This window comes from Tamandua tetradactyla, chromosome 22 (assembly GCF_023851605.1).
Source record: "Tamandua tetradactyla isolate mTamTet1 chromosome 22, mTamTet1.pri, whole genome shotgun sequence".
NCBI classification, from domain to species: Eukaryota; Metazoa; Chordata; class Mammalia; order Pilosa; family Myrmecophagidae; genus Tamandua; species Tamandua tetradactyla.
This window is the reverse complement of record NC_135348.1, coordinates 8,150,934-8,217,030: the sequence shown is the minus strand read 5'-3', so window position 1 is coordinate 8,217,030 and position 66,097 is coordinate 8,150,934. Positions and strand designations below refer to the sequence as shown.

Here is a 66,097-nt window from a genome sequence, read left to right as displayed (position 1 = left end):
AAGAAGGTAGTTAGCAGATAAATATGAACTATGACTACGTGACCAGTGGCAGAAATGAAGACTATGATTGTATGAATACTTCCTCCCTGGCTTGTTTTGAGTATGTTTACATTTGAACATAAGCAAATATCTTGTTTCCCTCTTATCATGACAAGTTGTATTGTTCATGTTATACTATTTAGGTCATAGGATATGAAGTTTCAGAGTGACTTCCACCCTATTCTGAAGAGATGTAGTGCGTTTCTGATTATATGTGGACAGTTGAGTACTGTTAGGTAAAACATATGCCTGTTATTGTGTTCTATTATGTTCTATTTGGAAATCAGGCATGTTTTCAAGGTGGTGTGTATAGCTGCCAAGTTGACAAGGGGTGGGCAAGGGGTGAACAGAAACGGTTAGGTTCTGGTATCAACTTGGCCAGGTAATTACGCCAAGCACTGGCCTGACCTGTGCTGCAGGGATATTTCATGGCTGGTTGGTAAACCAAAGGCTGGTGTATTAAATCATCAGCCAGTTGATTGCATCTGTGGCTGATTACACTGCAGTCAACTAAGGTGTGTCTCCCACAATAAATTAATCCAATCTGTAGGAGGCTTTTAAGGAAGAAGAGAGACTTTCACTCTTTCTTTAGCCAGCGTGTTTCTCCTGCCAAGTTCATCCAGACCCTTTATCAGAGCCACCAGCTCCACAGCCTGCCCTATGTATTTTGGACTCCTCCATTCCCACAGTTGTGACACATCTTTATAAATCCCATATTTACGTATCTCTCCTGTTGGTTCTATTTCTCTAAAGAACCTTGACTAATACACCAGGTCACATGGCAATTCTATAATTAACTTCCTAAAGAACCACCAAGCTGCTTTCCACAGTGCCTGCACCATTTTGCATTCCCACCAACAATGAATGAGTATTTCTATTTCTAGCAGGTCCTCTCCAACATCTGTTATTTTCCATGTCTTTAACAGTAACCATTCAAGGATGTAAAATGATACTTTGTTTTGATTTTGATTTGCATTTTCCCTAATGGCTTATGATGTTGAGCATCTTTCCATGCATATTTTTAGATCATTTGTATAACTTTTTCAAAGAAAGGACTCAAGTCTTTCCCCTTCTTATAATTAAGCTGTTTTTCTTTTATGCATTGATTTGTAGGAATTCTTCATATATAATTATATCTATGTAATTATTATATGTAATTTTAAACCCTTATGGATATGTGGTATCCAAATATTTTCTCCTATTCTGTAAGTTATTTTTTAAATTATGCACAAAAGTTTTAATTTTACAAAGTTCTATTTATCCTTTCTTTTATTTTGTTGCTCATATTTTTGGTGTAATGTCTAAGAAACCACTGCCTAGCATAAGGTCCTGAAGATGCTGCACTATATTTTCTTCTAGGATTTTTTATAACTTTGGTTCTCATATTTAGTCTTTGATCCATTTTGAGTTGACTTTTGCATATCAAAATGTGAAGTAGAGGTTCAACTTCATTCTTTTGCATATGATATTCAGTTCTCATGGGACCATTTAATGCAGATACTTTCCCCCCCGTTGAGTGGATTTGGCACCCTGCCAAAAATCAATTGGCCGTAGATACTAGAGTTGATTTCTGAAATCTTAGTTCAATTCTATTGGTCCATATGTCTTCCTTGTACCAGTACCATGCTTTTTTATTATATAGCTTTATAATAAGTTTTAAAATAGGGAAGGGTGAGTCCTCCAACTTTCTTTCTCTTTTTCAAGATTATTATGGCTATTCAAGTCCCCATCTCTACAAATAAAGCTGTTAGAATTATGATTGGGATTGTAATGAATCTATAAATTTCTTTGGGGATATTTGACATCTTAACAATATTTAGTCTTCTATTCTATGAACAAGGAAAGTCTTTCCATTTATTTATATCTTCTTTGATTTTGGTTAGCAGTGTCTTAGTTTTCCATGTAAAAGTATTATATGTCCTTGGTTATATTTATTCCTAGATATTTGATTATTTTATTTGCTAAAGTAAATGGAATTTGCATTCCCTCTTCAAGTTTTTCATTAATTGTATATAGAAGCATTTTAAGGGTGTTGATCTTGTACCCTACCACTTTGCTGAATTCATTTAGTTTGTTCATATAGCTCTAGTAACTTTGATGTGGATTTTTCAGGGCTTTCTATGCATAGAATTATGCCTTCTGTGAAGAGGAAAATTTTACTCCTTCCTTTCCAATTTACTCCTTCCTTTCCAATCTTTGCCTTTTTCTTTCCTAACTTCTCTGGCTACAAATTCCAGTATAATGTAGAATAACAGTGGTAGAGTGGGCATCCTTGTCTTGCTCATGATCTTAGAAAGAAAATTTTCAGTCTTTCACCATTGAATATGATGCTAACTGTGGGTTTTTCATATATGCTCATTATCATGTTGAGAAATTTTCATTTTATTCCTATTTTCTAAGCATTTTTCATTTTATTCCTATTTTCTAAGTATTTTATATACAAGGGGTGCCGGATTTTGTCAAATGCCTTTCCTGAATCAATTGATACGGTCAGGTGATTTTTTCCTTCATTCTATAAATGTGGTGTCTTACCTTAATTGATTTTCTTATGTTAAAACACCTTTGCATACCTGGGATAAATCACACTTGGTTATGGTGTACAATACTTTCAATGTGTTGTTGGATTTTGTTTGTTAGTATTATGTTGAATTTGCCTTGTTTGGCATTAGCTGGTCTTCTTGAATGTGTGTATTTATGTCTTTCATTAAAATTGGGAAGTTTTCTGCTATTATATCTTTGAATATTCCTCTGCCTCTTTCTTTCTTCTCTTTTCTAATGTATTTATCTGCTTAGTGGTGTTCCGCAGGTCTCTTGGGCTCTATCCCCTCTTCATCATTCTTTTTTCTTTCTGCTCCTCAGCCTAGATCATTTCAATTGTCTTGCCTTTAAGTTCTACTGATCTTCCTTCCATAAGCTCCAATCTGCTACTGAAACCCTTAGGAAAATTTTCACTTCAGTTATTCTAGTTTTCAAGTCCTGTATTTCTGTTTGGTTCCTTTTAAATTTTCAATCTCTTTATTGAGATTCTCATAATGTTAACTCATCATTTCCCTGATATCCTTTTGTTCTTTCTCCATGTACTTTTTTTTTTTATCTCTTTGAACATATTCAGAATAATTTTTTAAAAGCCTTTGTCTGGTTGTCCAAAGTCTAGTTTTCTTCATTAATTGTTTCTAGATTTTAATACTATTTCTTTTCACGGGTCTTCATTTACTATTTTTCTTGTAATCTTTTGCTACACACTGGACATTTTGATATTTAAAAATTCAAATTTTCTGGAAATTAGTCCCTGAGCTCTCTGGTCATCAAATTTATAGGCAGCTAGGTATATGACTGAGATTTCTTTGCATGCCAGGAGGTAACAGGAACAATCAAACCAACCCAAAATCTCCTTCCACTGTTTCCATCACAAATTGGCTCTGTGTTGGTTGGTACTCTCTTTCAGAGTTTAGTTCTACTATCAATAAGATCACTCTGAATCAAATGTGAAATGCAGGGTTCACGCCATCTTTTCTAAGCAGCATCTCTCCTGGAATTGTGCTTGCTTGTGTCCTTAGTAATTTCCCATTCACAGGAATTAAAATGCCCCTTTTATTCCCTATGAAATAGACTTTCTCTCTCTCCTGGGAGATCTATTGTGTGACGTGCAACAGGCAATCTTTTTCCCAGGCCTCTTTGGCTTAATCATTTGCTGTGCTGCTTTAGCTGTCTACAAGCTACTTCTGCCTGTAGAGCAAGTTCTGATATAGCAAACTAGGAAAGAGTTTTCTCCTTCAGTCTTTTCAGGTGCCACCAGATAGATTAGCACCAACATGCAAGCACCTTGGCATGTACATAGGGGCTCTTCTGCACCCTCCAGAACAGAGTCAATGGGAATACAGGCTGACTCCACACTGCCCTAGAAATGGAGCTAGGGCGAGACCAACAAGGGCACCAAAAGCTTCTGGCTTTTAACATTGCATTTTTCTTTATTTGGCACTTGCCCAGTTACTGCAATCCTTTGACTGTTTTCTGGAGTTCTGAGGGATGTGGCTTTTCTAGTTTTTGCTAGTTGTCCAACAGTTCTATGTACCCTGGAACATTTATGCTGCCATCTTGGTCAACAGGATGCCTTCACATTCATTATTTTTTTTTAAATCCTGCTCTACTCCCCTCAGTCACTCTACTCCCCTCAGTCACTCTACTCCCCTCAGTCACTCTACTCTAGTATGGCTAGAGTGACTAGACTGGATTGCCTGAGGGAGAGTCATGAGAGAAGAAGAAGGAGATTCCAGAGGAGGGGCAAGACCCTGGAGGCCGTTTTAAGGCCTTTGCTTTTTCTCCTAGGGAATCGGGGAGCCATCAGTAGATTTTCAGATTAGGAGAAGAAATGGTCTAACTAGGGTTTTAAAAGGATCACTGTGGTCATTATATTAGGAACAGATAGCAAGAGGAAAGAATGAAAGTAAGAAAATCTCAGTCATATGCCTAGCTGCCTATAAATTTGATGACCAGAGAGCTCAGGGACTAATTACTATGTGGACTATCATAATAATTCACACTGAGCTAAAGGAGCCTTGATCTAAGTTGGCCAAAGTAGAGGTGATAAGCTAAGGTCAGATCCAGATGCACACAGTGAAAGTCAAGGAAAAAGGATTGGAATGAAGGGTATGTTGGAGTGTGTATGAGGTTTGAGTGAAAGGAGGGAGGCAAGGGGATGCTAAGGATTTTGGCTGGAGTTATTATTAAACACATAAGTGTAAGTTAGGAAATCATTGTGCCAAGAATTATTCTTAGCAATTTTCCAATCACGGCACATCTAATCTTCTCAACAGCCTTATGAGGTAGACACTATTAGCATCCCCATTTTAAAAATGAGAAACACGTTGCATGGACTGTTTAAGGGACTTGTGCAAGACCCCACGAATGCTATCAACTCTAACAGATGATCTGTGTGTGAGCGGAGCAAATTTGGAAGAGGGTTAAGAGTTTAGTTTGGACTTTTGAAGGTCTGAAGATCATTACCTACCTGTCCCAGCTCAATCCGTCTTGGGTTTTGGTTGGTATTCATGCTCTTTTCTTACCCTCTTGAGGCTACAGGCTAGTGCCAAGGCTCCTAGCTTGGCCTTTGAAAGGAGCTGATGCTATTCCAATCAATTTTTAGCAAGTTCTACAGAAGAAAGAGAACATTCACCATTTACTAAACGTTTGGTGATTTCTGTGGTGTAAATACTCACAGCCATGCCAATTTTAAATAACTAATGTAGTTTTATTGAATACGGAGTTGGAAGATCTGCTTTCAGCTGCAGTGTACCACTGAGTGGAACCTTTTCATAATTGTGAGGTGCTGATGAACATATAGTAATGGTAGCTCAAGGCTCCCATGTGGTAAGGGGAATTTATGGTTTGAAACTTAGCCAAAGTAGCTAAAAAAAATAATTTAGGCTTGGACTGGTTGAAAATGTGGGACTCCTCCGCAATGTCTCCCTAGCTTTCCCTCTCCATATCCAATGTCTTCCTACCATGTCAATTCCAATTCCAAAATAGCTCTAAAATCAACTTCACTATTTCATCCTTACGTCACAGCTGTTGTTCATGCCCACATCATCTTTTGATTGATTTGCTTCCTTACCTATTTTCCCGACTTTTCAGTTTTGCTTTTTTGCATTCTATCTTTAGACAGAATCTAAATATATCATATCATTTCCCTAAATAAGAAAGGATAAGGAATAGAATAAGAATAGAATAAGAAATAGAATAAAAAAGAAAAATTAGAGAATGAGTGCACCTGTGAGAGCTCTCTTTGGAGATTGGCAAACACAATTGTGGGACACTTAGATACTGAGGACATGAAAGAGGCCTAATTTTCCACATGCAGGCTATAAGGATTTGACATTTAGTTTATATTTCTTCCTATCTCCTTAAAATACAAATTAAAAATATAAGACACAAACTGTACAAATGTCTTGAGCAAGATTCCCCAGGAAGGCACAGAGATGGGTCCTGAATTGCTGAATCCCAAGAACCTATTTGCCCTGATTTATATATCAATATTTTGAACTATATTAAGTTATAGTAATATAGGCTGAGAAAATAAATATTAGCTTAGATTTAGAAAGTAAAAATCTTCCCTGCCATTCATCAGGCAAGAATCAGTGATATTGTTAAAACCAGGCATGAATTTATCAGAAAACACTAATTCTCCCAAGTATGCACTGTAAATGTAAAATGTCATCCACTTCTTGGAGTTAACTGCTGCTTTCCTACTGATAAACTTTATTTTCAAAAATAAGAAACTATTAAAAAATTCTGCTGTTTGAAATCTTTTTAGTAAGAATGAAATATTCCACTCTTGTCTGGAAGATCTAATTTATAGGGGTCTCTGGACGCAGCATTCAGCATCCATCGTAACTTTATTTCCAAGGAAACAGGACCAAAGGCCCATTTTACAGTTCAGAACTGATGTCGACCCCTTTACATACAGCCTTACTTTGCTATGAGCCCATCAAATCACTGCTTCATTTACATTTTACCCAAACTCCATTCATTCACAAAATAATTATATCATATCTTTATATTTTCCTTTTTTTAGTGAGACACCCAAGATTTTTCAGATGTTCGGTCTCCTACATTGCAACGAGTCAATAAACCTGACTTAGTCTACAGATTTGTCTCAGGTGGTCTTAGGTTAATTGCACTAGTACAAGACCATATCTTAATTTTCAAATTTCTCCTTTAAGCACACTTAATTATCTGTATTTTATTCCATTCCATAAATAGAAGTAACTAAGTAACTTAACTACAAAGGAAAGGAACTTTTCATGCTATAAACAACAAAGGGTTTTGAGATCAAAGAGTGAAAAAATCACTGTCTTTAAAATGAAGCAACTACAGTTATTTTTCTTTCACTGTACTAAAGCTCAGGCTGAGCCTCATATTATGCAACAGCAATCAAAACAGGTATTCATTTTTTCCTTAGTACTATGAACACGTACTCATTAGTGAGAATGGCCAGTACATTACTTAAGAGACATTGAAAAACTTGAAATACTAATGAGCTTTCATCAACTCATCCCCAGTCCTCATTCTTGACTTATGATCTTGCTTTCCATTTACTAAGAAAAGAGAAAAAAATCAGAAAAGAATGTGCATAAACTCCACATCTTCCCTTCTTACTACATCTGCAACTGCATACTGTTTCTAAGGATTTCACTGGCACTTCGCTACACCTAGCAAAGACCATCCCTTCTGCTTTGCGCTAGAGTCCATCTACTTGTGGCCAGGCAAGAACACTGTTCCAGTGGTTTTCTCCTTCCTTTTCTGTGATAGCTTCTGACATGGCCCCCAAAGAATTTTGCCTCCTTTACCTATGGTAGTCTCTTCTCACTCTAACTCAACCTGTGCGACCAATAAGAATGTGGCAGGATTGATGATGTTTGACTTCTGAGGTTAGCTCCTAAGAGACAATGACACTTTCACTTTGGTCTCTTGAATGGTTCAGCCCTGGATGGAGCTTCACATCATGAGGACATTCAGGCAGTCCTCTGAAAAGGCTCGCGTGAAGAAGAACTGAGGTCTCCCACCAGCAGGTAGAATCAGCTTGCCAGCCATGTAAGTGAGCCACCTAAGATCGGGCTCCTCCTGACTTAGTCACATCTGTGGATGACTGGAACCTTAGGCAGCATCTGACAGCATCCTTCTGAGAGACCTGAGCCAAAATGCTTAGCTAAGTTGTCCCCAAGTTCTTGACCTGTAGGAACTGTGAAACATAATAAATGTTCAGTGTTCTTTTAAGCCACTAAATTTTGAGATAATTTGTTATATAGACATGGATAACTAATACTTTTCCTGGAATCAAAATGCTTCAGTGGTTTCCCAATTCCCTCAGAGGAAAGATCAAAATCCTGTTGAATGCACGCAAGCCCTTCACATCCTGCCCCAATGTCCCACCATTACCTTTCTAACCTCATCTTCCAATCTCTCCCTTGCTACCTCAGCTATAGCCATAATTACCACTTTGCTGCTCCTTAAATATGCCTTAGGGTTTGTTTACTGGCCATTCTTTCCATGTCTTTCAGATCTGTAGTCAAATGTCTCCTGAAACTGTCCTTTCAAAAATTCTTCTCTACGAATACCCACATGCACAACCACTCTATTGTCTCTTTCCCTTTCCTTCTTTACTTTTTTCCTCATCATGTATCACTACTTAATACACCAGATATTTTGTATTATTGAGCTTCCCATACTAGATTGGAAGCTGAGGTGGTGCAGGGATTTTTGTCTAATTTATCTGTTCTCAATATCTGAAACAGTATCTGGCACACACTAAGAACTTTGTTGAATGAATAATATGTTATGTGTTATGAATACCCAGTTAATACCACCTTTCAAAATGCCTCAAAAATAGATCTTTTCTGATCTACCCCCACTTTACAAAGCTTCTTCTAAAATTTGCTGCTAAAAAAAAGTTTTTCCTTCCTGAAGAATTGGTTTGCACAAATAGCAGCTAAATAGGAAGTTTTCCATAACCAACTGCTTTTTATTTTTTTGGAAGATGGCCACAACTGAAAGTCAATCAGGGTAATGACATGGGTACTTAGTCTTTTTTTTTTCAGCTAGATTTCTCTTATTTATAAATTTCCTATATCTTATTCTTCATCTTTCTTATTTCATTACATGCTCTTGTTCTACATTGCCTTAAAGATGAGGTTAAGTAGAACATAAATAAAAATGTAACTAGTTTTAGTCTTTTTTAAGTTCAGAATAGGTGATTAATACTGTCTTTGGCTCAGTGTATTATGTTTATCAAATTGTGAACTTCTCAAGAAATAAAACTTTGTCTGTAAACACTAAACAAACAAAAAAATCAATAAAAGGTAGTAGTTTTATTATTCGTTGGGGTAATCTTTATGCTGCAAAGCATGTTACATGAAAGTGTGCTTCGTATCAGGACAGGAACATTTATTCCAACATAACATCATCAGTTCTTAGCATATAGCATATGTTTCCTAATATCACGTTATTCTTGGAAATTTTTTATTGCTTCCATGATAACAATAAAACTCTTCTTGAAAATTATTTGGGTAAAATTGATTCCTTTCCTTTTCCCAATGAATCTAAGAAAAATTCTTTCAAACAAATAGTACAAGAGATCATTATCTAATGAGTCATTAGGATTTATACACCTTCACACAATTCATAGTTTCTCGTTATATAGAGACCCTCAAAGAGAGGATCTTTAAGAAGATCCTATAGAATCCTGTAAGAGAAGACACCCTATAGGATCATTTAGCAGCTAGGGGAAGGAGAACAAGCATCTCAGTTTTTTTTAAAGCTCCCACACCCAGACAATGGCTGACTACATAATGATAAACCAGGTGTTCAGAGATTAAATATGAGAAATATTGGCTTTGGTTCCATAGTCTTTGTGGCCAATAATGACTTGAAATTGTCTTCTGCACATTTTTAAAAAATCAGCAATAGAAAAGAACAGAATATTCCTTGACAGATTTTTCACTTTATAATTCTGATGTATTTGAGATGGGTTGAAAAAGACAATCAAATGAATTATATTTAATTATATGTTTAAATATGATAAGGTAGTTGTGGTAGGTGTACCTTACCTGTCTGGCAAAAAAGAATGGTTTCCCTACCTTAAAATAATCACAAATTTAAAGTGATAAAAATATTGTTTGACCAGATAGTACAAAGAGTTCCCACATAACCCCTCTGCCACCCCACCCCAACCCATCCCTACACAGTTTCCCCTATTATTAACGTCTTGCCTTAGTGTGATATATTGGTTAAAATTGATGGACCAATATTGAAACATCGTTATTAAAGTCCACAGTTTACATTAGGATTCACTGATCGTGTTGAACAGTTCTATGGGTTTTGACAAATGCATAATATCATGTATCCACCATTATAGGATCATTCAGAGTTGTTTTACTGCCCTAAAAATCCTATGCTTCATTTATTCATCCCTTCCCTATTCCCCCCAGATCTTCTGGCACAGTTTACAAATTCACCTATTATTGAACATCTAGGCTACTTCTGGTTTTGACAGTTATGAATAAAGCTGCTCTAAACATTCACGTGCAGATTTTAATGTGGCCATAAGTTTTCAAATCACTTGGATAACTATCTATGGGCACAGTTGTTGGATCATTGGGTAAGCCTATTTTAGCTTTGGAAGACACTGTCAAACTGTCTTCCTAGTAGCTGTACCATTTTTGCACTCTCACCAGCAGTGAATGAGAGTGCATGTTGTCCCACGACCTCACTAGCTTTAGGTATTGTCAGTGTTTTGGGTTTTAACCATTCTAATAGGTGTATTAGAGTATCTCATTGTTATTTTAATTTGCAAGTTCCTAATGACATGATGTTGAGCATCTTTTCATATACTTAATTTGCTGTCCTTATACCTTCTTTGTGAGACATTTATTCAGTTCTTTTGCCAGCTTTTTAACAGAATTATTTTCATATTTTGAATTTTAATAATTTTTGGTATAATTTAGACATAAGTCCTTTAACAGCTATCTGTTTTGCAAATATTTTTCTCCCAGTCTTATGGCTTCTGTTTTCATTCTCTTAACAGTTTCTTTCACAGAGAAAAAGATTTTAATTTTAATGAAGTTGAACTTTTTGTTTAACTTCATGGATTGTGGTTTAGGTGTTTTGTCTAAAATGTCATCAGCAAACTCAAGATCATCTAGATTTTATCCTGCTAACTTCTAGCAGTTAGATAATTTTGTATTTTATGTTTAGATCTATGATCCATTTTGAGTTAACTTTTGTGAAAGGTATAAGGTTACATTTATTTTGTTGCTTGTGTATATCTAGTTTTCCAGCACCGGTTTCTTAAAAAGAATATCCTTTTTCCATCGTATTGCTTTTGCTCCTTTGTCAAATTTAAATAGACTATATTTCTGTGGGGCTATTTTTGGGCTCTAAAATCTGTTCCATTAATCTATTTGTCTATTTTTTCACCAGCCATCCTGTCTTCATAAATATAGCTTTATAGTAAGCCCTGAAGTCAGGTAGTATTTCTCCTCTGACTTTACCCTTTGTCTTTAGTACTGTGTTGGCTATTCTGGATTTTTTTGCCCTCCCCTATAAACTTTAGAATCAATTTGTCAATATCCACAAAATAACTCACTGGGCTTTTGCTTGGAATTGCATTGAATCTAAATAGGTCAAGTTGGGAAGAATTGACATTTTAAAAATGTGAGTCTTCCTATTCACGAGCACATGATAGCTTTCCATTTATTTAGATCTTCTTTGATTTCTTTCATCAGAGCTTTGTATTTTTCCTCACGTAGATGCTGTATGTATTTTGTTAGATTTAAAGCCATCTCATTTTTATGTTACTATACATGATTTTGTGTTTTTAATTTCAAATTCATTGATATATAGTAATGAAAATGACTTTTGTGTATTAACTTTTATATTCTGTGCCCTTGCTCTAGTTACTTATTATTTCCAGGAGTATTTGTGTGTGTGTGTGTACGTTTACTCTATGGGATCTTCTACATAAGCAATAATGTCATTTTCAAACAAAGACAGTTTAATTTCTTCTTCCTCCCCAATTTGCATGCCTTTTATTTCCTTATCTTGTCTTATTGCATTAGCTAAGACTTTCAGTATGATGTTGAATAGGAGTAGTAAAAGGAGACATCCTTGTTGTGTTCCTGAACTCATAGAGAAAGCATTTAGTTTCTCACTACTAAGTATGATGCTGCTGTAGGTATTTTATAGATATCTTTTATCAAGTTGAAGAAGTTCCCTTTTATTCCTAGTTCACTGAGAGTTTTTATCTTGAATGAGTGTTGGATTTTTTTCAAATGTTTTTTCTGCATCTATTGATATGATCATAAGCTTTTTCTTCTTTAGCTTTTTTTTTTTTTTTTGGTATGGGCAGGCCCCGGGAATCAAACCTGGGTCTCCAGCATTACCATTGAGCCACCTTCGTACCACCCTCTTCTTTTGCTTCTGACATGACAGATTACATTAATTAGTTTTTAAGTGCAGAACCAGCTTTGCTTATCTGGAATAAATCTTACTAGGTGATGGTGTATAATTCGTTTTATACATTTTTGGATGTGATTTGTCAATATTTTGTTAAGTATTTTTGCATCTATATTTGTATTTCAGGTTTCTTCAAAGAAACAGAAACAACAGGACATTTGTATATGTGATAAATATATATATATATATATTTAAAGAGATTTATTCCATTTTAAGGAACTGGCTCACACGATTGTGAGGGCAGGCAACTGTGAGATAAGCAGGCTGGCAGGCTAGAAGTTCCAGTAAGAGTGATTTTGCAGTCATTAGTCCAAAATCAATAGCAGAATCTGGCAGGCTAGAAACTCAAACAAGAGTAGATGGTCTTGAGACAGATTTTCTTCCTCTTTCTGAAATGTTAAGTTCTTTGTTTTTAAGGTCCCCAAATGATTGGAAGAGAACCACTCAATTATTGATAGTAAACACCTTTACTTAAAGTCAGCTGATTGTAAATCCAAACCTCTACAAAATATCTCCACAGCATCGTCTAGGCCAGTGCTTGAACAAAGAGCTGAATATCATAAAATAGCCAAGTTGACACATAATATTAACCACCACAATCTTCATGAGCATTATTAGTCCACAGTTTTCCTTTGTTTTAATGCCTTTATCTGGTCGTTGTAGTTTGCTAGCTGCCGGAATGCAATATACCAGAAATAGAACAGCTTTTAAAAAGGGGAGTTTAATAAATTGCTAGTTACACTCTAAGGCAGAGATAATGTCCCAATTAAAACAAGTTGTGCTGGTTTGAAAGGATATATGCCCCCTAAGAAAGCCATGTTTTAATATAAATCCCATTTCGTAAAGGTAGAATAATCTCTATTCAATACTGTATGTTTGAAACTGTAATGAGATCATCTCCCTGGTTGATGTGATTTAGTTAAGAATGGTTGTTAAACTGGATTGGGGGATGACATGTCTCCACCCATTTGAGTGGGTCTTGATTAGTTTCTGAAGTCCTATAAAAGAGGAAACATTTTGGAGAATGAGAGATTCAGAGAGAGCAGAGAATGCTGCAGCACCACGAAGCAGAGAATCCACCAGCCAGCGACCTTTGGAGATGAAGAAGGAAAACGCCTCCCGGGGAGCTTCATGAAACTGGAAGCCAGGAGAGAAAGCTAGCAGATGACGCCGTATTCACCATATGCCCTTCCAGCCGAGAGAGAAGCCCTGACTGTGTTCGCCATGTGCCATCTCACTTGAGAGAGAGACCCTGAACTTCATCGGCCTTCTTGAACCAAGGTATCTTTCCCTGGATGCCTTTGATTGGACATTTCTTTAGACTTGTTTTAATTGGGACATTTTCTCGGCCTTAGAACTGTAAACTAGCAACTCATTAAATTTCCCTTTTTAAAAGCCATTCCATTTCTGGTATATTGCATTCCAGCAGCTAGCAAACTAGAACACAAGTCTATAGAAATGTCCAGTCTAAGGCAACCAAGGAAAGATACTTGGTTTAAGAAGGCCAATGACATTCAGGGTTTCTCTCTCTTGGCTGGAAGGGTACACGGCGAAGTCTGCTAGCTTTCCCTTCCTGCTTCTTGTTTTACGAAGCTCCCTGGGAGGTGTTTTCCTTCTTCATCTCCAAAAGTCGCTGGCTGGTAGATTTTCTGCTTCATGATTCTGCGGCATTCTGAAGCTTTCTCAGAATCTCGTGGCTTTCTCTCTTACTGTTCCCTGGCTTTTTACAAATGCTTTTAAAAGGACTTAGAAAAAGCTAGAGATCCTGATTAAACCAATCAAGATTCACCTTGGAATGGGTGGAGACACAAGTTTAATACCCACACTTGATTGAGTGACTTCTCCATGGAGATAAGTTAATTAAAATTTCCAATATACAGTACTGAATAGGGATTAGAAGGATCCATTGCTCCCACAAAGTTGATTAGGATTAAAACATGGCTTTTTTAGGGTACATAAGCCTTCCCACACCAGCACAGACACTCTGGTAAAATACTGGCCTCATTGAATAATTTAGGGAGTGTTCATTCTGCTTCTATTTTCTGAAATAGAGTGCAGGGAATTGATATCATTTATTCATTAAAATTTGGTAGAGGGCTGGCCACCACAGCTCAGCAGGCAAAGTTCTCGCATACCATACCGGAGACCTGGGTTCAATTCCAATGCCTCCCCATGCAAAAAAAAAAAAAAAGAAAGAAAAAAATTGGTGGAATTCACCAATGAAACAATCTGGACCTGGAGATTTCTACTTTGGAAAGTTATTAATTATTGATTCAATTTCTTTAATAGATGTAGGCCTATTTTGATTTGTTTATATAGTTGGTTCTTGATTTTTACCCACTCTGAGAGTCTATGTCTTTTAATTGGTATATTTAGACCTTTCACATTTAAAGTTATTGATATACTTGTATTAAAATTTACCATATTTATAATTGTTTTGCATTCATTGCATTTGTACTTTCAAAATCTTTTTTCTGCTTTCTGTAGTTTTAATTGACCACTTTATATACTTCCATTTTCTCTCTTCTTTTAGGATGTCTACTAGAGTTTGCAATAGACATTTACAGCTAAGCTAGTCCCCTGTCAAATAACGCTATACTACTTCACAAGTAGTGGTGTAGGTATGCTATAACAGGGAATTCCTAATTCTTCCCACTTCTCCCTTATAATGTTTCTATCATTCATTTCATTTATCTTAAGCTATAATCATCCAATAAATGTTGCTATTATTAAATTTGAACAAACTGTCAGATCAACTGAAAATAAGAAAAATAAAATATTTTATTTTACCTTCATTTTTTCCTTCTCTGATGCTCTTCCTTTTTGTAGAACCAAACTTCTGATATAATTTCATATATCCATTTATCTATTATAATTATCTATTATAATTCTATATATTTTTCTTCCTTCTGAAGAACTTCTTTAACATTTCTTACAAGGCAGGTTTATTGTGGATACAATGCTTCGGTTTTTGTTTGACTGAGAAAGTCCTTTTTTCTCCTTCACTTTTGAAGAATAATTTCACCGGATATAGAATTCTAGATTGGTGTTTTTCTTTTTTTTTCAACCCTTTAAATATTTCACTCCACTCTTGTCTTGCTTGGAGTGAAGTGTGCAAAAGAAGTCCAACGTAATTTTGTCCATCTTTAGGCAAGGTGTTTTGTTTTCTGACCTTTTTCAAGATCCTCTGTCTTTGAGTATAGGTAGTTTGAATACAATGTGCCTAGATGTCGATTTTTTCATATTTATCCTGCTTGGTGTTCTCTAAGTTCCTGGATCTGTCATTTGGTGCTTATCATTAACATTGGAAAATTTTCAGCCATTATGACTTCAAGTGTTTTTTCTGCTTCTTTCATTCTTCTTTTTCTAGTATTCCCACAAATATATGTTACACCGATTAAAATCATCCTGTTGCCAGATTCTACTTCTTAGGTTCTTGGCTATGCCAGGAGAAAGAATTCAAGGGCTAAGCATGGCATAGAGTAAGCAGGTAGAAAGTTTATTAAGAATGCATGTGAGAGGACATGTAGACACTCTGGCAAGATAAGGAAGGTGAGAGGCGAGAGACTCCAGCAATATGAGGCCATTTGCTTTTATAATTTTTTGTTACTTTTGTAATTTTTATAAAGTATTTACTACCCTTCCCTTTTTGACCATAAATGACTCACTCAGATGAGATTGATTGGCTGCACCCTTTTCTGTAGATGACTCACTGGGGGGGGGGGGGGGGTGTTCCTTTGATTCCCAGGTGTTGTTTATTGCAGTTATTATCAGGAATATCTTTCTCCTTGAGGCCTGACTCTCTTTGGAATTTGTCCTTTGTTCATTAGCCAGCCATCACCCTGGTCCTAACTCTGTTTCAATCCCACAGTTCTTGACTATTCTGTTCTTTTTTTGTTGTTTGTTTTGTTTTCTCTTTCTATTTTTTTTTTTCATTTGTTTTCTCTTTCTAGTTCAGTTTGAGATGTTTCTATTGACATTTCTTCAAGATCACTGATTTGCATCTTGGCTGTTTCCAGTCTACTCATGAGCCTATCATGGTACTCTTCTTTCTGTTACACTGTTTGTGATTTCTAGCACTCCCTTTTGATTCCTAGAGATTCCATCTCCCTGCTTACATTGATCATCTAAGAGTGCCAGAGCAAAGCTTATAAGGGTTCAGGACAAAGAAATTTCATAGGGTGTGATAACAGAGTTTCAGCAGAATCATGTGACACAGGGGTTTAGAGTTTTGTTATCAGCAGTGACCATGGGAGGGGAGTTTCAGTTCCTTGTTTAGGATACCATTTGTTAATTCTTTCCCCTCTGAGGAGGTCTGATGACCTCTGATGTCTGTCTCCTTGTAGGCAGCGACATGCAATGACCAGCTTTCAATAAGGAAGGAAATGTTCTCAATATTGAGGGGAATCCTGGCCATGGATCCCCACAATCCACCCCCATGCAGCAAAATTCATTGACCACAGGACAGACATTGCATCCATATTCCACAACAGTGTAAGAGACGACAGAACACTAGGAGACCCTCACACAGAGGTGACAACCCTACAAAGAGATGCTGCCATGGCTAAGAAAGAAATTAAGCCATTTCACAATTATGAGGAGAATTGGGTTAAGAGTTATAGGTGGTAGTGGGAACAAAAGGCTGTCTCCACCTACAATGTCCAGTCCAGTTATGGGGTAAATAGTGCCAACTATACTGGCCACAGGTCACTAGCTATTCCATACAGGAAGGATATGCCCATGTTGGTTGGAGATATTTTGACAATGTAAAAGATTATTAATTTGTAGATTAACAGTAAAATCACAGTTTGTGGTGTTGTCACCCCACATAATGAATTTCATTAGGTTATTCCATATGAGCAAGGACATTATAGTCTACTGTTATAGCTCCTGCTATCGGCTACCATTAACCATCATATACTGTGTACCCCAATACAGATCAGGTCTTGTTCATCTATCCCTGTACAAGGAGGAGATATAAGCCCTGGACTCATTATAGGATGGTAGTAGTCGGAGTTCAGTCTTAAATGAGAGTATTCCTTTCCAGGTTTTCCGATACACTGAATTCTGCCAGGCCAGTGAGTTATTCCACACAGTCCAGTCCACAGGGTGGTCACAGCCCAAGGAGGGCCGATAGCACCTGAAGATGCAAGTCTGTGCAAACCCAACACTGGGCCCAATTGTGGGCCTGAGTTATCACTGAAGCCCACTGTAGGAAGGTGTTTGTTAGGGTGCTATGGGTGAAAAGAAAGATGTTTATGGGCACAGCAAAGGGTAAGGGTATTTCCTGCTGATCTAACAATATACAAGCTAGTTTTCCATTGATTGACAGGAAGGTACCAAGCAGAGGAACATCATGTGAGGCTTTAAATATCAGATATTTTCCCCCTGAAAATCCTAAAACTCTTCCATTATTACATCACTTGTTAATCTGGGTAAAAAAAAAAGGGTTCATATAGTCATACATAAAGATCCTATGAGAACAGAAGGTCTCAGATTGGTGATAAAGATTTTAACAGGTATCTTCTGTATAAATTGAGGTTAAATTACAATATTTTGGGTAGCTCCTCTTCCCCAGGGACTTGAGATTCCTAACCAACACAGCTGCATTGGCCAGCACCAAGGCCAATCGATCTCATATCCCCATTTTGTATGGTCTGAGGCACAGGTTTATTGCTATTTTCCCACTTGGGCTGTAAGATGGCTGGCCCTTTAATTTGTATTCTCAGCAACTGCATCAGTCCTGCCCTTGCATTCAACTACGCTGTGGGCTGGCCCGCAACTTTGCATTCAACGGGTAGAGCCTGGGTGTGCCAAAAGGTGGCTTACAAGGGTTCAGTTCAAAGAAATTTCATAGGGTGTGACAACAGAGTTTCAGCAGGGTCTCAGGACACAAGGGTTTAGAGGTTTGTTATCAGAAGTGATCAGGACCCAGACTTAGAGCTCTGAAGCTATGAAAGTCAGCAGTATCCCATACAGGAACTGTTTAAAAAGTTGAAAAAGTGATCAGACAACAAGTAGAGATATGAATGAAGCTTACCTGGATAGGATTAAGGTATATCAGAAGACTGGGTAAAGGATAATATCATCTTAAAGCTTCAAATTCTATGTGAGACTACAGGGAGAGATGTTTATTTGGTGCAAAATTTATATTTTGGGGACGTGCATATCCTAATTTAACTTATGTGGTCAGTTTAGTTGAACGCCATAAGGACAGGGAATCTTGAATAGGGCATGAGATGTTGTTGGTTTGTCCAGGTTAGAGTGATACCCCAATAAATCCCAGATTGATTTGGACAGTGAATAAAGAAGTATTTGCAAAGTCCCCTTAGTGGAATGGGAGGAAAGGGGAAAGATTCAACTTCCCCATTTGGAGAATTTCTGATACTTTCACAAGCAGTGGGGACAACCAAATCAATAGGCTGAGCCCTCGATCTTGGGGTTAGCCCCTATGAAACTTATTCCTGCAAAGAATAGGCTAAGCCTACTTGAAATTAGGCCTAAGAGTCACCCTTAGAGATTTTCTTTTGCTGCTCAGATGTGGCTTCTCTCTCTCTAAGCCGACATGGCAAGTGAACCCACTGCCTGCCCCCTTACCCCCACCCTCAACATGGGACATGACTCCCAGGGGTGTAAATCTCCCTGGCAATGTGGGGCAGAAATCCAAGAATGAGCTGGGACTCAGTATCAAGGCATTGAGAAAATTTTCTTGATCAAAAGGGTGGAGAGAGAAATGAGAAAAAATAAAGTGTCAGTGGCTGAGAGATTTCAAACAGAGTCGAGAGGTTATACTGGAGGTTATTCTAATGCATTACATAAATATCCCTTTTCAGTTTTTATGGTGTATTTGAGTGGCTAACAGGAATACTTGGTACTGTAGAGCTGTGTTCCAGTAGCCTTGTTTCTTGAAGATGACTGTATAATGATATAGCTTTTACAATGTGACTGTGATTGTGAAAACCTTATGTTTGATGCTTCCTTTATCTAGGATATGGAAAAAAAAGTAAAAAATATGGATACAAAAAAATAAACAAATAATAGGGGGAACAAATTAAATTGTGTAGATGGAAATACTGGTGGTCAATGAAAGGGAGGGGTAAGAAGTGTGGAATGTATGAGTTTTTCTTTTTTCATTTTATTTTTTTCCTGAGTGATGCGAATGTTCTAAAAAATAAGCATGATGATGAATACGCAACTATGTGATGATATTGTAAGCCATGGATTGCATGCCATGTATGGAATGTTTGCATGTTAAGAATGTTTGTGCTTGTATATTGTTTTATCAATAAAAATATTTTTTTTAAAAAAGTGATCAAGACAAAGGAGTTTCAGTGCCTTGTTCACCATACCATCTGTACCTTCTTTCCTCCTTGAGGAGGTTTGATGACCTTTAATGTCTGTCCTGGTCACACAGGTGGCTACATGCGATGACCTGCTCTCAGTATGGAGGAGAATCCTGGGCCCTGGTTCCCCATACCATCTGTTCTTACATGTTGTACATGTGTATTAGGTAGGGTTCTCTAGAGAAAGAGAATCAACAGGGAACACTCGCAAATATAAAATTTATAAAAGTGTCTCACATGACCGCAGGAATGCAGAGTCCAAAATCCACAGGGCAGACTGTGAAGCCAGTGATTCCAATGGAGGGTCTGGAAGAACTCCAAAGGAGAGTCTCGCTGGCCAAAGCAGGAAGAGAGCCTGTCTCTTCTGAATCCTTAAAAGGCTTCCAGTGATCAGATTAAGTATTACTCATTACAGAAGACACTCCCTTTGGCTAATTACAAATGGAATCAGCTATGGATACAGCTGATGTGATCATGATTTAACTCTATGAAATGTCCTCATTGCAACAGACAGGCCAGCACTTGCCCAACCAGACAAACAGGTACCACCACTTGGCCAAGTTGACACATGAACCTGACCATGACAACACTTTTTCTACTACAGCTCTAATTATAATAATCATAGACTTTTAAATTCCTGATTTGATCATCCCACAATCTCTTCCATATCTGAGTTTGGTTCTGCTGCTTGCTTTGTCTCTTCAAACTGTGTTTTTTCTTATAGCATGCCATGTGATTTTTTTTCCTTAAAACCAGACATGATGTAGCAGGTATTAGAATTTGAGATAAATGGGCCTTTAGTTTGACGTCTTATTTTTATCCAGCTGAAAGTTAGGCCGAAGGTAATGCTTGATGTAGCTATACAAATCAGAGGCATTAATTTCTTGTTGGTTTTGTCTCCCCTGTTGTCTTTGAGTTTCAATAGAAATTCCTTTTTAAATAATCTGTGCCTTGCAACTCTTTCAGTTATGATCCACTGATATAATACTGGAGCACTGTTGATGTGGTGATAAGGTATTGGGGAAGGGAAGTGTTCTATAATCTTATGATTAATTCTAAAATTTTTAAATCAGAGCAGAATCCCTAGGTCATGACCTTCAAAAGAGTTTCTTAACACTTTTTCCCCCTCCCCTTATGTGAGACAAGAAGGCTAGAAAGGGCTCAAGTTGTCTAATTGACCCTTCCCTAAGTTAGAGGAACTCTGATACAGTGATTTTCTTGAGGGAAGACCTTTATTTTGGAGAATAAAATACTCTGGATGTATTTCAAAGTAGTTCCCACCCCTTCCCTTTCCTGCCCACTCTCTACTCAAAATAGGAGAAATTTTTCTCCCATCTGCACCATGAAAGCCTAGTGGAGCTCCTGGAGGTAAAACTCATGAAGGGGGGATGGGTGGAGATTGCCTAAAACAAGCCATCCTCCAGTTTTCGACTTTCAAGCTAGTTCATATTTACCCTCCAGCCATTTGTCAATTACTGTTTAAGTATTCCTACCCATTATTGGCTTCAGTAGCTTCTGCTCTTAGTAAGCTGTGAAGCTCTGCATTTTTCTGTCTCTTCAGTTTTCAGGGTGGTGGTTTGTCCTGTAATTTCAATTTCCTAATGAATCTAAAAAGTGTTGACTTTCAGATTGTTCAGCATTTTTCTTGTGAGGATGGAGGTGACAGTTTCCTAGTTCTTCATATTTTGCAGCAGAAACCAAAGTCCTCATAATGATATTTTATATACATTATATACTTTGACACATAAAAGGATAAGGCAAATAGGTTTTATTATTGCCATTTACATAGATGGAAACCGTGGTTTGGAGAAAACTGTGGTTTGGAGAGATTAAGTGACTTTCCCAAAGTCATATGGATAGTAGGTGAAGCTAAACTTAGAATCCAGGTCTTCTGGTACATGCCAGGACTCTTTCTACTATAGACCTTATGTTTAGGCATTCATGCACTAAGAAAACAATTAAAAAGAAAAACTATAGTTACACAAATTTTCAGGTTGCCTCTGTAGTACAGTGTAAAAGTACTGAACTTGATATCCAGCAACACATGTCCTTAAATCTGACTTGGCTTTCAATTCACTTTTGGATTTTAGGAAACTCATATTAATGTGACTCTTCAGTGTCTCATCTATAAAGTAAGGGATTTGAACCACGTGATCATTGAGAATTCTTGCAATTATAAAGTGAAGTAATTCTATGTTGTATTTGGGTTCTATATTTTGGAAGAAACAAGAGTCTGTGTGTGTGTGTGTGTGTAAAAGGGAACTCATTTCTTCACAGTCTTTCTAAGCTCCTAAATTAACTCTATCCCTTAAATGAGAAAGCTACTATATCCCCTTAGCCAGTTTACATCTTTAAATGATATATTTTCATCTTCACATCTGTTTATCTTACACTATAATTTATGATGTGGATGATATTTAAAGTAGTACTTGCTTCCAGGAAAACTCATCTTTTGACATTTCTTTGTTTTCTTCTCATCTCACCTATTGGAAAATCATGGCTTAATATCACTTCCTTAGAGAGGCCATCCTTAAACTGTTATATTATACTACAACAAAACCCAGTACTTTCCCTTCTATATCATTATTCACACTTGTCCTTATTTGTTCATGTCAATGTCCCTCTCTATACTAGACATATAGGAGCCTACATGAAAGCAGGACTCTGTTTAGGTAACTGCCATACTCACGGTGGTAACAGCTACAACAGTGATGTCTGATAGAACTGTCTGTGACGATGAAAATAACCCCTACTCTGCACAGGTGGCTATTAAGCATTTGGAAATTTGCAAGTGAACTGCTGAATTTATAACTCATTTAAATTTAGTGACTTGTGGTTAGCGGCTCACTGAACTGGACAGCAGAGGACTAGAGCAGCCGCTTCTCAAAACCTAAATCAAGATGTCAAGGGTAAGCCCAGGAACCTGCATTTTAATTCACACCCCAGGTGATTCTTACAAGCAATCAAAATTGACAACTATTGACAACTATTTCAAGCCTGTCTGCATACTAGACATGAAGGGTGTCTTAAAAGAAAAATGATTCCTGAGCCACATCCCCAGGGATTGTTTCAATTGATATGGTATGGGTCTCGATGGCTGTATTTTAAACAAACAAGACTTCCCGCTGCCTGTAATGTGCAGCGAAGCTTGAGAGGTCTAAGCATGTAGGCGTCCAGTACCTATCAGATAAGTGTGCAGATAGAGTGGTCTGGGTTCATTTATGAAGCATTTGTAATTCCAAGACCAAAGTGTGATGTCATAAGTGATGTTAGTGACATCAGTGGTCCCAATGAATTTCCTGACCCTCCGTGGAAAAATTCAGCTTCTACCATTGCTTTTCATTGTTTTATTCACAAACAAGTACAGGTAAACCCAGCTCTGTGACACTGAAAGTAACTTGCTCAGAGTTCCCTGAATTTTAAGAGACCCTCTTAAAATGCAGAAAAGCCTTTCTGGTCTGCCACTTGATTGACAAAGGGTCTAGCGACCCCTCGTCCAAGTCACAAGTGAATTCACACCAACGCAGCAGCTGGCAGGCACTGACCTGGGGTGTTTCGCAACCTGCTGCGCTCTGGGAGACCTTTTGGATCAGGTGCTGGAGCCCTGCCCTCTCCCCGCCCAGTCTTCAGTTAATTGTCTGGGCAGAAAGCAAAACCGGGCAGGGCCAGCCCGCAGGGAGCAGGGGGTGTGCTGAGCCCGGCAGCTCTGCCTGGAGCCCGGTAAGTACAGCAGAAGCAAATGAAATCCAAGAGATTTTGCAAGGGGGTGGCTCATGATTTTTCAAAATTGTGTACATGGCTAAGAAAAATTCCAGGCTCAGAACAAACACATTCAAGCACCCTTAGTTTTGCCCAGATGCCGGCAGCGTTTGCCGGAAGACTGAGGAAATAAATGAACCTAAAATTCAAAATGAAACCTTAGATAAAGTCCAGCAAGCCGTACTGATGAGAACATAAATACTAATGAAAAGATCTCCGTAGAAGTTTAAATTAGTAGGAAAAATGTTTGCAATAATGCGGAAGTGAGATGAAACAATAAGAAGATAGGACAATTAAAAAGAACAAATCTAAAATATTAGTGGGAACTTGAATGTAAACATTAAAATAATGCTTGATTTTACTTAAAAGTAGTTTAAGGCATGCTAACAAGTTTGTTCTAAAAAACAGGGTAGTGGGAATAATATGTTAGATAGAATGATAATTTATTTTCTTTACAACAAAAACAGTTAGACTCTTTAAAGATAGTTAAGTATTGCTAATCCACTTGAATTTGTTCTTTCAGCCTGGGATGAAATCAGAAAAGGCTGAGAACTGTTTGGCGAAATGATTTGCCATTTTTGAAATTTAGGTAGTCTCCTATGCACTAAGAATGGTTCATTAAAATGGGGGAAAAATGATTTCTTAGCTAGTACCTAGTCATGTGTCTTTTTGGTCACATAATCTTCTCAGATATCTCCTGCATATTTGACTTCTGGCAGCTCTATTTTAGCAGCACTCCACTTGTTTGATTCTTGACCCTTGAGCAATAAGCCATGTGGCCACTGCAAGGCTAAACCTGTCTTTGAATCTAACAGTAACACCTTTTTTTTAAAATTGAAATAGTGTCACTGTGTCAATGTTTAAATGTCTTTTCCTCAACTACATCCCTAACGAAGGATGCTTTCTTACTAGCATTTTTTTTAGGAAAGTGAACAAATTCAAAATCATATTTTCTTTACTAAAACTTTTGACTGATTTTGTAGTTATCTCTGTTTTCAGTTAACCTGTCCCTAAAAATGCCAAATAACGTTATTTCTTAGATAGTTGTATCTTTATTATTCTCTCCAAGAACACATAAGGAACAATACATGGAAAAAATGAAAAGCCTTTAAGTTAAATATTTCTCATTATAAAGTAAAATAATAAGGGAAAGTGATTTCAGGTGTACTTTATTCATGAAGCTATCTCTATAACATTAACTACAGAAGAAGGCAAAAAGACTGTATTAGCCCAAATTCCATTCTAGAGGTTTTAGATGGCGAAATGAACAAAAGGTTAAAATGCAAAATGTGATAAAATGACTTTTTTTCTTATGGCTGGTACAACTAAACAGGTGGATTGTGTTAAGTGGCCTTTTCCAAGTGTTTTCTTATGAAAAATGGTTGAGTTTTGGGGTTTTTTGTGGTTTGGGTCCTCCTTTTCATAAAGAACCAGACCTTTTTAAAAACACCTAGCAGAGCTGTCCAATAGAACTTTCTGCCCTGATGGAAATGGTCTACAATCTGTGCTATCCAGTATATTAGCTATTGAGTGGTATGAGTACTTAAAAGGTGACGAGTGTGACTGTATATTAGCTACTGAGTGACTAGTGTGACTGAGGAACTGGATTTTTTTTTTTTTATTTTAATGACAGTTTCATTATCAGCATGTGATTAGTGGCTACACGATTGCACAATGCGGCTAGCTGACTAGTTGCATCACACTTCTGAGGGCGGATAATATTATGCAACACATCACTGCTGATTTTGTACTTCAGGAAATTCTTGAAGCATATTTCCACTCGTTCAGCTTTGCAAAGGTCAAAAAGACATAGAGATTCACAGGCTATTAACAAAAATACGCAAGGTGAGATTACTTCTAAAGAAAGGAAGTGCTTTATTTTTAGGCCATCCTGAGGATATAGCAGCAATACACACCAAATGTGCCTTTGTTATATCTGAAATATAACAAAGGCTTTTGCTTATAAGGCACTTGAAAGTCTTCTTGTAGATGCTTTTTCATTAGGTCTTTACAACAACCCATTGAAGTAAACAGAATCTAGTGCAAAAATCTTTCCATGATACCAGTCCACTTATAACAGAAGTTTCTTACAGTAAAAATTGTATCTAAATCTTGACAGAAGGTAGATTTTCAAGCTTTGAAGGCAAAGTTAACAAAATTGTAGGTTGGTAATTAAATAATATTTGTTGATTGAATAAGTGAATAAATGAGCATAGAATGCGAACATAATGTGTAATTTTATAATGGCCTACCGTTTAATCTGCAAGAAGGAATCTTAGCTTGCTTTTGAAAAAGTCAGTAAATATCATGCATAATCACAAGTTGTTCATAGGCTCACCATTTCTTAATCGTTACATTTTCATTTATTTTATTTCAGAAGCTCTTGAAAAGTACATCCAGTCTAAAGTGAACCAGCTCACTGTCAGGCAAAATGGTACCTGTAAGCAGTAATGGAACAGATCTAACCACTGGTTTCATCTCTTCTGCTATAGCTGTCATTTTGTTTGGCTCAAACTTTGTGCCACTTAAAAAATGTGATACTGGTGATGGTAATTATTTTTCCCTCTTTGTTAACCTTAAACTATTTTCTAATGTGAGGTATTGTGGGTTTTTTGGTCTTTTTTTAAATGATAGCTACAAAAATAAATTTTGTGTACCCTAGCTCCTAATGAATATATCTTAAAATAGATCTTTTGATAATGCCTCTGCCAGTTTATCTGATAGTCAGTGTTTTAGTTTCTTTGGTTGCTCAAGCAAATTCCATGCACTGCTTAAACAATTTAATGGCCCACAGTTTTGAGGCCAGGAGAAGTCCAAATCAAGACATCATCAAAGTGATGCTTTCTTCCTGACTACTGGCATTCTCAGCTGACTGCTGGTGATCCTTGGTCCGTGGCTTCTCTGTCCTAGTGGTGATGCACATGAGAGCCTCTTGTGGTCACTCCCTTCTCTCTGGTTCCATTGACCTTCAGCTCTTGCTTCCATTGACTTTCTCTCTGAATTTCATACTGCTTATGAAGGACTCCAGTGATAAGATTAAGACCCATCCTGATTGAGATAGGTCACACCTTAAATGAAGAAATCCCATCAAAAGATCCTACTTACAGGGCGGACCATGGTGGCTCAGCAGGCAGAGTTCTCACCTGCCATGCTGGAGACCCAGGTTTGATTCCCAGTGCCTGCCCATGCCCGTTGTAAGTAGGATCTTACAATGGATTCACACCCACAGGAATGGATTAAGTTTTTCTGGGGTACATCCAAACCATCACAGTTGATATAAGATAATCCTTAAGACTGCGCTTCATGGTAAAGTAAGGGGAGACTGTCAGGAAAGCTTTTTAGTTGTATCTGTTATGTTTACCTAAAGAAGGAAGTTACAGTCAATTCTACAGTAACAACACAATGTGAAAATACAAATTTCCAGTGGATAGGTTTACCAGGGAACAATATGAGCATAACACATGGTTTGTGTTTGCTTATGTGCAATTTTATTCCCAAGAAAATACTAGGTGAACAGAGGAAACCGCAGCGAGATGAATAAAGATGCATAGAACAAAAACACACATGTACACACACACCTTGAGCATTTAGCAGAGCCCTCAGTTCACTGCATGTGTTATGTGCCACACCCATCGACATCTGGAGTTATAATGAATTTCACAATAACTCACAAGCTGCAACCTTTCCAAGGCTCACATCCGCAAATGATCCTCGGGTAATTTTCAAGTTAAATTGCCATATTTATTAATTTTGTGCAAATACTACCATTTTGTTTTTGTGTATCACTGATGACATTTTGGAAGACTGTGCCCCTAGCCCCATTTTCCCCTAAGCTCTGTGTTTTTTCCGCATTATTTTGCATAGCACACTGATATTTAGGAATGCATTTTCCGTTACAACAGAACTAACTATAATGTGAATTTTAGGGAAGGAGAATCAGGAGTTATTTTTATCTAACTTCATTCCACATCAAAGCGTGGAGAAGGAATTGGAGATATGGTGAACACCTGTTGGGAAGTAACTTTCTGAAAGCAGTCGTTTATGTTAGCGCCCCAATTCCTAATGTCATGATACATAGACAATAGGATTACAAATCTTTTTCCTCAAAAACACTGTTTCTCCTCTTTTCCACTGAAATTGTGAGAGGAATAGAAACTATGGGAAACTTAACAAAAAGCATACTATGAGACTTTCAGCCCTTTCTCACTAACTATATGATCCCAGGCAAGTGCTATCAGCTCTTCTGCTTTCAGTTTCTCATTTGTAAAATGCTCAACTTGTAAATGAAGTTCCCTTTCACTATAATATTACCTTTTAGTCTCTTGGTTAAGAACCAGTTTTTCTCTCTCCTCAACTATTAGATTGGTGGGAAATAAGCAAAAATCTCCCGGTTAGAGAGTCAGCAGTGCTACACCGAGTTCTTCCAATGTTGATTATTTCTTTATCCTTTCTATCCCTTAACCCTTAATTGTACAGAAGTCTCTGTATATCACTAGGTGGTTTCAGATAACTGGCAAATGGCAACCCAGGGCATAGAAAGTAGAGTAATTCTGACTTAGAAGACTAACTCTCAGGTTTTTAATATCTGACTCACGGTAGGATAAACTCTAACCGTATGAAGTCTGCATGTGACAGTAATTATTTTTATCCCAGAGGTGGCACAATCGATCCTTAAAGGTTTTACTCACTATTGTGCTATTCTGCTGTTCTCAATGCTATTTTTGGTTGGAAGATGACACTAAATGTAGCACCAGAATGAAAATATAAACTTGATCTTGCCAGCTGCTTTCACTCTTTGATAGAAAATTCTTGATTTGTTTTATAGCCTTAGAGTCAAACAACCTGGGTTTAAATTCCAGTTCTACAAACTAGTAGCTCTTTGGACAACTTGTTTAATGTCCCTCAGAATAAGTTCCTGTATCTTTGAACTAAGGAAAGCTATGTTGCTGAGCAGCTGTAAGAATTGAATGTGCAAAATTGTACCATTTCTAAAATAAAACCTCATTGCCATTTCTATGCGTTGATTTAAGCAAATCAGTTTGAACCACTGACATCAAGTTCTTTAACTTCCAGGAATGTTTCTTCAGTGGATTCTTTGTTCTGCCATATGGTTGGTTGCCTTAATCGTCAATCTGATCTTGCATTGCCCTAAATTTTGGCCTTTTGCAATGCTCGGGGGCTGCATTTGGGCAACAGGTAATGTCTGATGTACCTTATTCTTTAATCTTTTAATACTATGATCAAAATAATTATTGTTCACAAAGGGAGAAAATGGCACAAAACAGTATTCTGAATAATCCTTAGTCACAGATCATGGAAAGTAACTATTTATTTAGTTTCTTTCAGATGCTCAATAAATGTTGTTGCATTTTTTTACTTTCTTAGTGATTTCCCTCTAAATGCCTGGTAGAAAATTATATAGTAAAAACATTTGAATTATTCTCTATCTGTCTAAGCATAACTATTATTTTCAATCCTCTGGCCTGCCTTTCTCTAGGATGTTTATCAGAAAATACTTTTTTAAATTAGGTAGTCTTTACTAATATTATTTTTAGGATTTGTCCAAAAAAGCAAGCATTGATACATTATCATCTTGAAAGCATTGGTTAGCAGAAAACATCAACAAAAATACTCCCTGCTACCTTATCAGTGCCTGAAATTACATAATTTCATGCACTTTTGTTTGACCAGTCAGGAATATTTTGCTTCCATTAATATAAATATACCCTGGGAGAACTTTCTTCTTTTAAGCAAAGAGAATTTCTAAGCATCTAGGATTTAGAGATCATTTGGTTAAAAACAAATCAACTTCAAATTTATTTATTGGATACCCACTTTATTTGAATCTCTAGGGATTAAATGACAGTAAAAGTCACAAGTTGGGGGACAGACTAAGAGTTAAACTTCTAAATTTCCAATGAAATTGAAATTTTGCCTGAATTATGCCTCAATGTAATTATGTTTATCATGTCTAATGGGAACAAAGGGACAGAGAAAGCATCCATTCATCTAGCAAATCTTTACAAGCACCAGAGTGTTTATTCTCACCCAGCAGGTTGCTTTGGGATTGAAGGGCAGGAAGGGTCTAATTTGAGAAATATCTTAGGTGTGGATGCAGTAGGTCATAACAACTGACGCGTGGAGTAGAGGGAAGGCAGCAGCAGGTGGTGATTATATAGGGTTTTTCCCTTGGTAATCAGGTGGTGGTATCATTGCCAAGAATAAGGAAAAAAGGGGAAAGAACATGTTTGAAGGGAAATTCTGAGTTTGGACATCTGGTTGGAGATCTCTTATCAGCAGTTTGAGGCAGAGCCCTAAAATTCTAGAGGAGGTCTGAACTAGAGCTATAGTGCTCAGTACATTTGCCTCTAGTTGACAGCTGAAATCATGAAATTAGGTGAAGTACTCAAAGAAGAATATATCAAGAAGAGGAATATGGTCAAGGATCTTTAAGGGGTAATTGACTCTAGAAATTATGATGAGAAAGAGTAGCCAGAAAAGGAGCTGAAGAGAGAAACAGGAGGAAGATCAGAAGGTGAAGCCATCTTGGAAACATTTGAAGAGAAGACTGAGGCCAGACTGCAGGCTGTAAAAAAAAAAAAAAAAAAAGGGGGGATCATGGATTTTGTCCTGAGTGACCTGTAAGAGCACAAGGAAATGAATGCAGGGATCCAGAAGATTTGTTAGTGAGGAAGAGCAAAATCTAGGGCTACTTTGGGCTGAGGACTTCTGCCAGTGGTTCACCATGGTTTGACTCTAAGATAATGACAATTTTAAAACTATAACTAATGTCATCATTGGTGACTCTACAAAAAATCTGAGAACAGAAAGAGATGTAAGTTAAGGATGAAGAGTATCTGAGCCTTAGTCAAACAGCTAAATCAACAGTTTCCTTTGTGGGAGTTTGCCCTAGGCCCAGTTCTTTTAGCAGTAGTAACCAGGAATTTGTTTGTTTGTTTCTTTGTTTATTTGGTTTTTGGGGGGGGGTGCATGGTCCGGAAATCAAACCCAGGTCTCCCGCATGAAAGGTGAGCATTCTACCACTGAACCACCCATGCACTCAGTAACCAGGAATTTAATGCCAAAGAAATATGGATATTTTATCTTAAAATGAGTAGCTATACTTTAAGTGTTAAATTAAATTCAAATTAAATTTGCTAAGCCTCAGTTAAAACTAATTCAATTTATCAATACATTTTCTGTATTGGAAATAATGCTTTTCTTTTGTGTGTTACATCTGCAGGAAACATTGCTGTTGTCCCAATTATCAAAACAATTGGTTTAGGCCTTGGAATCTTAATCTGGGGATCATTTAATGCATTAACTGGCTGGGCAAGCTCAAGGTAATACATGTGACACTATTTCAAACCAAAATTCCGTGTACCATACTCAATATAAGATGAGTGCTAGAGATTAGGCTTCCTGAGAGTAATAAGACATGTTTGTGACCCTCACAGAGAGTACAGCTAGTAAGACACAAAATATATGTCACCTTTAATTATTATGTGTCCTAAGTTCTAAATATGTGATCTAGACATTTACCAAGATATATAAAGGGTGATTTGTAGGGAATGAAAGTACGGAGGGAGAAAAAGAACTGATGTTTGTTTTCCCTTTCTATTGTGTGGCAATGTGTTGGATGTACTGCATGTCATTTTCATAAACATGTGAAACAAGTACTAAATTAATGATAAGAGAGTGAATGCACAAAGAACAGTTTGCTGAAGTTCACACAGCTAATAAGTCAGGATTCATATCCAAGTCTCCTAACTCCAGATCACTTGCTTTTCCCTCTAGAGCAGATTTGGCAGATTACCACCCACTGGACAAATCTGGTCTTCCAGCAGTTTTTGTACACAAAGTTTTATTGAAATTAAACCCATTCTTTTAAGTATTGTATAATTATGACTGTCTTTATATTACAATGACTAAGGGAGTACTTGCAAGAAACCATAAAGTCCATGAATCCATGAATATTTACCCTCTGGCCCTTTAAGAAAATGTTTGCAACCCTTCCTGTAGAGCTGCTATTGGACTACACCGAAGTGGAAAAGTTCCTTCATCAAGTGAATTCTATTGGACAGCACTGTGCTAGAGTACATGGCTGTCTTTAATCAGTATTAAGATTAATAATTGAGTTTGGGAAAATGAGTAAAATGACGGCACTCTTACCTTACATTTTGAACCTCCCCCTAATTCTACTCTACTTCACCCATACCTCACCCCACCAAAAAAAAAAAAAACCACAACATTACTGCAACTTTAATCACAGCAAAACAATCCTCCAATACATTCTTTTTTGTCCTTTCTCTCCCCATTCCTTATCCTATTTTTTTTACAAATTCTATTGTCTTTTTCTTCTCCTTCTTACCTCCTTTTCTCTGGCCCCTGGATGGTTCTCAGCGATTGTTGGTAATGATTGCTACATTGTCAAGGCATGGAAAGAATCTAGGGGGATGCCAGAGTAGGGATTTTTAACCACAGAGTCATATGAAAGTCTATTTCAAGTACTGTACAAGATTGTAGACAATTTACTAGCATTACTTAGCTTCTTGATTGATATTTTCCTCCTTCTTCCTTGGTCTTAGTAAGAAAGGGAAAGGGACACTTGCAGGTATTTATGTACTGACTTATTTAATCTTCATAACAATCCATTTTAAACATTGGAAACTGAGACACGGTCAAGATAAATATCTTACAAATGTCACATTAAGTGAAGGACCTATGATTTGAACCTAGTAATTTGGCCCCAAGTCCATGCCCCTAAACACAAAGATTGAGCATTTTTTCAACAATATCTAATATGATGTGACTTTCTAAATTTCCAGATTTGGCTGGTTTGGAATGGATGCACAAGAAGTATCAAAACCCCTGCTAAATTACATTGGAGCTGGCCTATCAGTGATAAGGTACACAGCCATTTTTAACTATTTAGCTATTCTTCCAAATATTTAGACTACTTTTTAAAGGTTCTGATGTGTTTTCCTTTTTTTAAAGCTGCATTTTATAAAATCTGTATAATTTTTTTCCTCAGATTTCTTCATTTACAATGACAGTTGGCTTTAGAGGACAAAAAAGTACTGATCCTAAGTCAGAAGTTTTGGCTTTAGCTCTCAAAAGTTATGAAACTCTCAGAAAATTCTGTAACTGCTTTGAGCTTGGTTTCATTTTCTGTAATGTTTGGAAGTTCATAATGCATAACTCATAAACTACAATCAAATGATATATTCAAATAATTTTTAAACTAAAAATGCTGTGCATAATGTTGTGCTGGCTTCCTAATGCCTCGCGAATAACCCTTGATTCTCTCTTATATTTATAACTCACTCACAACTACCCACCTTCCACTTCTCTGTTCCTTCACTCAATTCTTATCCCAGCACTCTAACCACTCTCTCACCTGTAAAAACATGTACTCTCTAGAGGACCTATTTCTATGTCTAGTTGTATATATCATATGAATGAGGTTGAAAATGACTTTGAATTTCTGTATGGCAATGTTTGATCAATAAAACTCTTCACAAGAATTAGGTTGCTTAAATTCAGTACCCTTTCCTCCCTGGATTGTTTGTATTCTTGTCAGTGTTTCACATAATGATTAGCACTGGCTGGAAAGATTTTAGTATTTTTTTCTATTCTTAGGGAAAGGGCAATAAATTTCCCTGCTTCTGGCAATGACAGCTTTTCCCCAGCCACATTCACAAACAATCTTTTTGTCATTGAAATGTTGCCTTAGAGAGTGGCTCCAGGCCAACTAGAGAAGAAATAACATAGATTATTCTAAAATAGCATATTCCTGACATTTTTAGCTTGAGGCAATTTTATGTATTTTGTACAATATACAGAGCTTTCCAGCTTTGAATATCTCTCTTAAAGACAATATATTTTTCCCAGTGCCTGCCCGTGCTAAATATGTATATATATATATATATAATCTGAAAACAATCAGGAAGAAAATCACATATAGCAGTGAACTAGATGTTGCATCTCTGCAGCTAGAATATGCAAATGACTACACAAGCAATGGCTTCCATCTGTTTCATGTTTTTATCATTGATTATTCATAAAAAAATTCTTAAAAACAAAAAGACAATATCTTTACACCTAAAATTGTAGAGTAGCATGCCTTAGCTTTGACCTCATGGTAATTAAAGGTCAGTTTACATAGTCTGTCAGACATTGTGTTTCTCCACATTTCTTCTTTCTTTAGAGAAAGTACATTTTCTAAAATTACAAATTAATTGTTTATGTTCTAACCAATTCTACCTATGTGGCCTTGAGAAAATTACTTATTTTCCCTAAGCTTGGTTTCTTCATCTGTAAAAGGGGAGTAATAATAATAGTACAACCTCATAAACCATCTTAATGACATTTAATAAATAGAATAAAATAGTTAAGTACTTTGTATGGTACTAGGCACATGGTTAATTATGCTCCAAATGTTTTCCCAGTTTTTATTTTAATAATCATTATTTTTATTAACAACTATTCCATTTCGATTATCGATTCCCAATGGGCATTTATTAACTGGCTCTGTGTTACACCAGTCTGTGCACCTAGGAAATCCTGAAACTTGATTTGGGGTTTGATCTATGTCAGATTTAAAATAGCTTTTGGTATCAGAAGTGGGGTACAGCTATAAGAAATATCTAAAAAGGTGGAAATGGCTTGGGAATTCAATAGTGGATAGAGACTGGAAAACTTGAGGGACTTGAAGGAAAGAGCTCAAATTTTGTTGATAAGACTGTTAGTAGAGATATGGTCATTAAAGGCACTTCTAGTAAAGGCTCAGAAAAAGTGAAAAGAGCTGCAGAGAAATTTTCTATCTTCTTAGACAGTACATATATCTTCACAAACAGGATGTTGATAAAAATATCGATGTTAAAGATGCTTCCAGTGAGACTTTAGAAGGAAATGTTGAAGGTGTCTTAGAAACTGGAAAAATGGTGATCTTTCTTATAAAGTGGCAGATGGAAGGCAGTATTGTGTCTTCCTCATGGTTCTTCAGAGAAACAGAAACAACAAGATATTTATTTACACACACACACATGCACATATATGAGATTTATTTTAAGAATTGGCTCACACAATCGTGGGGATTGGCATGGGATTGGCATCTGAGCTCTGTAGAATAGGCCATAAGCTGGAAACTTCAATGAAGGTGTATTCCCCAGAGAAGCTGGCTGGATGAAGAAGAGGCAGAAATTCCACTTTGTAACTTCTAAAGTCCTCAGTTCTCACTTTAAGACCTATAACGGATTGGATGAGGAGATGCCCCTCACCGCTGGAAAGCAATCTCCTATATTGTTTGTAAATGTAATCAGCCATAGATGCAATTAACTGACTAAATCCACCTACAAATTATTCTCACAGTAATTATCAGGCCAGTACTGCTTGGCCAAACAACTGGACTTCATAACCTAGTCAAGTTGACACGAAACTATCACAGCTTGTAAGTAATGGACTTGGATATTTAGCTGAGAAGATTTTCAAGCAAACTGTGAAAGATGTGGCCTGATTTTTCCTACTGCTTATAGTAAAATGCAAAAAGAAAGAGATAGATTGAGGACTGAATTCTTAAACACTAATAAACCAGCACTGGATGATTTGAAAATTCTCAGAGCATCCAGATATCATTCTCTGAGACAAGGGCCAAAAGTGGCCCTAAAAGCACTCTTGCTGAGTTTTGGGGAGGTAAGTCCACAGAGAATGGGGCTTCATGGGACCATAGGGTATTACTGAACAACCATTTGCTAAGGAGATTAGACATATGATTTATGGGTCCAGTCAACCATCTCAAAGGAAGTCAAGATGGTTGATATAATTATCCAGAAAAAAAAAACAAAAGGAAGATCCTTTTGTTTGATGACTTGACCCTCTTGAACTACATGGAAAATCAACAAGATTTTTAAGAATTTTATATGAGCAGAAGTGCTGCCAGCCTGAATGTAAAGGGATGGAGAAGAAGGATGACTTCAAGTACAGAACCATGGATGTAAAGATAACTTGTTTTCTAGATTTCAGAGGTCCACAGATGGAGACCTTTGCTCTTGAATGGACCAGACCCACAATGGTTTTTTTAATGAGATTTTTTACTTAGAGTTGCTACTGAATTGGCTTAAGGTTTTTGGGATATTGGGGAGGGGTATTTTGCAAGTGGGAAAAACATGTCCTTTGGGCTCCACTGGGCAGATTATGGTAGATTGAATCATACCCCCACTCCCAAAGACATATTCAAGTCCTAACCACTTAGCTTAATTTGCTAGGCTGCCAGGATAAATACCATACAGTGGGTTGGTTTGAATAATAACCATTTATTAGCTAATGGTTTCAGAAGCTAGGCATCCAAAATCACAGTGTCAGCATGGCCATGTTTTCTCCCCAAAGTTTGTAGCATTCTGGTCCTAGTTTCTATAATCCCTGGGGTTCTTTGGCTTGTATCTCTCCTCTTTGTACTTTATCTTTTGGTTTCCAAGACTTCCGGTTCACACTCTTCCCTGTGGCTTTCTCTGACTCTGGCTTCTTCTCTTTATAAAGCCTCCAGTAATATGGGATTGAGACCTACAGTATTATTATTAACTAATAGTAACATCATCAGGAGTCTTAGTTAGGACGGGCAATGGTGGTGCAGTGGCAGAGTTCTCGCCTGCCATGCCAGAGACCCAGATTCAATTCCCCGTGCCTGCCCACGCAAAAAAAAACAAAGTCCTATTTACAAATGGGTTGAAACTCACAGGTACAGGATTAAGATTAAGAACATGCCTTTTGTTGGGATACCTAAAGGTGGGAGTAATGTGACATCAATGGACAATATCTGGTACACCCTCGTAAACATTCGCTTTAATGAAATCCTGGAAGTCAGAGCTCATAAAAAGGCAGGTTTTCTTTTCAATTAAATAGAAAAAGTATTTTGAATTATCCCCCAGAGTTTGTTTGCCATTCTTTTCTTTTCTTCCTTAACTTACATTCCCTGGGGAACTGTATGTAGTCCCATGGTTTCAGCTATTATTTTATTTTGTTAGGAAACCCAAATTCTTGTTTCTAGGCATTCTCTTTCTGGAGAGTCATAGTCCTATTATCTAACCACAAATTAGGCTAGACGTTGGCACATGGATGCCCACTGGCACCTTCTAAATATTTCTCAAGTTCTTCTTTTCCTCAGTCCCTTACTCCTACCCACCTGTTTAAGATTATAAAAATCTCACATTGAATTTTCCTGGTTCCATTCTTTGCTTTTGCCACTGCAGTTTGCTCATATCTGCTATCAAATCAGCTCATCTCACTCTTCTGTTTAAAAGCCTTTGAAACTCCCTATTAAATTCAGAATTAATCTTTCTTCTTAATCTCACATGTCCTTTGCAGTGTATAGTTCCAACCTTTCTTTCTAGTACATCTTTCACACTGTCTACCTGTGTTGTGCAGTCATTGACACAAGATTGTTTGTCACAAAATAATCCAGATATTTCCCTCGGCCTGAAAGGCCCTTTCCTCAGCCCTTTAGCCATTCTTTAATGTAAAAATGGGCTTTTCCTTCCTATGTAATGTTTTCTTAATTTCTCTCCTCCTGGTCAGAATGAATTTCCCCATACCTGTTGTGGAACTGAGATTCCTTATTTATGGACGGAAATCCTGTTTTTTTTCCTTCATTGCCATATTTTGTGGGGCTGGGAAAGAACAGATTATTCCGACATAAAGTCCTATACGCAAGAGGTACTTTTGAATTCAAGACATAGGGTTGAAGAAGCATAGTCAGCCTCTGAAATCCTAACTTTCCAGTGGCTTTTAAAGAAAGCTGGTCCTCAGCACTAAGAGTCACTCCAATATCCTAACCCTTGTTTGGAAGCCTTTTTCAAGAAGGATGTTAGGTTCAATGGTAACTAGTGGTCTTTGAGGTTATAGAGCATTGAGATTTAGGAGTTTTTGAGGTGACGAGATGGGTTGTTCAGGGTTTAAATACAGATAAAAGATTATCTCTTGTGAAAAAAAGGGCTTCCTATTATCAAAATTTTCAAGTTCTACTTTGATTTAATCATATTCCGATATATATTTCAGTTTCCTTCTATAATTATTTTTCTAAGTGTTTTTATCATGAAAGGGTGCTGAATTTTGTCAAATGCCTTTTCTGCATCAATTCCTTTGTTCTGTTAATGTAATGTATTACATTAATTGACTTTCTTATGTTGAACCAACCTCGCATAGTAAAGATTGATCTCACTTTATCATGGTACATAATTCTTTTAATATGCTGTTGGATTGGTTTGCTAGTATTTTCTGGCAGAGTTTTGCATCTACCTTCTAAGAGTTATTGGTGTATAATTTTCTTTTCTTGTGGTATCTCTTTCTGGTTTTGGTATGAGAGTAATGTTGGCCTCGTAGAATGAATTAGGGAATGTTTCCTACTCTTCACTCTTCAATTTTTTGGAAACCTTGAGCAGAATTGCAGCTGTCTTTTGCAGTGTTTGGTAGAATTCTTCAATGAAGCCATCTGGTTTTTGGCTTTTCTTTGTTGGGAGGTTTCTTTTTACTGATTTGATCCCTTTACTAGCAATTGGTTTGTTGAAACCTATTTCTTTTTGAGTAGGTAGGTTTTTGTTTCTAAGAATTTTTCCATTTCATCTAGGTTATAAAATTTATTGGTGTACTGTTGCTCACAATATCTTCTTATAGTCTTTTTATTCCAGCAAGGCTGATAGTGATACCCCCCTTTTCATTTCTGATTTTCATTATTTGTATCCTCTCTTTTTTTCCTTTGTCAGTCTCGATAAAGTTTTGTTGATTTTTTTTTTTTTTGGTCTTATACTTCCTTTTGGTCTCTTGACTAGATGTCCTACCCATTATTGATAGTGGTGTATTAAAGTCTCCTACTTTTAATGCAGAACTATCATTTTCTCCCTATATATCTGTCAGTATTTGCTTCATATACTTTGGGGCTTTGATGTTAGGTGCATATATATTTATGACTGTTACATCTTTCTGTTGAATTGTCTCCTTTAGCAGTACGTAATGACCATCTTTGTCCCTCATCACTGGTTTTGACTTGAAGCTTACTTTATCCATTATTAGTATAGCCACCCCAGCTCTCTTTTAGTTACTACTTCCATGGCATATTTTTTCCATCCTTTCACCCTCAACCTACTTGTATCTTTGAATTTAAGGTGAGTCTTTTGAAGACAGCATATAGTTGGGTCATAACAAATGAGCAAACAAGCAAAACAAACAAATGGCTGCCCTCAGAACTGGGAACCCAATGATCCAAATTTACTAATCAAAAGCCATAATCAGTGATCAGCTGTGCCCTCCCATGTTTTGGGGGAAGAGGATTTTTATATCTCTTTCTGCCAACAGCCATTAGCCAGGGACTCCACAGTGGCCTACTGCAAGAGTGGGGGCATGGGCACCAATAGCCATTGCATGGAAAGAGCACTTTACTATTATTAGCTGTAATTTATCAGCCTCTTCCTCTGATCTTCCCTGGATGTTGTACAATGTTCTTCTGGCTCCTGGAGTTTTAAAATCCTTGTTTCAGACAGTTCCTGCCTGTTTAATAGTTGTTTTGGTGGAAGCACTGCATTCTGGAGCTCACTTTCCACAATCTTCAGTGTTTCAGTTTGCTAAAGCTGCCAAAATGCAGTATACCAGAAATGGATTGGATTTTCCAATGGGGATTTATTAACTTACAATTTACAATTCCTATGTCATGAAAATGTCCAACTGAAGGCATCAGTAGGATGATACCTGGACTCTGAAGGCAGTCTGCCAGAATCTGGGGCACCTCTGTCACATGAGAAGGCGCATGGCCACTCTGTGCTGGTCCTTCTCTTCTGGGTTTCATTGCTTTCAGCTTTTGGCTTCAGTGGCTTCCTCTCTGTTTCCTGTGGGTCATCTCTTAGTTTCTCCACTCCTTTTCTGGTGCGCTTCTCTTAATTTTATCTCTTAGCTTCTCTGTGGCTTAATAAGGGATTCCAGAGGTAGAATTAAGACCCTATGTGAATGAGCTGGGTCACATCTCAATTGAAATAACCTAATCAAAAGATCTCACCCACAATAGGTAGGTCTGTACCCACAGGAATAGATTTTAAAATGTGGCCTTTTCTGGGGTACATAACAGCTTCAAACTACTACATTCAAGGTGGATAATTCAAGTTTTTAAAGTAAGCAAGATGCTGAATTAGAAAATTTTGAATTACTATACAAAATATATATAAAATATATATATAAAAAGTAGCATACCATATACACTATTCTGCATCTAGCTAGTTATCTGATATATGTGTTTTGAACTTCTTATATTTGTTTTAACTTTTGAACCACGAAAATGTACTCAAAAGTATTAAAAAGGAAATAAGTAAAAATTAGACCAAAGTTTTTAGTTTTTTAATTAATATGTAATACATTTTATTATTTAAATATATCCATATTTGCATGGATCAAAAGTCAGTAGTCAGTATAACATCTGTCTCAAAGATACTGGACAAGGAGAGACAATGAGAGAGATGTTAAGGGGGAAAAAAGAGGCAATGGACTTAGATGTATATGTTTTACTCTTAAAATATGTCCTGGAGATTTTTCTATCTCACAGCATAGAGTGCATCTTCACTCATTTTGTTCAGCTATGTAGTATTTCATTGTGTGGATATATGGATCATTTCATCTGAGTGTAGCTATACCTGTGTTAGAGCATTAGGTGAGGATGTTTAGGCCAAGAGTGGACACGTCTGTGGTTTCAGTACATAGACCCCCTCCCTGAGGGTTGTACTAGTTTACACTCACATCAGCAGTGTATGAGAGTATTTGCCAACTGAGGATGTCATTAAATTTTTGGATGTTTGTCCATATAATAGGTGAGAAATACCATTTCCATGCAATTCTCATTTATATTTCTCTTACTTTGTGATTCCAGGGTTAAGCGTGAATAAAGAGAAAGAGGATGCCATTGACCAAAACAAAGAAATCAGGAGACAGATCTAATTTGGGGGGAAAGCTTAAGAGTTTAACCTTAAACCTGTTGCAGTTAAAGAGAATGAGAGACAACAAAGAGGAGGCAGTTCTGGAAAAATGGCTGGATCACTGAAGGGGGAAGATTGGAAATAATTATATCAATAGACTTGATTGTTTAAACTGTTTTCTCTTGAAAATCAGGCAGCTCTATTACAAACCAGGAATGTAATAAATATTTCTAAAGTGTATTTTTTTTACAGTGCTTTCATATTTTTGTTCATCAAGAGTGAAATACCAAGTAACACATGTTCCCTGGATACCACACCATTAATCACAGAGCATGTGAGTATGGTATATGACAGCATGAGAGACAATTTGATTTGAAGCAGAAATTAAGATAAAAGGAAAAAGCATAGATTTGAAACAGTGATAAGGTGTTTGCTTTCTTTTATCAAGGTTATATAAAATATCTCAGCATATTTATTATACCTAGGTCTAGGTAGCAATCAATATTTCCATCATAACACTTCTCAGCAAGCACAGTTCTACTTAATTTTATTAATGGTAGATCTCTGCTAGAAGATGTATACACAACCTCATATTTTGGAATGGTTAAAGATGTATACAATAGGGGACTAGAGAATACTTCAGAGGAATTTGAGAGTGACTTAAGAAAAGGGAAGGAAGGAGGTTTTCAAGTATGCCCAGTGGGAACAATGGATGAGGGGAAGCCAACGAAGGCTAAGTTATGTGAGAGTAGGAATCTGCTTCTTCCCTTCGTTTTCTGACTTCTCTTTCCTGCCATATCCTGTTGCCCTCTGAAGTAAAGATAGGGAATATATAAGGAGTCACTGTTTAACTTGGTATAATCTAAATTAGTCTCTAATAGCAAGTCTGGGTAAATGGGGACAACCTTTAAAAGAGACCATGCACAGCAAGATGCCAGTGGCTATGTATATACAAAGATTTCAGGGACCATCTCTGTTGCCATAAACCCAGACTCTAGCCTTTCCTATTTCAAGTATTTCCTCCATCTGCCATGGACCCAATACTCTCCAGCTGTCCTCTGGATCCAACGTCTCATATTCCTGTTGAGGGGCGCTTCCTGGGAAATTGCTGCTGCTTCTCCTTAATTCAAAATTAATATTTTATTCCCCATCCTTTCTTTCCTTATTTAAAACTCTTATCAACTAAGGTAACTGAAGTAGTAGTTGAGTTGACAGTAACATTGAATAACAATTACTTTAAGTATAATAGAGAAGAGGTTTATTAACTCATAGACATTGCTAGGCAGTGCAATGCTTCAGAGAGTTAGAGGGGTTGGGACTAGGAGAACACTTCAGGTGTTCCTTGCCTCCTTTAGGGATTCAAACAAATTCAGATTCTAACCAACCACCCCTTAAAAAAAGGGACAAGAAAATAAAATATACCTAGTTGGTAAAAGCTATAGAGCAGGTTGTTCTAGTTTGCTAGCTGCCAGAATGCAATATACCGGAAACAGAATGGCTTTTAAAAAGGAGAATTTAATAAGTTGCAAGTTAACAGTTTGTAGGTTGTGGAAATGTCCCAATTAAAGCAAGTCTATAGAAATGTCCAATCTAAGGCATCCAGGGAAAGATACCTTGCTTCAAGGAGGCCGATGAAGTTCAAGGTTTCTCTCTCGGCTGGAAAGGCATGTGGTCAGCACAGTTACAGTTTCTCTCTCTCATCTGGAAGGGCACATGGTGAGCACAGCATCATCTGCTAGCTTCCTCTCCTGGCTTCCTGTTTCATGAAGCTCCCGGGAGGCATTTCCCTTCATCATCTCCGAAGCTCTGGCTGTTGGACTCTGTGCTTCATGGTGCTGCAGCATTCTCTGCTCTGTCTGAATCTCTTACTTTCTCCAAAATGTTTCCTCTTTTACAGGATTACCATAAACTAATCATGACCCACCTGAATGGGTGGAGACACACCTCCACCTAATCCAATTTAACAACCACTCTTGATTAAATCACATCTCCGGGGGGATGATCTAATTACAGTTTCAAACATACAATGCTGAATAGGGATTAGAAGAAACGGCTGCCTTTACAAAATGGGATTAGGATTAAAACATGGCTTTTCTAGGGGACACACATCATCTCAAACCAGCACACAGGTTAACTGCTTTAAATTCTTTTAGTCAAGTGAAAGAATATAAGCAAACTAAGTTTAAAGACAAATAAATGCATGTTTTCTTAGCATCCAGCTATATTTCATGATCTCCTCATTGTCAAAGAATGAATTATTGCCAAATAAATCTTGACTTGGCCCTTTACAAAAGTTCATAAATCTAATTTCTTATCTCTAGCCAAAACAACAGTGAATATAAACATCAAGAAAACTTCAGCTAAGAGGCACAGATGATTGCATTTAAATAGAAATAGTATTAACTTGCTTGTAATTTTTCCTAGCTAAAAATATGCTTAATCTGGAAACATGATTGTAAGCATTTTATTAGCTAATTCAGTATGAAAAATTCTACTTTTATCTTAGGTATTCCATATTAGGAAAATCTCAGTATTCCTTGCTGTAACTTATTTACAGAATATGTGCTTATGCAAATAAAACACACAAATTAATAACTTTTGATGATTTTGATAGTTGACTCAAAAAGGCCATATATAAACTGTGAAAAGCTTAAATGGAAAACTAGACAGCTGCCAAACCATTCTAAGTAGAAGAACCAAATTAGAAACTGCGGGACTGAGATACTTACAGAATGAGAATGTGGAATGTAATGTGTTCATATTTTAAAACATATTTGAGAGAGAAGAGCAAAACACCGGAAATCTTTTTCTCACCAGTGTGATTATAACTGAATGTTGTTTTTGTTTGTTTTGTTTTGTCCCACTGTTTTCAACAGGCAATCAACCATACTCAAGATAACTGTCATGATTATTCCTGGGTGGATAAACTCTCTACAGTGCAACACCGCATAGTGTAAGGAGAGAGTATTTCTCTGCTGTATTATTCGGTTTCATATTTTGGTTAAAGCAAGGACTACTAGAGTGAAGTGATATTCATCTAAATTCAAGGAAAAAAATGGCAACACAAGCTTTGACATTTTTAGCTCCATAAAGTTTTCTTTGTCCCCAGCTGAATATTTAGATATGGAAGCACCTGAATTTGGGCACAGCAGTCACATTGAAGTACCAAGCCACTGTAGTGTCTCCAGCCAGTAAGTAGCTGTCAGAAAAAACTTAAATTTGGAGGACTTTTGTGCCTACAGTAAAATGCTAATACAGGACCAAGATGTCTCAACAGTCACAATGGAATCTAGGCAGCACACTTCTCCAAAACTGCTGTGCCCATGATGCCTTGCCTACACCAGAACTCCCTCCACTTTTGTGTTGGACAATTTTATATTCCTCAGACATTCATTGCCAAATGTAGTGGAATATTCTTTATCTATGTAGGTCCTGCCTCCAGTGTCTCCATGAGGACTGGAAGAATTAAACTCAACAACAGTCTCTATATTTTATGCTTGAGTTTTAATTTTTCCATTGGTAAAGGCATATGAATATATGTACTAGCATATAGCTTGCATTGTACAATTAATGGTTGTTTGGACTTTATATGGTGACACTTTCTTTTGCCTCAAAAATATAATGCTTTTCCTTTAACATATGTTCACCATATTTATGGTGGGGAAGAGGCTGTGCCTGATGCATGGTAAGTGCTCAATAAATATTTGAAAGTATTAGTGAATGAATGAGCAAACAAGCTTTGGAAGAAATAAATGTTTCAGATTTTGTGGGTGATACCTCAGAAAGATAGATGTCTCAAACAAAATATTTTATTCCAAAAGTGTCTCTTCCATTAAGGGAATATTTATTAAGGAAAATATCTGTGGTTTTCACATAATTAGCTAGGCCTGGTCTATTTTACTGGTCTGCGTGTATGATGTCCAGACTTTACAAGGACAAAGGGATTTCCAGTGGGAACAGAGTGCATTGCTAAAGTAGCTCCGTGAGTTCCTTCTCTCTTGTATTCCTTAAAGCATTAGTAAATAGATTTAGTGAATTTGTTTTTAATCTTGAAAGGAGCAGCTTTGGCTAAAACAGTTTCATGTCATTGTCCTTCGTATTAAGTTGAAAGGACGGTTGCCAAACATTAACTATCTCCAACCAAAATCATTGGATACTCTTCCCACAAGCATGAAAAGCCTAAGTCAAGGGGTCCACATGGCTCCAATGCTGAAAATAAAACATTTTCTTTCTTTAAAAAGGGATGTGTGGGTGGGCCACGGTGGCTCAGCAGGCAGAGTTCTCGTCTGCCATGACGGAGACCCGGGTTCAGCTCCCGGTGCCTGCCCATGCAAAAAAAAGGAATGTTTACCTGAAGTATCCAGATTCATTTGATTCAGCACTTCCTTTTGGGTTTTTTTTTTTTTTGAATGGGCAGGCACCGGGAATCGAACCCAGGTCACTGGCATAGCAGGTGAGAACTCTGCCACTGAGCCACCGTGGCCCACCCAGTACTCTCTTTTGACCCAGTTAACTAAGGCATAAGTAAGTCTGAGGGTCTCAATGGTTATTTTGAATAGAAGCATATCTAGTACTTGGTCCACCCTAGCTGCACTAGAGATTATAGGGTGTTTAAAGAGAAGCAAAAGGCATAATATCAAATACCTCATTTAATTAGAGAACTAAATTTACGTAGTTTATATAATGATAGCAATATTCTTATCTAGGTAATGGCAGCATATAATGATAATTCACTATAATTTCTGCAAATAATGTACTTCCAAAATTAAATTACAGAAAGCAGTAATCCCAATGCCACTTTGATACTGCAGTCAAGTTCATTGACTTCTGACAATCATAAAGCTTCAGGTAGACAAGAACATACGTGCATAATTGTACAGGGTTTACATGCTTTAATTATTACTCCATTTGTTTGTATGTCAGAAATACTGTTGTAGGTAATGATTATTGATTTATTTCTTTTTTAGGGGCTGTAGTCTTGCAGTGATATCTGGAATACTTTATGGATCCACATTTGTGCCAATCATTTATATCAAGGACCACAGTAAAAGAAATGATAGTATATATGCAGGGGCAAGTCAATATGGTGAGAGCAAAAAAATTCTTTTATTTCACTTTATAGATAAACTCATTAATATGGGTATTTTTACTTAAGGATATAAAAAGAACTGTGGTAATAATAAATATTGGTAAGTAGATTTTATCTTACTTTGTCAGAGTAAATACTGAAGAAGAAAAATAGTAAAGGACTGTTTTAGTATGTTCATGTGGTCTTTAAATACAAATATAATCAGCTCTAGTCAAGAGTCATTTTAGCTACATGGATCTTAACACATGGTATCAGGTTTTCCTGTGATATCTGGAGATTATTTTCCAGCTAGATGACCTCTGGGAAAATATGTATTATTCTCCTCTTTTAAAAAAAAAAGTAATATTTTAAAATCAAATAAATGTTCCTAAAGGTCAAAGTATGGCCTATTTGGTTTGAAGATATTATATTTCAGTAGTGTACTGAAAGCTCCATATAAGGTTTCCTGATTTCCTTAGTTTCCAGTGACAAACTTAATCTCTCAGGCAGAAAATCAACCCTGTGCAATAACCTTACACAGGTTTAAAAAGGGCTAAAAGGGCAGACCACGGTGGCTCAGCAGGCAGAGTGCTCACCTGCCATGCCAGAGGACCCGGGTTCAATTCCTGGTGACTGCCCATGTAAAAAAATTAAGAAAAACAACAAAAAAGGGGGGATAAAAGCGTACTTACTTTGGGGGCCCTATAATTATTGGAACATAAAGCAGTAATTATTCAAACATGGAGCTTACACTCAAGAAATAATAAAAGAATGAGATCACATATAATAAAGTGATAAATTGGATGATGTCAAAAATTAATGTGATCTAGGTTCAGATAAGGGTGAGAAGTTTTGTGGGCAAAAGTTATTAGGGATAAGCTGATTAAGAAGTGTGATTTGAACTTGATTTTAAAAGACTGAATAGGTACTATAGTTTTATTCCTCCTTTTAATATTCAGGCCAATGTATAATACTTTATTGACTTCTGTCTTTTATGATAATGTTAAGAGGTTAAATAAATATTTTTCCATATTTTATTCCTCTAATTTTAAAAGGCAAAATTTATAAAAATAAAAATAGAATAGGGTAAATTAAGAGAGAAGTAAAAACAGTGGTGATGAAATCAAACAGAACCAAAAATGATTCTAAATATTTTGTTCCATTCTTGTACACTTGCCAGTGTAAGACATGAATCTGGCTGTAAGATTTCTTGAAGCCAGCTCACCAGGGAGCTCATTCAGTGAACACAAGATAAAAACAACCAGTTGTTAAGAAGTTCAGTTATTCTTGGTACTGAGACATAATAATCAATGCCCTCAACAATGTCTTTATATAATAGGACAATGCATTCTTAAGGATGTTTCTTATGACAACTCTAAATGTAGTCAGGTAGTAAAATACTTTGGTTTATTCAAGATAATTATAGGAAGACATTATTTTTATTTCATTTATTTAACAAACATGTATTTTATGTGCTCTGTGCCACGTAGCTTTCTAAGCGCTTTGCAAACAAGGCCAGTTAACCTTCATAAACCTTACTAGCTATAAAAATTATATTTAAAAAGCAGAACCTTATTAGCTGGATGCTATTATTATCCTCACTTTATAATTCAGAAAACTGAGACATAGATTAGGTAACTTGTCCAAATCCCAAAGTTAGTGAGGAATTGCTTCCAGGTGACTGTGCTCTTAATCTCTCTGCTAGTCTGGCTTTTTGTGGTGGTCCATAGACAGAAATATTGTTTTCATATGATCCAGAAACAGGTTTAAGATTCTGGAAGGGCGGACAAACCTTTGTCCTTCAAGATTTCCTCCCTAAACACGGCCACTCATTTTTATCAAAACTTTAGATAAGAGAAACATTGAATGCAATATCTTCTACCCAACCACAACCTGGAATGTGCCCATCTCTGGCAAGAGTACAATCTGTAACACACAGTAGTATTGGGTCTTTGCATAAATTGTGCCATTATCGTGTATGACTAACTCTCCCATGTAATTAGGTTTATAGTCAACAGTTGAATAAAACCTTCTTTGTAATAACTTCCTTAATATTCTTCTGTTTGACCATCGTCTGCAACAGATAAGCTCCTCTCCAAATTGATCAATAGACCGTTAGCACCCAAATTTTTTTCACACATACACACCATCTACCTGGGGATTTTCTACAACTGATGGAGTCATTAGTAAAATTAGGTCTAAATTCCTATTTTTAAAAAGCAAGTATTAACACCATATTCATATTATGTTCATTGTTTCTTTAGCTTGCTCATAAAACCAACCTTTCAGGTTTGATTATGCTAACTAATTTATTACTTAATTATGCTTATATAAGTTAATTAAAATTCTATGTAAACAACATGTAGAAGGGTAGAATGATTAAATCTAATGAATGGTTCCTTTACATTGAGACTAATGTTTGTAGTTGTTTATTTTCAGAAATCTAAATATATTTGAAAAAACTAGCATGATATATTTGAGGGTTTTGTAAATCTGTATTTTCAGATTTAGACTATGTTTTTGCACACTTCAGTGGCATCTTTCTTACAAGTACAGTCTACTTTCTGGCCTACTGTGTAGCCATGAGAAATAGCCCTAAACTATATCCTGAAGCCATCTTACCAGGTAAGGATATTTACTATGATAACTTCTTACTCGGTAAAAATATCATTCTCTACTCATTTAGCTTGGATAATTATTTTCTGGAAACCAAACCGTCCTCTGTATGTCTGTGTGTATATGTTTTTATGGCTTTCTTAATTGTCTTGGCCTAGTTCACTACCTGATATTAAGTATTTTAAAACCATGAAACTGGATATGCAATTCAGTCATTATTACAGAACCTAAAACTTAATGAATATCAGATCTTTTCATATGACAAGTTGACCATCAACTTATATTGACCATTGATATTTACTATTTCATTTTTAACTGAAGTGTCCAAGAATCAGAGTCCTGTGACTCTATTAAAAAAATATATCAACAAATAGGATCCTGTAGTTTTGGATAAACAATTGCTCCAAAAAAGTAGAGAGACATTGCTTTAGGGTTCAAAAAGAAATGTGTTAAATGCGCATGCTTTGGGACTGAATTCGTTAGGCACTGATGGTGAAAACGTAATCTATTTACTTAGGAGATTGCTAATGAAATTAGGTCCACAAGTAAAATTTTCACAATAACTACAAAAGCATGTTATTGATTTTGTGAATGCCTCATTCATTTAAACCAAAGGTATGCCACCTTATAGAAAGTGATAGAATATTTACTGGATTGCTAACTGCAGTATCATGAAAACTGAATTGATATTTTCATTTAAATACTAGTTTTTCATAGCTATAGCATCATTCTAAGTTTCATTTCTTTTTGTGTTCATGGTTTAGAGTAAAAGGAATTTGCAGAGTGTTCAGATCCAGCATCTTTCCTAAGCCCCTCTCCACCACCCCACCTTTATCTCAACCATTACTTTGGGTACTTTATTTAATGTCAGCAAATTGAAAGGATTGATCAAGAGCATCCAAGAGCTGAGAAATTACTTGGTTTCCAAAATCACATGGAACACAGCTTAAATCCATGTTGATCAACAGTGTTGATAAGAATACATTTATATGTGGAATTTCAGATTCCTATTCTGTCTGGAGTATGGATTTTTGCAGGAGAAGCAAATGTGTGATGTTGGCTATGTTTCAGGATTTCTTTCAGGAATACTTTGGGCAATAGCTACTTGCTGTTGGCTTAAAGCTAATCACTCTCTAAGTGCTGTGGTCAGTTTTCCAATCATCACTGCTGTAAGTAGTTGAATTGTTTTTCCAATCCTGTTTCAAATATAAATCTAATTTCTCTGAAACATTCTTAATGAATTACTAAAGATTGTCATAGAGTTTAATTATTTAGAAGTACAATTAATATCAATAGATTCAGAAAAATTGATACTCTCTAATCTCTCTGTCTTTGCTAAGGAACATTTCTTATCTCATTTTAGCAGATTTGTTCATCTGTACCTTTCATATTCGGACACCTTTTTATTTTGCTTACTTTACCTGATGCCATTATGGATACATTGTAATTTGCTAATTATAGCAATATTAATACTTATTTGCATAGCAGTAATAAATATTAAAAAGTTTGTGTGTATATGACCACACTCGAAAGTCAGAAGTTGGCTCATAATTTGTTTCTTTTTAATTCCATTTCTAGTACCCTAAGGAACTAATCTCAATAGAAAAAAATCTATTTGTTAATTAAAATATTGTTTATCATAAATATATTACATTAAATAAAATCATTCTATGGCACAAAATATTGCAGGACCATCAAAATGAAATGAAGCCCATAAAGAAAAGCTGTAAGAAGTCTTCATTTTTTTACTGCATATTACTTAATGTTTTATTTAATGCTGAGTTGGTTCAAACATGGTTAGTTTTTCTTGACAATTGATAAATTGTTAGGTCAGCTTCCCAATACACTGCATTTACATAGAACATAGTCATACAAAAATATCCAATTTAATTAAAGTTTATTTTTATTTAAGGGTCCAGGATTTATAGCTGCAATATGGGGTGTCTTCATGTTTAAAGAAATACAGGTATGTATGTACCATGTTTAAAGAAATACTAGGCATGTACAAGAAGGGAAAATTTAGAAAATAGTGTATATTCATGTAAAAGGTATTTAATATTATGTTCATGTTACTTTTTAAAAGCTGCATGTGACTCATAAACCCAGGAAAGACACGCAAATAGATTTGACAAGTTAGATGCTCAAATGTTATCATCCCTAATTAACAACTACAGCAAAATGCCAGTTATACTTATAAAGAAATATTGAATTTCTCTCCACTCCACCCTCAGTGGGAAAATGACTTAGTGGACTTCAATTTCCTTCAACTTATTTTACTGAAATAACCGAATACAATATGATAGAGGTAATTTTATTAGGGTACAATATGATAAGTAAGGGGAAATATTTTTCATCCCAAAGGTGAAAATATCACTTGAGGCAAATGGAATTTGGGAATAGATAACTCTCTTTCTGGGTTATCATATCAAACCAACAACGTTTTAGGAATGCACCATGCTAACAGCTGTCTGCTCAACATTCCCTGCCCCACAGAGTCCATTCCCTTTCAAATGTAATGAAGGCAGCGTAACATCACATTCATCAGATAGTTCTAGGAAATGCGTATGGGTGTGGGTATGTGTGTGTATGGGTGTATGTGTATTTTCATTAAAAATATTTTAGAACTTTTCCCATTTACCTATTTGATGGAAAGTCTTCATTTGAGGAGTGTATATGAATAGTACTTTGTAATTATTTTTATTAAACATGAATCTGAAGATTCACTGTCAAGGGGTCATAGACAGTACTTTCTGTCATAATGATTTGTCATAATAGCAAATAATTTCTGATTCTAAGAAGAGTTGATGTTGTTAGTCTCTGGGTACCATGAACAGAATCATATTTCTAGTCGATCTTTAAAAGGATTGTTTAATTTTTTATATAAGGCCTAAATTTCAAGCATTCTAAATAAGCTTTTATTTTAAAAGCTATAACTTTATAATACAAGGAAGGTTTTCAGATTAAATAAGCAAATATGTTTAGAAAATGTTTGAATCATGATCTGAGTTTTAGAAATACAGACGAACAAAATATAACATTTATAGGCCTTTAAGTTACCTTTATGCATACCTCTCATTTATTTTAATTAGGGTTACTTTCCACAAAAAAGTCACTCTCTATGTCCAAAAAAATGTTGTAAATCCCTCTGCAGTTATTTCATTTTTTCTCAAAAAGGGTAATGATTTCTATTCAAGAATTGGGTATTATCAGGAATAAAATCCTTTTTATGAGATCCCTTAAAAGTGATCATAATTTATTGGTAATCATGGGTATAAAGTAGCACACAAATTTATTTTATAGCATTCGTGTTACTACTACAGTAATGCAAATTGAAAATCCTTTTACCTAGATATCAGAATTCCCTTGAAAGAACACTTAACCATTAAGCCTTGTGTTAACATCTCAGGGTCCTCTGAAAGGATACTTAAAGACATTCAAATAAAAAGAAATTTAAACACCTTTAAAAAGAACAAATGATACGCCATGACCAAGCAGAGTTTAATTCAGGAATGCGAAGATGGATCATATATACAAATCAAGTAGCGCAATTTATTACATTGTTATATAAAAAGAATAATCCTTATGAAAATACTGAAAAGGTATTTACCAAAATTAGAAATCAGTGTTTAGTTAAGGAAACCACCTATTAAAAAGCTAGGAGTAGGAGGAAGCTTTAATTGATAAAGAATGTCTATTAAAAAAAAAGGAAATACATACCTATGTGAAACATAAGACTTCTCTATAAGTGAGAAGTCAAAGATTTCAAACATCACTGCTATTATTCAATATTTTCTGGAGATCTTAGCCAGGCTAGTAAGACAAGAATAAGAAATAAGAAGAATAGGTAAAGGAAAGTTAATGAGAAAATTATCATTTGCAGATAATATTATCTGTTTTAAATTTTAAGCGAATCTTGACATCCAATGAGGTAATTTATAAAGTGCTGAGATATAAGAAATATAAAAGTAATAGCTTTCCAATATAGCATCTTAAATAAATGAGGGAAAATAAATTTAATAATATCTAAAAAAAATGTTAAGAGCTGTACCAGGTTGATATAATCTTATTTTACTGCAAAAATTTACTATGGGACATAAAAGAAGACGAGAACAAGTGTTGGGAAGACACACCATATTTCTGATGGTCAACTAGGTCAGTTCTTTCCATTTATATTAAATATGATTTTTGTGATGTCCTGGTAGAGTTCTTCCTGGAACTAGAGAATGGGTTCTTAAAGACTGGTGAAGTCAATATGTAAAAATAGCCAGAAATATAAAATAAAAATCATGAACAGTACAAATTTCCCACATTTCTGAAACATTTAACTTACCTAGAACAGCCTTCCTCATAAAAGAACAGGCTTTGAACATTGAATATTAGACCTTTATAGAGTTCAAAAACATTAAAGTCTGTCCACAAATAAAATGTAAGGGATATCCAAAGGTGCTTATCATTTGATGCAGATGACTAATTGCCTCTTCAGGGCTGCTATAAAGAAATTTTAAAATACTTTGCATGCCTGACAGTTTAAGAAAGAGTCATAAACTAAACTAAACTTCAGATTTCAGTCTAAAACTAAAATCCTATAAGAATTCAAAAAGTATTTTTTAGAACAAAGTCAAATCCTCTAAACAAAAAAGCAAAACAAAAACACTTACCTTTATGATTTTTAAATCCTATCAACTATGTATCTTGAAACAGTACTTGAAGATATGTATTTAAAAGTCTACAATTTCAGGGCAGGCCACAGTGGCTCAGTGGCAGAGTTCTCCCCTGCCATGGCAGAGACCTGGGTTCAATTCCCCGTGCCTGCCCATGCAAAAAACAAAAACAAAAAAAAGTCTGCAACGTCAGAAGCAAAGACTCAGTACCTTTTGTGTGCAAGAGTTTAATGATTTTGTTTAGCTGAAAGGACATCCGTGCATCAATGGAATGCTTTGCACTTCTGGTGTTCTTGATACCGGATATCTGTCACTCTTTGGGGAGTTTGTTTTATAATTTTACATTTTTGTCATTTTAAGCTAGATACATAAATTATATTTTTACCAATGTGCTTCAGTTAAACTGTTGCTATTGCCCAAATATAATCAGTCATTTCTGCCAGAATAATCTCGAGCTCAGGGAGGAGACTAGACAATTCTGACAGATTTTAACCTTAAAGGGGGAAAATATTTTACTGCTTGAAAACATTATTCTTCTGTTTTACATAGACAATAAATAGAAAGCTTAGCAAAGCATTCACAGAATTAGGTCATAAAGTACTGTTAATTGAGGTCCCATATATTGCTTTGTTCTTATTTAAGTAATTGCATCTATGGTTTAATAATTTACGAAATATGTTTGGAAATCACCTGAGTGTACTGATTCTTTGAAGAAATATTTATTTTGAGTGCCTACTCTGTGCCAGTGCAAATATTAGTATCTAGGTAATGTTCAAATCTTAAAAACTAAGAAAAAGGTATTAGTTAACCAAAAATCTTAATGCAGAATTTGAGTTTCAGTATGTATGTGTGTAAGTGTGTTTGTGTGTTTGTTAAAATAACCTGCTTAGTATTGGCAAGGCTATGTTGTGCTGTCTTTCATTTGTAGAATTTGTAATCAGGTGATTTCTAGGGGTGTGGCTCACGGTGATTCAGGCAACTGGCCTCAACCTAATTTACAGAACCTGTTTCTGGTTATTACACAAAGTTAAATTAATCCACTCTAACCCAATTCCTCATTAAGTTGTAGAAAAAGTCTATACATTTTGGGAAAGTGTGGGCTATGTATTAATTGGCATTACTTTTAATAAAAGCTAATATTATTATCTCATTATTTTAAAGTCTGAATGTAATTTTACATCATGTATCAAGAACTAGAGAGGCACAAGTCATGTTTTACTTTGTGATGTTCAAACTTTGCATTAGAGTATCGGGCTCTTTCGTTAGAAGGATATAGACAAATTGTCAACAGTTCAGAGGAGAAAAGCAAAGATAAACGGAGCTTGAAACCATTCCATATGGAAAATGGTCGAAGGAGTTAAAATATTAACTAGGAAAAGAGATGCCTCGGGGGACATTGAGAGTTAATTTTCAATTGTTTGAGGGCTCATTTTGTGGAAGACATCTTAGAGTCAATATGTTGGTATCCCTAAAGATAGAACTTCAGGAGATAAAGTATTTTTACCTAACACAGAAGATATTTCTTCGTTAATCCAAAGATGGACTGGGCTACTTTGGGAAGTGGTTCTGTGTTTTCCATCTTTGAAACTACTGCCCTTAAACATAGTCATTCTTCAGACCTCTTGCTGTTTCTTCCTTGCCCTTCACATGCGCTTCCACCTCTCTATCTATGGAAAGTGCAGTCACCCCCTTATTGTTTCCTTGCATCCATTTGGCTCCAATCTGTACCATTCTGCAAACACATGTGAGCTTTACAAAATGCAAGGCTGTTCTTTTCACAACACCCAGTTTCCCTTTCCTTTAACCGCTCAGAAAAATAAAACCCAAGAGCCTTCACATCACTTAAAATATCCCTTTATGCTCAGACCCATAGCCCTCCTAGCTCATCTTACTCCAATTTACTCATATTGTTCCGTTCACACTGACCTTCTTTCCGTCCCTTGGAAAGTACCATACTTTCTCCTACAATAGGGCTATGTACATAAAATTCCTTCTACCCAGAATCTCTGCCTGTTTCTCCTGCCCAATGCATCGGTATTCGTGGTTAGCACCCTTCGTTCCCCACATCAGGTGAGTTAGTATTTTTTGTAACACACTCTCAAACAACCATGATACTTTGCTTATGAATACCCTTCTCACTTTGTAACCTTCTTTTATAGCATTATTTGATTAATTTCTGCCTCCCATGACCGTTTCTGCTTGCTATTTTGACCCCAGCACATGTTGGCTCGGAGGGTGCCAGCATGTAATTACTGAATGGCAAACTAGTAAGGTGTGTGGATTCTTACGAGGACAGCCTGCGTGACCACTTGGACAGGTAGCAAAAGAGCCTGGGGATGTCTAGAGCAGGTGGGGAGTAAGATTCTTGGCAATCTTGAGGGTCTGTATTTTTTGTGTGTTTTTGATTTGGTTTCTATGACGGTTATTTTGTTTTATTCAGGGTCTTCAAAACTACCTGTTAATGATATTTGCCTTTTGTGTCATCTTGACTGGAGCATTATGCACGGCTTTTTCTAAAATTTAACAATCCCAAGAGCAGCAGATGGCAGCAGTGGTTAAGAGAACATCTCTGCTCAAGTCAGAGAGACGGCGCCAAGAAGAATTCATTTTCATATTACAAATGGAACTCATCCACTCTTGAAGTTGTAAATGATTTTTTCCCCTCAAATGTGAGAATGATGGAAAACTGAGTTTCAGTCAAGTATAAAAATGGAAAATTCTTCTGATGAACTGTATTTGAAGGTAGGACTTAAGTGAGTGATTAAAATGTCAATGTTCTTATGGCATTACATTTAAGAAAGGGCTCCTTGTACCCCAATGCATAATCATCATAGCATAATTTAGAAAACCATATGGAGCCCATTTACAAAGAATTTACAGTCCACCTTTCCAACTCATTAATCAAGAAAGGCAGAAATACCTAAGGGAAGAAAAACATAGTCTATAATAGAATTAAATTCCAAATTATCTGGATTCTCAATAAAGACTATATCAAGGTTGGTAACTGAATGTTCAAAGGGCCATCTCACTATTTTTAGTGAAAACTTACTTTTATTTCAAATTAGTAGTGCCCAAATCTACCTCATTCACTCATTTTAGCTTTAAATTATTTTAGCTCTAGATAAAATCCATCCTCAGAGAACAAAAACTTTCACCATTTAAGATTCATGTAATACACACACACACACACACACACACACACACACAAAAGTATACTGTTCCAAATTTGAGGGAAGATTCTAGAGTCACTGAAGTGAGGTTCTAACTTTCCAGAATGAGAATTTTAAATAGACCAACAGTCTTTCAGATGTATGATTTTTTTTTCTGAAATTCCTAGAATCATTGTTGTAACTGGTAATTTTCCCATTTTCCTTTTATGTAAACTTGTGGTTTCCACTAGGAAAGGGAAAATGACAGACATGCTGGTTTTATTTCTTTATGAAAATTAAAATGGAAATGCTAATGCAATGTTTATCACAATTTTTCCCAAACTCATGAGAGATGTAAATTCTACAAACTCTCACTTGTTAGTACATGACACTGCCGCAGAGCAGCATTTTGCTTAAATGAGTGGACTCTGGAGCCAATCTACCTGAATTTAAATCTTCTGCCTCTTCTTAGTTGACTTTGGACAAGATTTTTATTTATTTATTTTTTTATTGAGAAATCTTCACACACATACAGTCCATACATGGTGTACAATCTGTGGCTCACAATATCATCACATAGTTGTGTATTCATCACCATGATCATTTTTAGAACATTTGCATCACTCCAGAAAAAGAAATACAGAGAAAAAAAGAAAAAACTCATGCATCCCATACCCCTTACCACTCCCCTCTTGCTGACCATCAGTATTTCAATCTACTCAATTTTTACCCTTTATCCACCTCTATTAGTTATTTAATTTTCATCCTTATTTTTTTTTTTACTCATCTGTCCCTGGATAAAAGGAGCATCAGACACAAGGTTTTCACAATCACATGGTCTCATTGTAAAAGCTATATAGTTATACAGTTGTCTTCAAGAATCAGGGCTAGTGGAACACAGTTCAACAGTTTCAGGTATTTCCCTCTAGCCACTCCAATACACCATTATGCACAACAAAAGAGATTCTCTGGGTTGACTCTTAGGCATAACTATAAGTAGGCTTAGCCTATCCTTTGCAGGAATAAACTTCACAGGGTTGAGCCTCAAGATTGAGGGCTCAGCCTATTGAATTGGTTGTCCCCACTGCTTGTGAGAATATCAGGAATTCCCCAGATGGGGAAGTTTGATATTTCCTCCTGTCTCCCCGGTCCCCCAAGGGAACTTTGCAAATGCTTTTTTTGTTCTTTGACCACATTACTCTGGGGTATATCGGGGCATCACACAGAACTGTACAAACCAACAGGATCTCACACCCTATCCAAGATTCCATGTAATTATGGTGTTCAGGTAAACTGACCTACAAGTTAAATTAGATAATATGCTACCCAAAATACAAATTTTGCACTGAATGAGCGTCCCTCCCTTTGGTCTTGCACAGAAGTTGAAGTTTGGAAATAGGGACCATCTCATCCTTTACCCAGTATTCTGATTTACCTTAGTCCTATCCAGATCAGCTTCATTCATATCTCTAGTCAAAGTCTGATCACTTTTTCAGCTTTCTTAACAGCTGAATGGGGTACTGCTGACTTTCATAGCTTCAAAGCCCTAACTCTGAGTCTCAGGTGTCACATAAATACCCAAAGTTCCAGGGAAGGACCAGGTTATATACAAATAGTCATTTTCTTAGAATTTAGAAACCACAGTTACAACTCCTGAGTATATGTGATTGCTGTAAGAGCTTACAATCAAGGTGCCTTTACAATAGGTCCCAACCTGATAACCCATGCTCTAGACTTCAACTCTGCGAGCTGGTATATTATAGTTAGTCCATATGAGTGAGGCATGACGCTTATCTGTCTTTTTTGTCTCTGACATTTCATTTGACATATTGTCCTTAAAGTTCATTCACCTAGTTGCATGCCTCACAACTTCATTCCTTCTTGCAGTAGCTCAGTGGTCTGTTGTTTGCAAACCCTACAGTTTCCCCTTCCATTTTTCAGTCTTTGTACCCTCAGGCCACCTCCATCCATTGTACACTGAGAACACTGCAGCCATAAACACCAGTGTGCAAATTGTACAAGGTTTTGCGCCTCTACATATTAGATTATTTATTTATAAAGTGGGGAATGATAATACCTTTCTCACATGGAAGGCTCAAACTGGTTAAATTCTATAAAATAAGTTCAAGAGTGGCTGGCACTTGGCAAACACTATATAATTGTTAACTACTATGTGTTGCCTGAGATAGTAAACAGATGTCTATAGATTGGAGACTATCTTCTAAGAATTTTATATCTCACCCTTCATCCAAACAATTATACTTCTTACTCTGTCAATACAGCTTAACAATGATACTGGTGTCCCTGCTTAAATATTGATTGCTAACATAGATAAAATATTTGACTTTAAAATCTTATAAATTATTCGAGTTTGCTAGCTGTTGGAATGCAATATACCAGAAACAGAATGGCTTTTAAAAGGGGGAATTTAATATGTTGCTAGTTTACAGTTCTAAGGCCAAGAAAACGTCCCAATTACAACAAGTCTATAGAAATGTCCAATCAAAGGCATCCATTCAGGGAAAGATACCTTGGTTCAAGAAGGCCGATGATGTTCAGGGTTTCTCTCTCAAGTGGAAGGGCACATGGTGAACACAGTCAGAGTTTCTCTCTCATCTGGAAAGGCACATGGCTAACACAACGTCATCTGCTAGCTTTCTCTCCTGGCTTCCTTTCATGAAGCTCCCCAGGAGGCATTTTCCTTCTTCATCTCCAAAGTGCTGGCTGGTGGACTCTGCTTCTCGTGGCTATGTCACTCTGCTCTGCTCTCTCTGAATCTCCCATTCTCCAAAATGTTTCCTCTTTTATAGGACTTCAGAAACTAATCAAGACCCACCCAAATGGGTGGAGACATCCTCTACTTAATCCAGTTTAACAACCACTCTTGATCAAATCACATCTCCAGAGAGATAATCTAATTATAATTTCGAGCATACAATACTGAATAGGGATTAAAAGAAATGGCTGCCTTTACAAAATGGGATTAGGATTAAAAAATGGCTTTTCTAGGATACATACATCATTTCAAACCAGCACATAAATAAATAAAATTCACCTTAGTTTACCTTTGAAATGTCATTCATGATACTGGTAAACTGAATAGACTGACATGATACAAAAGCTATTTTCTCATTTAGATACATTCTTAGAGTTTTATATTTGGTAGTATTTAATTATTCTTTAGTTGAGTTTGCCAATTTGTATGGAAACTTTTAAATGTGAAGTATAGCAGTTGCAGAAGAAAAATGAAAAACAAAGTTCTTATCAACACTATATAGTTTCTCGTACCAGACGATGCCTATAGGGTTAGTGAGAGTGGTGTGGAAAAAACAAGCTTTTCCAAAATGGTTACCAACAAACAACTTAGTATTTAGAGGTCCGTCTAGATGAGCGATTGCCAAATCTACTTCCTTTGCTCACCTTAAGAAGTAAATGCCTCTATCTCTTGAAGTTTTACTTTTCCTTCTTGTCTATTATGGCCAAATTCTTGTGTTTCTTTTATTTTTACTATTCATTTATTTATTTGTTTGTTTGTTTAGAGAAGTTGTAGATACAAAGAAAAATCATGCAGAAAGTACAGAGATCCCATAGACAGACCCCTTTCCAACAGTTTTCCTAATTATTAACCCTTTGCATTAGTGGGGTACCTTGTTACAACTGATGAAACAATATTATAATTATATTAACTATTTTTTCATAGTTTACATTAGGAGTCACTGCTTGTGCTGTACAGTTCCATTTTTTTTAAATTTCTTATTCTGATCACATTTACATGACCTAAAATTTTCCCTTTTAACTGCATTCAAATATATAATTCTGTTGTGCTATTATCATCATCATCTATGACCAAAACTTTTCTGTCACCCCAAACAGAAACCATGTACCAATTAAGCGTTAACTCCCCATTCCCCATCCCGCACTTCTTTTAATGTTTTCTGGTTTAGCTTTCTGTCTCAACTCTTTCTGTCACCCTCATCTGGACTGTGGAGTTTCTGCCATCTTGTGGACACAGAGGGCACTACGTTAAATAGGGAAGCAGCAGCTCCGAAGGCTGGTGTCCAAATCATGGAAATTTCCAACTTTAGGATCACAAATTCCTAATGTGTGCCGAAAGATTAATAGTACAGCATTTCCCCTGATGGGTCAAATGCCCTTTTATTCCTGTTGTACCAACTTATTTGTACATATAACAAATGGTAAATAAACTGTAGTTTATTTGTAGACATTTATAAACCTATATATATTAATATTCATAGATCTGAAAAACACATCAAGTAAAAAGGGAAGGTTGTAGAATCATGCGCACAGCATGATATCACAAGAAAATGTTTATAAATCAAAGTAATATATACATTATATAAATGCATATTTATGTGAAAGAACAGTGGCTGCTTCTAGTGAGGGTGATAGTGTTAAAATGGCAATATGGTGGGGTCAAGTTGATCTTTAGCATTATCTTTAATATTCTAATTTTTATGGCAATGAGTTTATAAATGCGTTCTTCAATGTGTGATAAAGAATCGGTTAAAAAAAAGAAGTGGTTAAACGTCAAAATGTTAAGGTGATATAGTCTGTATTAAAGAATATTGGTCTGTGTTTTCTTCTTATTCTTTTCAGTACTTTGAAAATCTAAAAACACATGCATGAATACACAAAGACAAAGACCACAAAGTTGTTTTAAAAATGTGTCCTCACTAAAATGAAAAGAACTTAAAAATATCTTACAGTTTGTTTTAATCAACTTTAATGAGGTAAATTTGCATGCAATAAAATTCACTCTTTTAAAGTGGATAATTCCATGAGTTTGCAAATATACACACTCAAGTAATCACCACTACAATTTATATATAGAACATTTTAATCATCCTCAGAAGTTCTCTTAAAACCCTCAGCAGTTAATCCTGTTTTGGGCTAGCAGTGATCTGTTTTCCGTCACTCTAGATTACTTTTGCTCATTCTAGAATTTCATGTAAGTTGGAGTCATACAATATGGATCCTTTTGTGTCTGGTTCTTTCATGTTGTAACTATTTTTAAACAATTTTTACTAGTCTGGAATTAGTTTTATAATCCATTCTCGATGATCTGTTCTCGAGGGAGAGAGCAGATATTTGTATTCTAAGTAACAAGTGAATTGCAAATGATTAACATTTGAAACTGTTATAATAGATTTAAGTGTTTGATGTGACATGTTCCACAAATACATTGTTTCAAATTAATTGTTCAGATCTAGTTAAGAGGAATTCTTAGCTACCTTTGAGTCTGTCCCCATTCTATAATATTCTCTCTTGAGGGTCTGTAACATATCAGGCAGACTGCTCAAACTAGGTCATCCTCCATTTCCTACATTTTGAGAAAAATGTTTCTGTTGAGTTTCCAACAAAGACCTAATGGATTGTGATCTCTGGGCCTGAAGATGTGAATTTGCATTTTTATAAGTACCTAGGTGATTCTTGTCACATGATTGCCCTACATTTTCTACCTTTAGTATTTTAAATTAAGATTTAGTATTTTAAAAGGTTTGGAAGAGCTGAGTTTTTTAAAAAAAGAAAAGAACGATCCTTCTTCTACTCCAAGAGAAAGAAAAAAAAAAAAGAAAGAATAAGTATCCATTAAAAATATTATGAGGAACTTACAGGAGAGAAAAATAAAATGCTTAAAAGCCACCTGTTAAAGTGAAATTCTTTTGGCCAAAACATTAATAATAATAACTGGGCATCATATTCTCTCTCTTCTTTTTGGTTCAGAGCACTTAACTTTCCCATGCTAAATCTCCTCCAAGAGACTGGGGACCTGGTCTGTCTTCATTTCAGAATCTGCTGAATAATTACTTCTTCCTCTAGCAATAACATAATTCGTGTTGACGAGATTCCATAAAAACCAACAAACAAAAAAATCCCAATTTCTGAATGGATAGTTTGCAACACACCTAATTAAATAAACCACTAAGTTTAACTGGAAAGGAAGATGAAGATAGTTTCTTGGGTGCAGATATTATGCTGCAGCAGGATTTTGCATGTAACATCAACTTTCCACGGGGTTTTTTGAAGAAGCTCACAAACCCTGCCAAGACACTATTTTTGTTTTTTCTGTTACCAATAAGGTAGTAGTAAGCACTGGTTTTAACTCATTCATTCCTTATATAACTAAAGAATTTATAAATCTGTCCTCCAATATACCATAAAGTTTTTGTTTTTTTGTTTTGTTTTGTTTTTTGCATGGGCAGGCACCGGGAACCGAACCCGGGTCTTTGGCATGGCAGGTGAGAACTCTGCCGCTGTGCCACCATTGCCCACCCACCATAAAGTTTTTATTGTTTGAAATTAACCTCAAATATTTTTTTCCAAAAGAGGAAGCTTAATCGTTTCAGGTCTTTTAAAAAATATTTGGGAGTTATATTGACTTCATAGGCATTATCAGTTAATATGACTGTGAACTCCTTGAGGTAGAGGTTGTTTCATTCATAAACAACAGATATTCTTTATAATCCATGTTCCCAGCCCAGCTCATGGCACACAAGAAAAAATTTACTTATTGACATGTACCTTGAAGGGCAGCTTTAGCTTTGCTAAACTCAGCTATTAGCTCTATTTGGTTTGTCATAGATTCTCTAGGATTTTTTTAAATAGATAATCATGATGTCAGCAGAGAGTTTCATTTCCAGTCTGGATGCCTTTTATTTATTTTCCTTGCTTTATTGCCCTGGCAATGATCTCCATCGCAATCTGAATACAAGTGTAAGAAGGAAACCTATTTCACTCTGATCCTAGGGGAAAAGCACTCAATCTTTTACCATGAAACATAATGTTAGCTTTAGTTTTTTTCACCAATGGTCTCTAGAAGACTGAGGAAATTCCCTTCTATTCCTACTTCATTGAGAGTTTTTATCATTAATGAGTGTTATATTTAGGGAAAAAATGCTGCATCTATTGAGATGATCATATGGTTTTTCTTTTTTACTCTGTTAATATGGTGAATTACGCTGACAAATTTTCAAGTGTTAAACCAACCTTGCGTCCCTGGGGTAAATGCCACTTTGTCATGATATATTATCCTTTCTGTATATTATTGGATTCAATTTGCTAAAATCCTGTTAACAATTGTTGTTTTTATGTTCATGAGGGATATTGGGCTATAGTATCGGGATAGTGCTGGCCTCAAATAATTAGTTGAAAAGTATTCTCTCTATGTTTAGAAAAGTTTGTTTAGAATTGATATAATCCTTCCTTAAATATTTGGTTGAATTCATCTAAATCTCAATTTCTTTAATTAATCTAGCATGATTCAGGTTATTTCTTTCTTCTTGAGTGAGATTTCTGAGTTTGTATCATTCAAGAATTTGCTCATTTCATCTATGTTGTTGAAATGATTGGTATCATTTTGTTAATAAAATTTCATTATTATCCCTGTAATGTCTTGTAGGATCTGTAGTGATGTCTACTCCCGTTCTTGATGCTCCTTATTTGTTTCTTTTCTCTTATTTTTCTTGGATACTGTGGTTGAAAGTTTATAAATTTTCTTGTTCTTCTCAATGAATGAGTTTTAGGTTCCCCTGAGTTTTCTCTATTTCATTAATTTATGCTTTTATTGATTCTTTCCTTTCTTCTGCTTGCTTTAGTTTTAATTTGCTCTTATTCTTCCCCTCCCCTTTTTTCTGGGACTCTTAATACGTATATATATTAGGCCATTAAGGTTGTCCTACACATCACTGATTCTGCACTCATTTTTCAGTCACTTCTCTCTCATTTTGGGCTGTTCCAATTAATCTGTCTCAAATCCACTAATCTGCAGGTGTCTAATTTGCTGTTAATCTCTTTCCATGTATTTTTCATTTCAGACATATTTTTCATCACTAGACGTTTTACTTTGCCCTTTTAAATATTTTCAATGTCTCTTCTTAACATGCTTATGCTTTCCTCTACCTTCTTAAACATAGGGAGCATATTTATAATTGCTGCCTTAATGTCTTTGTCTGTTCTGTCAACTGTGCTAGTTCTGAGTCTGTTTCTCTGAATTTATTTTTCTCATCATAGGTTGTTTTCTCCTGCTCCTTTGCAGGCCAATACTTCGCATTCAAATATTCTGGTATTCAGATGCGTCTATACTATGCTTCTCTATTCTGGCTGTGAGAACGTGAACTCTTCCAAGCTCTATTTCATTTCTGGGAATTTTTCTATCTGCTCCTTTCTAGTGGTTCTTTACCCAAACTCTAGTATATTCTCCTACACATGTGTTCATCATTACAAGACTGAAAACTTCAGTTTCAAGGGTAAATACTCTGCATGGATGTTAAACACACACACACACACACACACACACCCGCCCCAGCTCTAGCTTTCTCTTTCTCTCTCTCTCTCTCTCTCTCTCTCTCTCTGCAGCACTCTCCATTCTGATACTTTGCCACATATATTCTATTTGCCTTGGCCTCCCCAAATTCTCAACTCTGTCTACTCAACTCAGAATGACTGCTGGGCTCTCTATTCCCCTTACAGAAGGAAACCTGAAAACTTTCTTTAGGCAGAAAAATTGGACAATTCAGCTCAATTCTTTTGTTTCTCCTTCTGTCAGGGATCGATGTCCTCTGCTGCCTGCTGTCCAATGTCAGGAAACCATTGTTTCATATATTTTAGCTATTTTAAAACTCTTTAAGGTAGAAGGCAAAATCTTTTTCCCATTAGGCCTTCTTGGCCAGAAGCAAAAGTCCTCTTATTAGTATTTTTTGTTTTTGACATGGGCAGACACCGGGAATCGAATCCAGGTCTCCGGCATGGCAGGCGAGAATTCTGCCACTGAGCCACTGTTGCTGGCCCTCTTATTAGCATTTTAATGGCAGCTGCACTTTTGTCATATTTTAATGAGTAACAAACATTAAAAAAATGATTGGGTTTCTCTAATCCAGTGATATATACCAGACAATGTACAAAATAAGATGCACAAATCCAATCTGTTGCTACTTTTAGTGCTGGCAGTACCACTGCTAATATAAAACATTGGCTAGCCTGAAAAGCATTAAGTAGAAAAATTGAATGTTGTGAAGGTCTCAAAAAGTACCTCTGCTGCTACAACCGAGCTGCAGGTTTCATTTTTCAATGTGTGGGAAGGGCATACTTCTCTTCCTCTAAGAGATGCATTAGTCTGTGTCCAGTGATTCTTTCGGTTTGTTTATTTTTAAGAAATTAATTTGATGACCTGACCTGAAACATTGTGCAATAAATTTTAGGCAGAAGTCTCTATATAGGAAAAAAAAAATCTGTGACAAGAATTAGATAAGAAAAATAATAATAGGATTCTTTAAAAAATTTTTCTTATTGTTGTCAAATTCTTCTAGTAACAGAGGACATCAGACTAAACAGTTTTCTTGAGTCACCGAAGTCCTCACGTGGGAACCCATGTCATTTTGTTCCTATTGAGACAAACTATCGGGAAGACAACTCTATTCTCTGTTTTAAAGATCCTGAGGAAAGCAAAAATAAAATTAAAACAGAGTGGGACTGTGTGTGATGTGACTTGTTGATTATTTATTTACACTGATGTTGGAGTAAAGTTAGCCTAGAGCCACAAGAGAGAACTCTCTAGAATAGGAAAATGCCAGTTTCCTTTAACTACTTCTGTGTTTTATTATCAATGTTTGAAAAATCCTGGTTGCTAACACTCATAAGCAATTTTGTGGTATGTACTTCTTAAATATAAAAATAATTTAAAAGAATACATGTTCCAGTTTAAACATTTACTACACTATTTGGTAAAACCGTTCTGGTATGACTGCTTTGTTTTATGATGTGTCTGAGATTATAGTGAAAACAATATGTTTATTATATGTGCACAAAGGAACATTCAATTCTTAAGAGGCTTTTCTCTGGACCATACCTGGTATGGCAGTAATTAGAATTTTCTTCACTTAAGTTGAAGTCAAATTAAGTTCTAGATAAATAAAGGAGCTTTATCAGGCTTTTATCATGATTAGGCTTAAGAAGTTTTGGTGCAGTCTGAAAGAAGTTCAATATTCTCTCTACCCGTAGTAATGTATCTGCTAGTTGAAACTTACTTTGTCTTGCCCTTTTCAAGACAAGGAAAGCATCAGTTGTCACATATTTGACTGGGCACAGCATTATAGTATTTGTGGCCACTTCACTCATGAAACATTTTTAAAGTACATAAAATGTTTCATTCTAAAATCAACATTCCGTAAATTTTGAAGAAAAAAGCACGTTAAGACTAATGTTCAAAAACAGTGTTTCTATTTGGTTCAAAAATATTCTATAGTAAGAGAAAGAGGTTTGGGGGAAATTTTTTTAGGATTACTCTTATTGAGGCAATTAGTGAAACATAGAGGTTGACAGAACATGGGTAAAAAAAGCACTGATTTATGTAAATTGAAGTTATAGCTTTTCAACAGTGACTAATAGAATTTTCTCTTGTGGAAGTGAAGGGAATAAGGAGAGGAGACAGAGAAGCAAGTGGAAAGTTGCCCTTGTCTAATTTTGCAAACATTCTTAATTATTTAGTTTT

General features: G+C 36.1%; 1 protein-coding gene across 6 annotated transcripts; it reads left to right on the top strand.

The window, feature by feature from the left end:
- Window positions 1-22,663: 22,663 nt before the first annotated feature.
- On the top strand, window positions 22,664-65,242 carry TMEM144 (transmembrane protein 144). Of its 6 annotated transcripts, XR_013167459.1 has the most exons (13): window positions 22,674-23,111; window positions 25,528-25,699; window positions 28,224-28,346; window positions 30,394-30,493; window positions 31,979-32,059; window positions 40,349-40,430; window positions 42,973-43,049; window positions 45,064-45,182; window positions 47,670-47,789; window positions 48,852-48,949; window positions 49,693-49,746; window positions 54,601-54,758; window positions 54,882-54,976. XR_013167459.1 is itself a non-coding variant. In XM_077139683.1 (12 exons), the coding sequence occupies exons 2-12, from the start codon at window positions 25,582-25,584 to the stop codon at window positions 54,963-54,965; spliced, it is 1,056 nt and encodes a 351-aa protein (XP_076995798.1). In that variant the 5' UTR covers window positions 22,665-22,758; window positions 25,528-25,581; the 3' UTR covers window positions 54,966-59,811. The 6 variants fall into 6 exon arrangements, 5 of the variants coding, with proteins under 5 accessions (XP_076995800.1, XP_076995798.1, XP_076995799.1 ...); XM_077139683.1 differs by lacking the exon at window positions 54,601-54,758 and having other exon boundaries at window positions 22,665-22,758; window positions 54,882-59,811; XM_077139684.1 differs by lacking the exons at window positions 54,601-54,758; window positions 54,882-54,976 and adding an exon at window positions 64,917-65,242.
- Window positions 65,243-66,097: the final 855 nt, after the last annotated feature.

What these genes read in the sequence shown, in the direction of transcription:
- TMEM144 (XM_077139683.1), top strand. Translation starts at nt 25,582, where the DNA reads ATGGTACCTGTAAGCAGTAATGGAACAGATCTAACCACTGGTTTCATC. An exon ending in GGGCTGCATTTGGGCAACAG is followed by an intron (nt 28,347 to 30,393) that starts GTAATGTCTGAT and finishes TTACATCTGCAG; the next exon opens with GAAACATTGCTGTTGTCCCA. An exon ending in TCATGTTTAAAGAAATACAG is followed by an intron (nt 49,747 to 54,881) that starts GTATGTATGTAC and finishes TGTTTTATTCAG; the next exon opens with GGTCTTCAAAACTACCTGTT.